A 72,089-nucleotide genomic window follows, 5' to 3' on the forward strand; every position below is an offset into this window, starting at 1 on the left:
GTTATTTGCCAGTACACTGTACTAACTGTAATGCAAAATAATATGCAATATAATCCTTAGTCTTTCAAATTTTAAACTAAGCCTAACTGCATCCAAGGTTTTTGTCAAACAAAGTATTTTCTAACTCACTTTCACTGTGAAGTTCTTTATAATAATGATTTCATTATCAAAAAACAGTTTCTGACATCACTTTGTTATCAAACACTTTTTTTCTCCTGGTGGTTTTTCCTTCAGGATAAAGGAACCACAAAAATATAGTAACTATAACTCCTCCTCTAGTTAATGCTTGGAATGTTACTGTTCTCTTGAAACATTTTCTTAGTTTTTATATGTGCTTATTCTTTATTTATATCCTATTCTCAGTATTGAAATGATAGTAAATAATTCCTTTCTCTTGTTTCCCTGTCACATCATTTATTTTTTTTCTGCTAGTCAAATTTTTTCTTTTATTATCCATGCATGAGAAATGTTATAATATGAAGACTATAAAATAAAGTGTAGAATAATGTAATAACAAAATACTACAAAAGGGTTAAATACTGAGCTTGGTGTATTTCATTCATTCCCAGTAGAGGTTATGTCTGGTCCTTTTATCTGTGTAGAGTAACATCAGTTTCGAATGTTGAACAAACACAGTGGGACTTCTTGGTGTCTTGCTGGGTACTGTCTTCTTCTTGTGCCCCAGCTCAGGTGATGTGTGTCTTTCTTTCATGAAGTCAGTCTTGGTAGTGACCTAATGAAACATTGATCCCTTAATTGGAAGCTTCTTTAAGAATAAGGGTGCCAGGCGGTGGTGGTGCACGCCTTTAATCCCAGCACTCGGGAGGCAGAGGCAGGCAGATCTCTGTGAGTTCGAGGCCAGCCTGGTCTCCAAAGCGAGTTCCAGGAAAGGCGCAAAGCTACACAGAGAAACCCTGTCTCAAAAACAAACAAACAAACAAAAAAAGAATAAGAAGCAAAATCCTAGAGTTTGTTCCATCTGCAGCAAATAACAGAATCAGTCTTGGTTCCATTTTTTAGTCCGTAACAAAGTAGGGCATTGTATGTCGAGCCTATTTAAGTGTAGCTGGTGCTTTGTGCTCTCCCAGTAGCATTGGTTTTAAAAGTGTGCGGGTTTCTCTCCAAGGTGTGTATTCACAGCACTTAAGAAAGCGAGTCAGGAACATTATTGTGAGCTGAAAATACCCTTGACTTTATAGTGAATTCCAGGACCATGAAATATAGCCAATCTGAAACACCAAAACAAAACTCCATTAGGAATGGACTTATATTTAGAAAACCGGGACTGTGTTCACTTCATGTGAAATATATGGTTGCCTCTGCAAGCAACATTCTATATCCTGCACAGAGCTATGCATATGTTCACCATGGTCTTTCCTCTTGTCTGACATATAACTGTCATTAAATATAACCTTGACGAATCAACACAATTTTCTTTAGGAGACTATAGATTTAAAATATAGGCAACAAGTATAATTTTTGTAGCATTAGTATTTATTCCGTGCAATATACAGACAGCAATAGGTTGTGAATTTCTTATTTATGATCTCTAGAATTGGAAAAGAAGGCCGAATGTTTGGTGAGAGAGTTGTCTCCCAGTTTTAAAAAAATCTACATCACAATCTTCAACTGAGAGATTCAATAACCCTCTGCATTAACATGTATTCTTATTATTACAGCCTTTCTTCTCACCTCTTTCTCCCCCCAATTTCTCTTTCTCACACACATTCTCAAACAATGGTTTTTATGAGTCAGTAGATTCTCAGAATTGCCTGAGGTTGACAGTTACTCATGACACTTTATTTTTTTCTTAGTTTATTTAACATTGACAGTGAAAAATGAAAATTAATCTTAAAAATTGGAGTGGAATGGAATGGAGATGAGAAAGATGGATCAGATGTTTAGAGTGCATGCTGCCCTTCTGATGAGCAGAGTTAATTTCCCACCACCAATATATGATGGCCTGCTACCACCTTCATCTCCAGATACAGTGCATATGATGACTCCTTTTGGGCCCTGTAAGCATCCACACACTCAGGTTAACACACACATGCACACACACACACACAAAAAAAAAAAAAAAAAACTTAAAAAAAATTGATGCTAGACTGCACCTTTCAATGTAAAGCAATGTATTTGGGTAGACACTTGATTTTCTCAAGTAGCTTCAGATGATCAACAGTAGCCTATTATTTGGAGCATTACATTTTAAAGTGTATCTAAACTGTTATGATTATCAGGAAAATAGTAGAGTTCACAGGGAAGATACTATGTGTGTCATAATATCATGAATGTTTTAACTTTCCTCTGAATACTGATTTTCACAAACAGTATTAATCATATGTAGATGTAACCAACTGTCTTATTAAATAAGAAACACAGAACCAATGTAAAAGAGAAAGTCAAGAGGTCAGAGCTCAGAGCTAAAACCTTACCCTTCCTCCTACGGTGGTCCTACCTCTCCAAAAGAGAGCTACTTCCTGTGTGTTTGTCTTTACATAGTCTTTCTGTTCTGCCTTCTCATTGGTTGTAAACCCAAACACGTGACTGCCTCGTCACTGCCTGTAAGAACAGCCCTCCAGGTCTTAAAGACGTGTGTCTCTAATGCTGGCTGTATCCTTGAACACACAGAGATCTACCTAGCTCTGTCTACCAAGTGCTGGGATTAAAGGCTTGTGCCACCACCGCCACGCTCTTTCTATGGCTCTAATAGCTCTGACCCTCAGGCAACTTTATTTATTAACATACAATTAAAATCACATTTCAGTACAAATAAAATACCACCATAATCCTAGATTTGGAAAAGAAACCTCTTAGTATTACCATGGTTACACTAATATCAAGGTGGATACCAGTGAAACTGATTGTTGTGGAGGCTCTAGAGGGGATGTACCTTGGCTTCCAAGCCTAACAATGGCAGTCAGCAGCCTTCATCTTCCTCTGCATCATCCTGATCACTGCTGCTTTGATCACATGACAATTGTCATGTAACAACCATCCCTTGACCACTTCCTTGTGGATGTAGGGTTTTCACACATAGCTCATGCAGAAATCCCAGACAACATCTGCATGGTTATATTCAGATGTGAGCTTGATAAAAACCCACACTCTCTAGATAAAGGTAAAGTAAGACAGACACACTTAATAAAGTAGGGCCTCATACTTGTCTTGGTTGATAGTTATTTCAGTTGTACAATATATTCACAACTTAACAGCATCCCAAAGTCTTAACATGTCCAAATGTCAGTCTGTGAGCTAAATACCATGTAAATAGGAATAGTCAAGATGTTTTCATTATTATCTCTTCATTACTTAAACTAGATAAGTCATAGTTTCAGATGTGATACAGTGAAGAGAAAAAAACATTACCAATCTTTGCACACATGTGGCTATTTTTTTCAAAAATACAATAGTAGGGCAGTCATGGTACATGATTATTGCTGACATTGTGTTGCAAGGGAATGCCTGGGACTCTTTTCCTCCTTTGGGCTTCATCTTATTATACTTTATTTTGTCATGTTTGGTTGTTATCTCAGGAGCCTTTTTTTTTCTAATGAAAGACAGAAAGGGAGTGGATCTGGACGGGAAGGAAGGTAGGGAGAAACTCGGATGAGTTAAGGGAGACTATAATCAGCAATTGAGATATATTGTTTGAGGAAAAAATCCATTTTTGATAAAAGAAAAAATAGTAAAAGAAAATCAGCTTGGCCATTGTTGTTCTCTAGAAAGCATACTTTTCCAGGTAGCACTTTATTAATTGTATCATCTTTGACAATTTAGAAAGAAAAAAATCTGTAATTTACCCCACTTTGATTAATGTGCTTTCTCCAGATTTATCTGAAACTTCTTGCATTTAACACATGAGCAGAGTGAAGCTCTAATTGTTTTGCTAGGAAATTTCATAGGTAGATAACCTGAATTATTACATTTTATCTATGTAACTGTACAATAAAAATCAATAAATTTTATCCTAAAAGTTTCTGTTAATGTTACCTGTTTCTTTCTAAGCTCTAATAGGAAGTTGTTATTAACCACATATCTACCAATAATCCCCATAAGTAATTTCAAGTATGTGCTATTATGTTCTTATAAATGTCTATGTCTATAATCATTACCCAATTAAATACTTATTCACTATTTCCAAACACATATTATAACAACATCCTATGCCTGTTCATCATGACATGTGTTAGATAACTATGTTACATAACAGAACAGTGATAAAGCTTGACTTCAAAAAACAATGTAAATTATTTACCCACAACTTCAAAAGCTAGATGTCTAGTATCAGTGTGAATAGACCAAGTCAAGGTGCTATGAGGATCACGTTCTTGCCCCAGTCTCTGGGTAAGCCTTGCCCCTTATTGTTATCATTGTCTAGAGCTTTTGGAGCACACATTGACCTTTACTGCATGATTGCAGTCTGCACCTCCATTTTCACACTGTTTTCTCTTTTGCATGTACTTCATATCCTCTACCACTTTCCTCCTTAGAAAATATCCTTCAACTTATAAACCCAAGTTTAACCATATGTATAACATACCTTATGTATATTAATGTTTTTATATTGTATGCACTAGGGACAGATACCTGTGTGGGATGCTATCCAACCTACTAAATTAATTTTGATAGCATGTTGTTTTTAAATTAGTTTGATTTTACTTAATTTCTAGTACAATCTATTAAAATTGAAAATTTTATTAAAGCAGCATTTGTGTCTCTGAATTCACTGAAGAAATCGATCTTTCAAAATGCTATGTTAAAAGCTACTTAAGAGTGTGAGAGCATGTATTGCTTTAATAAGTCTGATTTTTAGTGGTATGTAAACTGAAGGCTTTCATTAAAATAATAATGATTTTGCTCAGGATGACTGTTGAACTTACATTTTATTAAGATATCAAGTAAGTAGTTTGTAATGTGATCATTACTAAAAAAAATTCTAGATTTTTACCTTATAAAGTAGAACAACATTTTATTTATATTTTCATGCGCAAGGTACTTCATTGCCTTCTGTGAAAAGCCAACATTAGAACATTAGTGCTTATGTTTAATATTCTCTATTAAATAGCAATTTCTTGCAAGACAACCTGCTGATTTGAAGCAATAGGCCAACACAGAAGTCTAGCAATTGTAAATGCACTATACTGCAAGGATTTCCAATCCCTGTATTTCAGCTCATTATACTACACACTTCTTCAAAGAACCAATCAGTCTCCATCACTTGCTCCTGGGGAATTAAGCAATTGTAATATCTTTTCTGGAAGTTACTTCCAAAAGCATATTATGCCTGTGTTTTGAAATAAGATAATGTGTCTCTCATAGATAGATCTGTTGGCTTTGTTTCAGCTTATAATAACTGAGCATTCAGTATGAATCACCCAGCAAATCTGTACCAACAGAAAGCCAGGAAAGCTTCTCTGATTGCTCACAAGTTCATTGCAAATGGAGAAACCAATTTGGATCTTTTCTTAGGAATGCAAGACTACACTATACAAGCAGAATTTTATGACAAAATATAAAAGATTAGACTTCAATAATTTATTTCTGAAGGTGAGACCTGTTTTTATTTCTCACTAGCTGGCAAACATTCACTGTTTTATTTATTCTAGTTTAACAAACATACAAATATTCCTGGTCAATGTTTCTTTCTTTCCATAAAGTTGTATTTCAGTCAGTGAACTGCTGTAGAAATTGTTTGTACTATTTCATATAATAAGGTGTGGAAGCATCAAGGGTTCTCAATATCACAAGTTTCAAGAACACATCTCAGGTACATTCTCACATTTAATCACAATTAAGAAACTATAGCCAAAAGTTGGAAAAACTCACACCATCACCTGGCAAAAGATTAACCGTTACACATTTGAAAGCCACAAAGGCATGAGCCAACTTGAAGTGTACTCTGGAACATACTAGATAAGAAGTAATTACAGTAAATAGATAATTTCTACAGTAAATAGATATGATCTCTCTCAAGCACTGCTTGGGGAAATCAATTGATGACATGTCAAACAAAGAAAAGGGTTAAAATAATTTCTCTGGTCAAACAATGCTATTTCCCAACCTTACTTCACTACCCAATTAATACATCTACCTATGGATTTTTATTTGTTTGAAATTAAAATGTTCACACTCACCTCAAAGATTTGCCTCTTGGTGTTGTTTCATAGTATGACTTAAAATTTAGTAATATACCAACATTAAATGACTAATTTGATCCATATATATAAATATCACATCACTTCCATATTTCTGTCACTGGTTCTACATAATGTTTGAATTAAGTACTGTGTCCATTATCAGCAATAGATTTGCTGTCCAGTGTTTCATTTACCTGCATAAAATTTTCAGCAAAAAGTTATAGAATAAATGTTTTAAAATTTTAAATTTCTTGTTTTTCTTAGACATTTTGTGACTTTTCAGGCCACCTGACTCTCTTCTACCTCAGATATGAGTAACCTGTATTCATCGTATCAATGAATTAGGTTACCTTTCCATTAGGCACAGTAGCAGTGTTTCTTAGAATGAGAAATGTGACCCATATGTGCTTCGGAGAAAACACATCACTGGGGAAGACACTGAGAGTTGATAACCTCACACCACTTCCAGTTCACTCTCTCTTCTTCCTGTCTGTAGTGAAAGGTGTGGTCTCCCAGCTTCCTGCTCTGGTTTCCAGCTGTCCTTTCTCCCATCATGGACTGTCCTTCTGAAACCTTATGCATAAACAAACTCTTCCTTCCCTACACAGCCTTGCTTATTATGTATTATCTCAGCACCAGAAAAAAGATCCTAATAGAGTGACCACTGAGCATACCGGACCCACTGTCACAGAACTGCTGTTTTTATAAGCATGCAAAAATTATTTATTCAAATTCCCTAAACCAGTATAACAATTGTGGAAATTTGTTTAGAGCATATTATTCCCACTAGTATTAGTCTTTAGCTTGCCATAATTTATAAGTTAAAATTTATGATATGATTACGATATGTATCATAATCATGTTTTGATTATCTGATGTTCCACAGAAGAGTCAGAAAAGCATTATATTCTTTATGTAAGTGGCCATACACATTAACAAATTAGTGGATGTGGAAAAGTACTTTCATTGAACTAAATACACACTTCTTTCAATAGTGATGGTGTCCTGACCTATAAATTGCATCATTTGAACTCCTATCTTTGTTACTTTAAGAAAGGATTTAGATACTGAAAACTGAAAGGTGATTCTCTGGGGACCACTAAAACTTATTTTCATTGAGTCCAAAATTTATTAAGTCAAATAAAAAATTACCTACAAAAGATCCTATACTTGATGCTCACAGTCAACACAAAGCAAATTTAGGTGTGTAACTGCAATATAAAGCAAGTTTTAAGTAAATATTTCATAGCACCCTCTTTTAATAAAAAGTTTAGCCGGGCAGTGGTGGCGCACGCCTTTAATCCCAGCACTTGGGAGGCAGAGCCAGGCGGATCTCTGTGAGTTCGAGGCCAGGCTGGGCTACCAAGTGAGCTCCAGAAAAGGCGCAAAGCTACACAGAGAAAGCCTGTCTCAAAAAAACCAAAAAAAAAAAAAAAAAAAAAAAAAATTATGGTTGAAAATCAGTTAAACTTTCCTTTAGTCAATTATTCTTTTAAAACCATTAGTTCATGTTAAGCATTAGTGATATACAAAATTTCATGCAGAGTAACCTTGTATATAATAATCATTTGACTATGACAACACATTAAGGAGACAATAATAGAGCAGATAGTTTGTATGTATAAAGCAACTACTGGCTGTTGGTAGTATATGAACTTTATTAAGGTTCCTCAATGAATCAATATTATAATGAAATATAGTAGACACTGTGGTGATATTATGTTCCCCAAAATATTGTGCACCCTAATAAACTTATCTGGGGTCAGAGAACACAACAGCCACTAGACATAGAGGCCAGAAAATGGTGGTACACATGCCTTTAATCCTCCCACTTGGGAGGCAGAGATCCATTGAAATCTCTGTGAGTTTAAAGCCACACTGGAAACAGCCAGGCATGATCACTCATGCCTCTAATCCCAGGAAGTGAGCCTTTAATGCCAGGAAGTGATAGCACAAGGCAGAAAGGTATATAAGGCATGAAAACCAGGAACTACAGCCTGGTTAAGCTTTTAGGCTTTTGAGCAACACTTCAGCTGAGATTCATTCCGGATGAGGACACAGAGGCTTCCAGTCTGAGGAAACAGGATCAGCTGAGGAACTGTCAAGGTGAGATGGCTGTGGCTTGTTCTGTTTCTCTGATCTTCTAGCAATGACCCCAGTACCTGGCTACAGGTTTGTTTTTTATTAATAAGAACTTTTAAGATTCGTGCTACAAGACGCCATTGTAATTCATGACCCATTAAAGGGTTGCTTGTTTTAAACAGTGGGCGGAAGCTGTTAAATCTAGACAACTGAGGTCAGGGAAAGACAGTTGTGTATAATTATGGGTGATTTTTTTTTTACTTCAAATTCTGAATTTTAAACATGTTGAGGCTTTGATTTTTTCACTATAGCCCTGTAATGTCCTATCACAAATGTATTTTGTGTCATACTATTTTTTTTTTATTTTAATCTGGAAGTAACACATATTCACTACACAAAGATTTGATGTATGTCAAAATGCACAAAGTGATTGGAGGAAGAAAATATTTTCAACATGTATTATTTGTTTTGTGTTTTCCTCAATACATTTTGTTTTAATTCATGTTTGACCAAACAGCTGTATATCTGCAACCACAAACTGCCACATTACATGTATTTTTTCACTTAATATATATTTTTCATTTTTTCCTCAGGAAAGGCTCCTGAATCTATGGATAATAACTTCCATATTGTTATACATAAGTCTATGACCTTATGGGGAACATTAAAGATGTCTCCTTTTTTTAAGAGATGTTATAGAATAATATCACATCCCAGTGAGAAATCATTCTGCACACTTAGAGGTTAATAGAGGGGAATTCCTTTGTGAAAAAGTATGTAGTTTTCAATGGCTAACGCACAAAGAACCAGCTTCAAAAGACAAGTTTACTAATTTATATATACCTTAGGTTGTGAATTTCACATACATAAGTCATCCTTTAATCTGTTTTTAGGTTTCAACCCCAGGTTACACTTTGAACAATTTCAACAGAGATGGGAGAATGCAAGCCTGGCTACTTGGGCTGATGGGAGATTTACACAGCAAATATATTGGCAGAATTATTTCTCAGGTACAACAGTGTTGCTCCTTTTGGATGAATACTTGTTACCCAGGTTCATATCGCTCATCTGGCATAATTATGGTTTTATTGATAAGTGTACAGGGAACTTAATGGTAGAACAAGACTAAATGGTGGTTGTGAGCTCCCCTTCCCCCTTAGCTTCCCATTAAAGACATTTTTTTTTTATACGGATATGAGCCTAAAGGCCTCCTTCTTCAGTCAGGGTTGTCTCCTTTGTTATTGGAAAGGAGTCTAATTGGAGATCAGTCTTGGTGAATAAACATTACCAGGGGCTTTCTTAGCAACTCTAAACTTCAATTAGGGTAAAAATTGTCTTTCTCACAGTTTCGACCAAGTCAGGTTAGTATACTATAGACTCCAGTTGTTTTAGCAGTAGGACTCATTTAACATCATTCTGTTAATGTTAATTACAGATGCATGAAAATATAATAAAACTATTTTGTATAGTTATCATAACTACCAAAAGTTATATAGAAAATTTTTCTCAAATCCATAGGTTTTATCCACAATGTAAGACAGGACTAAAAAAAAAAAAAAAAAAAAAAAAAACAAAACAAAAACAAACAAACAAACAAAAAACCCTCTAGTAATAATAAAAAATAACCATAACTTATTCTCACAGTTATGGTTATAAACCCATAATTAATGTTATGATTTTACAACTCACAAACTCAAATCAACTGCTGTAACTTATAAACATGTTTGTAGTACAATAATAAAATGCTTCCGTCTGGTCTCCAAGGAAAGTATTTTGGAAAAAGAATAAATCTAAGTTTTTTTGAAGGTCTTAGAAGACAGTTACAGAACTTCCTCTCTCACATAGTCCTAATATGCCATATTATCATGCTACTCAATGAGTATGACCACTTAATATATTAATTTTTTGCTTTATGCTTTCCTTTTAGGTACTCAGTGAATGAAATATATATATTTATTTTCTACTGCATGTAAGACACCTTCATCCAAAAATTAACGCCACCAGATTTTATATATATATAAAACATAAGTTTAAATAATTATGTATACATATATCTGTGTGTGTATATATATAAAATCACCTTTAACGTAGCCAGAAAAACAGTGATAGAAAGCTCCTATTTATCTGAACAATTGTTGTCAAGCCTTTTATTGACAATTAACAAATGACTTGGTGTTGCTTTGAAGGAAACAGAAGTGTTGTGGTGATTTAAACACAACATTGATTAGTTAACAGGGATGCTACAGCTCGAAGAACAAAATTGACACAGGAGCTAGAACTAGAGTCAAACCACCCAGAAGAATGGCAGAGACACTGCTCCGGTAAGGAATTCACAGAGCAGCTTGCCCTGTTACTTCAGTCGCCAGAATCAAGCTACAGATATCTTTTCCTTTGGAAAATACACATAAGTAGTTCAGCTACCACTGCCAGAAGAATGTATTTTTCTATCTAGAGTCTAGACAGTAGAGTAATGTCTAGACTCTAGACATTCATCAGCAGCACCATATGGTGTGGAGTCAGTGCTTCTGATCAATTGAGGCTATTTAACAGGTGGGTGCCTCGGGTGGAGGAGTAAGTGTATCATACAGATTGCTTCGGAGTCTATTGCAGGGAACAGCACACCACCACTGCAACAAAATTAAGTGAGTATTATATACTCTGCATGCAAGGTTTGTGTTAACTCATATTGTTCCCATTATATACTCTGATTTTCTTAGCCTGGGGCATGAAAGCAGAATGATGAGAAGTCTATGAAAGCTTTAGTTCTGAAATTACCCACAACCACTACTGCTCACATTTCATTGGTGAAATCAAGTTTCAAGGCTAAGTGTGATGATAATGGGAATGGAAATTAAACTCCTTATATAGAAATAAACTTAAAATGACATATCAACAGATAGAGATATAAAAGCAATTTATAACAAAGGCAGAAGGTAATTGGAAACATTAACAAAATTGACCAAATTATTGTATTTCCTTCTACAATGTGAGTTAAGCCATATACATTCTTTAATGGCTAAAATTCACCATATAGAGGAAAGAAGTATAGATAAGTAGCCACCACATTGTAATAAATAACTCACCATGGAGAACATGAATCATTTCTTGAAAGATTTGCAGTGTTTCAATTATTTGGCCCCTTTGTATAAATACAGGATTATTCACTGCAAATGGATAGATAGCCCCAGACAAAGGAAATTCCAGGTTTTCTCTTCATATATATTACAGGAATATACACAAGAAAGATTACCTACTAACACAATGACCAACTTCCCTTTAGAAATTATCATTTCTGTGAAAGGCAATTCAGACTCTATCCAAAGTCTTGTTATAAGCAAATTAGACTTGATGAAAATGAGAAACTTGTTGTAATAGATCTATCACACTGATTGAGATGCTGGCAGGAATGTTTGAACAAACTTTAACATAAATGTTGCCAAAATACTTCTGTCAATTACAATAGGAATTCTTGTATAATTTACTGAAATTTCCCCTTTAGAAGAATAAATGACCACACATCTTAATGAATAATAACAAGTAATTTTTTAAATTCAATTTATACTTCTTTGCTGTAGAACAATCTTATACACTGTAAATATATATGACTCTCATTGGTTAATAAGGAAATGACTGGCCTATGGTCAGAGAGGAAGAGACTGGGTGGGAGATCCAGAACAGGAGGACACAGGGAAGAAGGATGCAATCACAGGAGTTGAGAGACACACAGAGAAAAGCAAGATGAATATGTCATGTTCTAAGAATGCCCAACCATGTGGCAGAGTGCAGATAAGAAACATGGGTTAATTTAAAATGTAAGAGTTAGCTTGTAACCAACCTGAGCTATTGGCTAAGCATTTATAATTAATATTAAGCCTCTTTTTAGTTATTTGGGAACCATTATTAGAAGCTAGAGAAACCCTGCTTACAAATTGCACCCAGTATGGAGTCCCTACATCCACATAAGACCAAAGAAAGCTTCAAAAATGTTCTAAACACACAAAAATGGAGCCAAACATGGCTTCCTAATCTTGTGTCTCTCATTCTGGCTGCAGTAGTTTTTATCAAGGAAGACCTGATGAAAACACTGACTACAGACATAAAGAAATAAACCTAAAAAATGCAAAATATGTAACATATATTTTAACTTCTCAAACATAAAACAAAAAAATCATCTTTGGTTAACTTGTGTACAACATACAGTATATACTTGCATTAATACGGATATGTGTGCTACCATTAAAACTTATATATTTTCAGAGCAAGCAGACCAGACACCAAGGAAAACAAATGGCCAAGGTGATCCAGCATCTCAAAATGCCTCTATTGCAGTTTTCTAGGAGTTCTGCATCCAGAACTGCTTCAAGGCTGCTGACTAAGATGGTCCAGGTTTACAATGGCTCCAGCCAAGACTTAACCATATCCTGAATTTTCTCATGGTCCCTCAAAGATTCCAAAAGCCTCCAGACAACAATAAATAGTCTAGAGAATGACATTCACATTACAAAAGGATGGGTTATGGATGTTTATTATCACTTAAGGAGAGTTGGTTAAAAATTGTTATTGGTCTTAGTAAAAAAGATAGGTTAAACATGAGTTAAATTCAAAGATATCTTTCTAAAGAAAAAAACAAGGAAATGATATAGGAATGACAGGAAAAAGGTAGATTATTGAATCTACTTTAATTCAAAAGACAACTATCAATCTCAAAATATTTTACATTGATGTGGATTTTGATTTATTGATACAAATTTCAAGTTAATTTTGTTATACTGTATGTATGTTTCTACTCTTATTTGGGGTATTGTGCTTATGCAACTCATTTAAAAATATAATATATAATTTAAAAATGCATGTTAGTAGTTAGTAATTTATAAAGTTAAGGTCAGATTTGGTATGTTTTCAAGGTTAAACAGATATATTTAGATAGATAGATGGTCTTCAAACACATCAAAGACCTACAGAATATGGCATTTAAAATGTTTTAACAAAATAAGACTTTTCATGACAATGAGACATATCTGCTCCTGGCAGCACCAATTTACTTCAGAAAAGATGATGGGCATCAAAAAAATTCCATATGTAGATTGATTTCTTTACCCCAAAGCTAGCCATTTGGGCAAAAAACTCCATTGCTTCAGTTGTTGAGGGTATAATGTCCAAACTGGACAAGCAGGACACAAAAGAAAATGACAGCCAAATTTTGTCAAGACAAGGTAGGACAGTCCTTCAAAATTCTCTGCTTCTCAAAACTGTATGTCAGGGAATGGCTAAGATAAAAAACACTGAAGACAGCTTATGTTGGAGAGGATGTGGAGAAAGGGGAACACTCCTCCACTGTTGGTAGGAATGCAGACTTGTACAGCTACTCTGGAAATCAGTGTGGCGGTTTCTCAGAAAATTGGGAATAAATCTTCCTTGAGACCCAGTTATACCACTCTTTGGCATATACCCAAGGAATGCTCAATCTTATCACAAGGACACATGCTCAACTATGTTCATACCAGCATTATTCGTAATAGCAAGAACCTGGAAACCACCTAGATGCCCTTCAACTGAAGAATGGATAAAGAAAATATGGCACATATACACAATGGAGTACTATCAGCAGTAAAAAAAAAAACAATGATATCATGAAATTTGCAGGCAAATGGATGGATCTAGAAAATATCATCTTGAGTGAGGTAACCCAGACTCAGAAGGACAAACATAGTATGTACTCACTGCTGTGGAATGGTCTCTATGTCAAATCTGTTGCTCTGATTGGTCAATAAATAAAACACTGATTGGCCAGTGGCCAGGCAGGAAGTATAGGCGGGACTAACAGAGAGGAGAATTAAGGGAACAGGAAGGGAGAGACACTGCCAGCTGCCGCCATGGCAAGAAGCATGTGAAGACGCCGGTAAGCCACAAGCCACATGGCAAGGTATAGATTTATAGAAATGGATTAATTTAAGATAAAAGAACAGTTAGTAAGAAGCCTGCCACGACCATACAGTTTGTAAGCAATATAAGTCTCTGTGTTTACTTAGTTGGGTCTGAGTGGCTATGGAACTGGCACGTGACAAAGATTTGTCCTGACTGTGGGCAAGGCAGGAAAACTCTAGCTACAACTCACTCATAAGTGGATACTAAATGGGAGAGATTGCAACCCACAACTCCAGAGAGGCTAGCTAACAGGAAAAGACCCCAGAAGGGACACATTGATGATCCTGTGAAGGAGAAGTGGATGAGATCTACATGAGTGAACTGGGTCAGGGGTGGTGTCAGAGGGCGAGGAGTCGGGGAAGAGAACATAATAAGGAAATGGAAGGGTCAAGCTGGAACAGGGACAGAGTGGGGGGGCAGGGAGGAAGATACCATGATAGATGAGGACATCATCATGGGAATAGGGAGATACAGGGTGCTGGGGAGACTCTCAGGAATGCACAAGGTTGACCTCACCTTGGTCTGCTGGCAGAGGGTGCCTAGACCACTCTACTCTGGTGACCAGCCTAACAAATAACCTAGCTGTCATCATAGAGCCTTTGTCCAGTGACAGATGGAGGCAGATACAGAGATCTACAGCCAGGCACCAGGCTGAGCTCCGGGAATCTAATTGATGAGAGAGAGGGGAGATACTGCAGGCAAGGGACGTCCAGATCATGAGGGGAGGATGTGCAGGGATGATTGGCCACACAAGTGGAAGCCCTTGAACTGTGGACTGGTGGCTGTGGAGCCCCCATGGGGCTGGACTAGGCCCTCTGGATATGGAAGACAGTTGGTTGACTCAAACTGTTTAGGGGCACCAAGCATGAGGATTGGGATCTGTCTCTGGTCTATGGGCAGGCTTGTGGAATCTGGTGCCTGTGCTGTGTCACCTTGCACAGCCTTGGTGCAGTGGGAAGGGGCTTGGACCTGCCTAGGCTCTGTGTGCTGGGTTCTGCTGACTCCCCATGGGAGGCTTCGATTTGGGGGATGTGGGGTTGCGGGGTGGCTTGGGAAAGAGGGCTGGGGGTGGGAGGAGGAAGGATGAGGGGTCTTTGTATAGCATGTGGAGTGAGTAGAAAATTTCTTAATGAAGAAAAATGAAAAAAAAAATGTATGTCAGGTATACTAGGACTGTGGGAAAAGATGGATGCCCCCACATTACAGAGGGATTTTGGATGACTATCCAGGAAGTCAGATGTCCCTATCATTAGGTATCATTCCATCCTTCTGGGTCTTTTATGGAGTTGAAGACTAGAGAGTCATAGTTAAAGTTTTCCTTAGTTCTGATGAGAGAAAAATTAGGTATAAAATTTTAAACTCACAAAGATAAACAATAGAGTAATTTCTCTAATTTTTCCAATTAAAAAAGGACTAGATATTATAATTGTATTCATACTTGATAACTGGTTTTTTGTATATAATTTTACTATGTTAAAGCTAAAACATTTTTTAATTAGACGAAAAGAGAATAATAGTATAGAACAATTTTTGCACACTGTAAATATGTACAACTCTCATGGGTTAATAAAGAACTGACTGCCATATAGCTGGGAAAGGGGAGATGGGGTGAAAAATTCAGACTAGGATGGCACTAGGAAGAAAAAGGGCAGAGTCAGAGGAGTTGAAAGAGATGCAGCAAGAAGCAAGAAGAATGTGCCATGTTAAAAGAAGGTACAGTCATGTGGCAGAGGGTAGATAAGAAATATACATTAATTTAAAATGTAAGGTTTAGCTATTAACCAGCCTGAGCTATTGGCAGATCATTTTTAATTATTTTTTTAGATGTATTTTTTTTCTTTTTTTTTTCCTTTTATTTTATTTTACAATACCATTCAGTTCTACATATCAGCCACGGATTCCCTTGTTCTCTCCACTCCTGCCCCCTCCCCTTCCCCCCCAGCCCAGGCCCCATTCCCACCTCCTCCAGGGCAAAGCCTCCCCCAGGACTGAGATCAACCTGGCAGACTCAGTCCAGGCAGGTCCAGTCCCCTCCTCCCAGACTGAGCCAAGTGTCCCTGCATAAGCCCCAGGTTTCAAACAGCCAACTCATGCAATGAGCACAGGACCCGGTCCCACTGCCTAGATGCCTCCCAAACAGATCAAGTCAATCAACTGTCTCACCTATTCAGAGGGCCTTATCCAGTTGGGGGCCCCTCAACCTTTGGTTCATAGTTCCTGTGTTTCCATTTGTTTGGCTATTTGTCCCTGTGCTTTATCCAACCTTGGTTTCAACAATTCTCGCTCATATAAACCCTCCTCTTTCTTGCTAATTAGACTGCCGGAGCTCTACCCGGGGCCTAGCCGTGGATCTCTGCATCCAGATTCCTCAGTCCTTGGATGGGGTTTCTGGCATGACTATTAGGTGTTTGGACATCCCTTCACCAGAGTAGGTCAGTCCTGGCTGTCTCTTGACCATTGCCAGCAGTCAATTGTGGGGGTATCTTTGTGGATTTCTGTGGGCCTCTCTAGCACTTTGTTTCTTCCTTTTCTCATGTGGTCTTCATTTACCATGACGGAGAAATGGCTGAGATCTACATGAACAACCTGGACATGAGTGGGAGTAATGAAGGGCAAGGGTCGAGTTAAGGGGAGCCTGTGGGAGCGGGAGATCCCAGCTGGATCAAGAACATTTTTAATTATTATTAAGCCAAATTTTAGTTATGTGGGAGCATCTTCTGGGACATAGAGAAACTCTACCTACAGTCCCTAGAATATAATTCTCCAGATTTATATTCATCTTCTCCAGATGAAGAATTTGAATCTAAAAATCCCCTGAATGATTGTAGGGAGCCGCTATTCAAAGATGGCGCTGGCTTCCTGGTAGCCTAGCTGTAAACAACTCCATATTTGGCTATGATGCACGAGTATGGTAATTGGCCTTATGTCCTCAGCCTATCCCGTGGCTCCCCGTGCTAGCATTCTGGCGGGACCCAATCACAGTACGGCACGTTTGCCTGATTCCCTATATAAGCAGCTGCAGTTTAGTCCTCGGGGCCCCTCACCTCCCGCTCTCCCTTGATCAAGAGGCGCTCCAATAAAGTGTGTTCTGAGACGGATCCTCGCATGGTGGTCGTTCTTCCTCGCTGCCGAGGAGCTCGCCGCAAATGATGAGATTAAAAAGAAAATTATGGTATCAGACAAATTACAAATTATAAACTTATATATGCCTTGGAAATTGGAAAATTACTTTCATAGGTAATTTTAAGAGCAAAATGAAAGTATTCTTAAATTTGATGATGGGTACATTAAACTTTATTTTCTCTTTTTTTATTTAAATTGAGTAGTGTGTGTGTGTGTGTGTGTGTGTGTGTGTGTGTGTGTGTGTGTGTACTGAATTCATTGATATAATTTAAAGGGCATGAAATAGTCAGTGACACAGGCCAGGCTCAGAATCACAAGCATCACATATTTCTTTTACATATGGAACCTTAGTAAATAACACATCAAATTAGAAAAGTACAGAGACTAGAGAGAAGGCTCAGTGGTTAAAAGAACATATTGTTCCTGTAGAAAGCCTAAATTCAATTCCCAGAACCATTGCCATGGCTCACAGATGGGTTCTACTTGAATTCCTGGAAGATCCTATGTCTCTGAATTCTGTAGAAACTTCTGATCATGAGCATGTCCACAAATACCGTACACCCCCACACACAGGTACCCCCACACCACCATTCCCCATTCACTACCCCCATATGTATTTAATTTAAAAGATAAAATACTTTTAGAATTCACAAAAGAACTATTAGAGAGAGGACCAGAGGCAGGGGCAGGAGGAGTGTAGGGGACAAGAAGACACTCATCAACATTCGTGAAATCGACAAAATGAAAACTAGTACTTTTTAAACAAATGTATACAAAGAAAATGTCCTAAAGCAATAAATAAATATGCACCCTTGAAACATTCATTTTAAATCTTAAAATGACACTTTTCAATTTCTCAAAGTTAGTGTTGATTGTTTCTACCAATAAATTATATCAGCCACAGAAATTGACCTAGAAGTTATAACAGGTTCAAAAGTCAGTATTTCTGAACTTTCTCCAGTTAGATTATTATGGTGCCAAAGTTTTCCTCCCTAGATACTAGTTCTATGAAGGCAAATATTTCATGTAGTGTACTTATTTTCTAAGAAATGGAAAATTGATAAATAAACACCAAAGAAAGTATTACACATAAAAAAAAAACCACCAAAAAGCAGCAAAGATATAATCCAAATTCAGTAAATGCTGCAGGGTTTAAGACTACAACATAAACAAATATCATTTGACCATATCTATGTAGTTTTCTGTCCCCTAAAACAGCAAAAATATGAAGTAAATTTTTGGTAGAATTGACATTCTTATAGTCAGGTTCACAGTTTCAAGTAGAGGTCATGACTAGGAGAATGAAAAAAAATGTGAAGAGAAATGAAAAACTACTGCTAATCACTGTGGAAATAAAAAGTTGGGGCTAGATAATGCCAACTTAAAAAGGTTGGTGAACATGCTAAAGACTCTTATGAGACCCCAAGCAGGATATGCCTTTGGAAGAATATTTATTATGGTACTATAGATTGACTCTGATAGTAAGAGCTGAAGGAAAGCCGATAAGGAGGTGGAAAATGCTATAAGTCTGATTAGATAAATGTAGAGAGAATATAAATAAGTTACCAGTTGCTACAGGTCTGTATAACCAGTTTTACTGCATATTAAAAATTCTATGTAATTATGAGGATGATAATTATTTATATAATAATGATAATTATTTTTGCACATGTATAAGAGAGAAAAATTACCAACAATATTTATTTATTTAATTAAATTAATAAAAACTACACAATATTATGGCATGTTTTATTTTGATGCATAGGTATATAATATGCTTACGTTATTTTAAAACATAATTTATAATATTTTATTGTGAGTATATTATTTTTCTAATTTTTTAAAGTATAGCATATTATTAATTTATATACATACTTAAAAGTACAATAGAACTCTGGACTTTCTAGCTGATAATAACAATAACTCATGAACGAAGCTTTCCTATCCCTTCTGTTTCCTACTCACTTCTTGGGTTCTCAGAACAGCACACAGCATCTATTCTATGAATATCTTCTAGATCAAACATTTGGGATTCCACACAAGTGAGAGACATCATCTGAGTCTGGTATTTCTATGACTAATATAGTATACCCCACCTAATGATAATTCTAAATTATTGCTATCATAATGAATTGATTGTTTTTAGGGAAATAATATTTTCTATAAAACTCATTTGATTTATCGGTTAACAGGCATTTAGTTATATTCAATTATTGGATTTCGTGAATAATGCTACAATGAAGATGAGACTGCCAGTCCCTTTAGCACGCTCCTTTCTTTTCCTTTGTATCTACATGAAGTTGTGAAGAGTTGCTTTGCATTATTGCTCTATTATTAACCTGATGGATGCCCCACTATGTCTGTGATTGCTTTAATGATGGACATTCTATATATGCTACTCAAAGCTTTACTTTCTTCCCATACAGATCAGAATTTATTAGCTTTAATTTCATTGAAATTCAATGAAAGAAATCATGGTATTCCTTAATTCAAAATCACATGTTCAAAATTTCAAAGTCTAAATATAGTGACAGGATTTGAAACAAATTGAGTTTAAAAAGAAATATTCAAATATAAGACCATTATATATAATGATTATATTTTATAACTTTGTGCGTAGTATTTTTCTGTGCATATCAAAACAGGACTCTGAAAGTGACTCTTCCAATCTACTGCTTTCAGTGTTGTGCTGGGTTTCTTAGTCATTTGGATAATAAATAAGTTAAAAACAATACTAATAATCAGAAGATTAAGAGCAAAATAGGCTTATATATATTTAAGTAAGTATAGAAATAATAATACTTAGAGTTACAGGCCACTTATTTAGATGCATTATACTAAAGAACTACTGCTTTGAGTAAATAAATGTACTAAGATGCAATAATTCTAGAGCCAGGCATATCAAGGCAGAACAAAGGTCCCATCATCAGGCAAAAGAATCAGAATCACCCTACTTCTATTTGGTTTGAAACAGCATAAAAAAGACAGAGTTTACCAAAAGCTTTAACGTGTTGTATAAATAAGCATATGCTGACATTCAACTCCTAGAAGCCAAATTGCTGAAGAACTTGGTCTTTATGAATAAGGCCGTATGTTTTGTACTCTGGATGTGGAAACTATATGCAGCTACGACTGTGTATGTGGAAGTCAAGTAGATCTTGGGCAACTGATTTTTCCCAAAAGAGTCAGAATTATTCTCATCATGTATAAACATATTGAAATATTAATCATCCATGAGGAATGATATTCTAATACAATTTAATTAGGTTTTCAGGAAAAACAAAAACATGTTTTCCTTGTTGGACCTAAAAATATTTATTGAAATTAAAGTCCATGATAAGCAACACATGTTTCAAGGGATTGGAGTATTTTAATTGGTTTTCTCATCAGATTAGATACAAAAATCATAAAGTTAACATTGAGAATTTACTTTCCCAAGAGAAGTAGATACAATATAGTCTGGAAAAAAATGATGATAAAATAAAATCTTTTCCTGAATAGAGTGAGAGAATGAGAGTGAAGGAGAGAGAAAGGGAGAGAGAGAGAGAGAGAGAGAGAGAGAGAGAGAGAGAGAGAGAGAATGAGAGAGAGAGGGATCAATCCCATAAGTAACAGAACTTTTAAAAAGTCTTTATATCATTTGCAACATGAGCACTTCATTTATTTGTTGTTTCTAGAGAAATTTACCACCCTTGTGCTATCCATCATTTAAAACAATAGCAGAGAAAACTGGCCTACAAGGATATAATATAGTGGTTGTAAAACTGAGAGTAATACTCCATAGAGAAATAAAAACTGAGAAAATTAGAGTAATATTAATTGATCTTTCTAAGTACAGTACTCAATAATACCTATATGAATCAAAATTATACAACCACATTTATGTTTATTATAACACATGAACACTGAAACAAAACCAATTTCTGTAAACAAATTCAGATCCAAGGACACCTCAAGAACAAGAATAGGAAGGCTACAAGCCACACAAATGATTTTTCTAATGACTTCTGATCATAATGTGCCATGAATGTCAATGACCATTATCACTGATTTCCATAAAATAAGATGTAAATATAAAAAATAGAGAATGTACAATACCCACTTTAGGGAAATACACATAAGAAAACTGAAACACAATGCTAAGAAAAACATTGTGGAATTCTCAAAATAACTATGCAAAATGGATCAGAGATGTCATAGAGATGTGGTGGCTCAGTGGTTAAAAGCACTTGCTGCTATTCCAGAGCATCAAAGTTCAATTCCCAGCATCCTCATAGGACAGAATATGGCTGCCTCTAATTCTAGGTCCAATGGATCCAATGCTCTCATCTGGACTTAATGAGTGTGCAAATGCATTTGTACATTCTCACACAGAGATAGATACATAAACAAGTTATGTTTTAAAAACCAATCAGACACAATTTCACTTAACGTTTTAAATGACTAAGGATGAGAAAGTATTATGAACTTGTAAACATTTTCAGGTGCCCTCTTTCTTTGATGCTGGTAAAACTTCATATACACATTTAGTGGGAAAATAATGTAAAAAATATTTAGTATTTAAGACATTTCTTTCTAATGAGCAATTTTATACCTTCTTCTATCATAATGCATACACATAAAACAAGAAGAATATAAAGAATAATGATGGTAACTTTTTAAAAATGAACAATTAGCAAACAATGAAATGTTTTTCAGCATGTGAACAACAAAGTACATTGAATATAGAATGTGGAATATTCCAGTCCTTTACATAGAGTAAACTTATCAATTAAGTTGTATTATAAGGAATTAGAAAACATGATACTTTTCCATAACCTATTTAACAGTTTTGTGTATATATATATGCAAATATAAATATGTATTTAAATGTTTGAATCAATTGAAAGGGTGAGAAAATGTAATACAAACAAGATCATTAAACTGAAAACATATTTAATCACCCATTGTTTCTTTGAATTAGCAAAAGTATCTAATGATCTCATAACCATGTGTTTCAGAGTTAAATACTAAATATCTTTCCATTATTCTTCCACTAAATGTGTATATTATGTTTTACCAGCATCAAAGAAATAAAGCATCTGATAATGTTTACAATTTGTAATACTTTCTCATCCTTGGTCATTTACAAAGTTAAGTGTAATTGTATCTGATTGACATAATGTATGTTCACTTTAACTGTGGTATTTCCTGTGCCCAAAGAAGGCTGCATGTGTACCCTACTCCTTCCACTTTCTAGAGGAATAATCATATTTTTGTTTTCATGTCAATAACATTTGAATTTGACAGCTGCAGCTCAGAAAAGTCACATTGTATTCACATATAACTGCCTAAAACTACATGAACCCAAAACCTTCAGAGTGGAGAAGCATAATTTTTGCTCAGGGAGGAACTTAAAATTTTATAGGTTTTTTTTATACAGATTAAGAATTCATTATTATAAATACATGAGATAAGAATAGCTTCACTTGTTCTATTTTGAAATTAGGGATATTTGAATATGTATAAGGAGACACAGGTGAGAGAGCTGAGGTCTAAACACAGAATTCATTTATGTTTTGCATACACCTCACACACATAGCATGAGTGTCAGCTCATAAAATAGTTCCATACTGATGTGACTGAATAAAATTTTCACTTTGTACAGGTTTACACTTGTGGTGTACAATCAGCTCTGAATTTTTTTTTTTTAATTTGAAGATAGAGATTTCAGATTTTTGAGTGAGTGGTGTTTAAAGGTACAAAACAGTCAAATATTGTTCACAGGTGTGTCTACAAGACTGAAGAAAAAATGTTCTCTAAGTATAACCCGATTCAGTTCTCAAAACAGAAAATGAAAATGTATTATGCATTGCCTGCAAAATGCTGTATTGACACAAGTTGTAACAAATTAACCTTAAAGGTCATTGAGAAATGAGCCACAAGCAACAGCACCTGGAGAAAAAGGTGACAGCATGCCATGGAGGCCATCCTGAGAAGTCAGTGAGGCTGAGTTCTCACTGAACCTTTCCTGGGACTGTTGAACAGATGCGGATTTCTTTAATACTAAGCAATATGGAAGGCTTTTCATACAGTCCTGCTGCACATAGACAATTTTATGTCATATATTGAGACAAAAATAAATACTTTGCTGGCTTATTCGAATAAAAATAATGTTTATTTCATTAATAATTAAGAATCATGTAATTATGTGAATGTGGCCTCATTTATCTGATATATGACTATTCCTATTTCATTTTCAAGACCAAATTCAAAAGGAAAGATGCATTTGTTTTTATAGCTGAGTTCTATTGTATGTATTTTATTGCATATATATATATATATATATATATATATATATATATATATATTGGGGGGTGGTTTCGAGACAGGGTTGCGTCTTTCTTAGAACTTGTTTTGTAGACCAGGCTGGCCTCGAACTCACAGAGATCTGCCTGCCTCTGCCTCCCGAGTGCTGGGATTAAAGGCGTGAGCCACCACCGCCCGGCATTATTGCATATATATTTTAGTAACATATTTTGTTATTTATATATTTCATCTGTTCTGTTTTATTTATTTATTTTCTTGTATAGGTAACTATGATTACACACTTTTGTGAATTCATTACTTCAGTTTGCCAGGTTTTTGGATATACTTTAATCCCTGTAAACCTGGCATCCAATGTGTTAACTATTATGTTCTCTATCATGTCATGGGATTATCTCTATCACGGGATTCCAAAGGTTCTTAAAAAGATGATCTATCCTATACATTCAAAGCTTATTATGCAGTACCTGGCTATAACAAATATAAACAAACCCCATTGCTACTTAAAACTTAACTAATGATTAAAAATTTAAGGCAAAGAATGACCTTTTAAGGAAAAAATATTTATTTTACGGAAATTGTTTTCATATAATTTATTGTGATCATATTATTTTTCCTCTTCTAACTCCTCCTAGATCCCGAAAAAAAAAATCTCAGAGATTTTATAAGCCAAGTTTATTTATTTTTTTTCCTTTTATTTTATTTTACAATACCATTCAGTTCTACATATCAGCCACGGATTTCCTTGTTCTCCCCCCTCCTGCCCCCTCCCTCCCCCCAGCCCACTCCCCATTCCCACCTCCTCCAGGGCAAAGCCTCCCCCAAGGCCTGAGATCAACCTGGCAGACTCAGTCCAGGCAGGACTTAAAATAATAAGAAGAAAGAAATACTAAAATATGCTCAGTTCTTGGTTTTATAACTGATCATATGTTTATACCTACCATTTCTAAACTCCTTCTTTTACAGCTATTTTACATCTGCCATCCTGTGTCCCCTTTTATCATTGGCCATTTTCTCCTCATTGAAAGATTCTCTGAAGGGAGGAGGAGAAAGCTCATGAGCTTCAGGAGGTAATCAAAAGGTCATGTCTAGAGTTGAAACTTAGAAGATTCTCATGACCTTTCCCCAACAGAACACAGAGATGCAAAGAGCTGGTTATGTAGGAGACTCTGACCAGATGAACTGCTGAGAGCAGAGGATTTATACTGTAGATCTGTGGGTAAGTTGTTCAGACAGCTCTGTTGCAGTTTTCTTTCTTTTATAACATTTAATTTTATTCATTCATTTATTTGGTTTACATTAGCAACTTGTCTTAGTTAGGTTTTATATTGCTGTGAAGAGACATTTTGACTACAGCAGCTCTTTTTTTTTAAATTTTACAATACTATTCAGTTCTACATAATAGCCACAGATTCCCTTGTTCTCTCCATTCCTGCCCCACTCCCCTTCCCACCAGCCCATCCCCCATTCCCAACTCCTCCAGATCAAGGTCTCACCCGAGGACTGGGATCGACCTGATAGACTCAGTCCAGGCAGGTCCAGTCCCCTCCTCCCAGATTGCGCCAAGTGTCCCTGCATAAGTCCCATGTTTCAAACAGCTAACTCATGCAACGAGCCCAAGACCTGGTACCACTGCCTAGATGCCTCCCAAACAGATCAAGCCAATCGACTGTCTCACCTATTCAGAGGGCCTGATCCACTTGGGGGCCCCTCAGCCTTTGGTTCATAGTTCATGTGTTTCCATTCATTTGGTTATTTGTCCCTGTGCTTTATCCAACCTTGGTTTCAACAATTCTCGCTCATATAAACCCTCCTCTTTCTTGCTAATTAGACTCCCGGAGCTTCACCCGGGTCCTAGCAGTGGATCTCTGCATCCAGATTCCTCAGTCCTTGGATGGGGTTTCTGGCCAAGTTTAAAAATAAAATAATACACTACATGGAACTTTCTTCTTATCATGTTATCTTGACTAGAATTGCTAGATTTCAATTCACAAACATTAACCCATCCTCTAGTGTGTGGAATCACTATAGATTTCTTGATTTCTGAGTTATATTTTATTCATGTTTACGTCCAAAGTGCTTGAACGGTGGTAGGCACTCAACAGAGGCTTAATATTATTAAACAAAGAGGAAGACATGGACATACATAAGATTAAGATGGTCAGGAGAGAAAATAGACATGTAATCAGACACACATGCACAGACACACACATACATATACACACATACATACAGAATACTAGAAGTCCCAAAAATTCCTCCTGTAGGACTCTTTCTGCCAATGCAAAGATGTTATAACCATCATTGAATGATTAACTATAGTTTTTGTTTTTTAATGAGTGGATGCCAGATTAATAATAGACATTTAAAATAGATTTTTTATTTTTTTATTTTCCCTGACCACAAGAAGTGACCACTTGAACCCATACCAGCTGAGTAGGTACCATTACCAAGATCTATTCTCATTTCTATTTTAATAAAATAAAATGAATATCTAAACAAGAAACAAAAGTAACTCACCTTTATAAATAACAACCCCTTAGTTCTCAAATGAGTAACTTACTTGCCCCTTCTCTTTTTTTCCCCTAATACAAGATCCTTTTAATTCCCTTTAAAATACCAAATGATGTACATAGATACACAAAAGTAGATTCCAAACAACGGTGGAAGGTTTTCTTTCCTGTGCATCCAATGCAGAAGAGGAAAGGCGGGTAGAGGACAGACACAGAGGTATTGTAGAGTTAAAATTGTCACATTCGATCCATCTTTATTATTTAAGTAGGTTGAAAGAATTATGTTGAAATTCTTTTATATATGCCAGCAATTCATTAAGATAGTTTCAGAATATAAAGTTTTGATTTAGGAAGAACTTCTGAAAATCTTGGCTAGAAACATGAAGAAAGAAACCAAGAAAGACTATGGGACAGTTGATGTATATGCTGATTCCACTACTATGAGAACAGATCTGAGACTGGATGAGACATGATAAATCTTGTTAGCTATAGAGTCCTAATGACTTATTATATACCATCCATTCATATGGCATGGATAGAGGTTTTTTTTATACAGTCAAACAAATTATAAAGCTAACAGATGATTTTTAACTGCTCAAACATGAAACAAAGAAAAAAAATCACTAACTCACTTGTGCACACTGCATAGTTCAACTTGTGTTAATGCAGATATATATGTTACCTTTACAAGTTCGTCTGTTTTCAGAAAAAAGGAACAGACACTAATAAAAACAAGTAACCCAAGTGATCCCACCTGAAAAATGTCTCTGTTACAGCTTCCTCAAAACTCTACATCCATCCAGAACAACTTCAAAGCTGCTAGTTGAGATGGTCCAGCCTCCTGCAGTACTCCAGTCTGTACTTCAGATAAGCCCTGCACTTTCCCATCACATAGAAACTAAACAAAAAATAATATAGGTAGCTATCCCAGGACTTAAACATTACCCCAATTTTCTCATGGTCACCTAAAGATGACCTTGCCTTCAGACAACAGGAAGCAGTTTAGAGAACATGACACCCACATCCCCAAGGGTGAAATGTGCAATTTTTGGTGGGTTTTGGATATTTGTGATTATTTGGGATGGGGCTGGTTGCTAATTGTTATTTTTAATTATCAGAAAAAAAAACTAAACAAAGACTAGATTCAAGATCTCATTCTAAGGGTAAAAATTGGCAATAAAGTATAGAAATGATGGGATAAAACATGGGTTGTTTAATCTACTTAAAAAAAAAACTAGTCTCAAATATTTTACAGTGGTAAAGATTTTTGTATATTGATACAAATTTAAGGTTATTTTGTTAGAACATACTTCATATATATTTGTATTATTAAGATACTTTTATATAATGATAAAAATTTAAGGTTATTTTTGTTATACTCTATATATGTCCTACTCTTGTTTAAGATATAGTACCTAGGTAGTAAATTGTAATGTAAGCTTCTAGTCCTTGAAAGGTACTGTTATAAACCATATATGATAATTAAGAAATGCAGGCAGTAGTAAGTCACCTATAATAATCAAATTTGTAGTCATGTTAGGTATGTTTTCAAGGTCATAATGAGATATATTTTAAATAAGTAGGTAGTCTTCAAATATTTCAGAGACCTAGACAATATAGCTTTTCAGATGCTTTAAACATCTTTAAACAAGTTAAACAAGGCTTTTTATGACAGTGAAACATATCTGCTTACAGCAGTATCAATTTACTCCAAAAAGGGATGAATCTCATCAAAGAACCTCCATAAGGAGTTTGCTTTCTTTGTGGCGAGTTAGCAACTGGGCATAGAAACTTTCTTTGCCTTGAATGCTAATAGTATGCTGTCCAAAATAGATAATAAGGGCACAAAAGGTGACTGTTGAACTATGCTAAGATGAGGTAGGACAGTCCTTCAAAATTCCTTCATCACAGAAAAGACTGTCAGATATTCTAGCCCTAGACTCAAGATGAATGACCCAACTTCACAAAGGAACCTTAGGAAACTGTACAGGCAGCCAGCTCTCTCTGTGATTTATAGAGTTTTGGAAGTTGTTTGCTCTACCCTTACTGTTTACTTGGGTAATATTAAATCCTTCTGGGGTCATTGATGAAGATGAAGATGAAACAGTTATCATTACATTTTTCCTTGTTACCAAATCAAATACAAAAATTACATAGAAGATATAAAGTGTATAAAGTTGAGAGACAAAAAATATTAAATTATGTATCTAACAAAATATTTTGAGGTCAAAAATGATAGTTTTGTGTTGACAATGCCAGTTAGGATAAAAAATGAATTAGGTACAAACTTTGGACTCACTGAGATAGGATAGATAATACAATACTTTGTCTGAATTTGCCAAATACAAATAAATGGACTGGACATTGGGAATGTAATTCTACCATGATATTGTTCTTATTGTATATAGTTTTACTATGCTTGAGTTAGAAATTTTCCTTTTTATTTAGCATTAAAACATTTCCTTTTTGTTGCTGTGATTGGTATAATTAAAAGCTGAATGGAAATAGTTAGGCAGGGAGCATAGGCAAGATTTCCAGGGAGAGAAAGGAAGATGAGGAGAATCTAAGCACATGGAAGAGCCAGGAGACTGGGGAAGGAAACTAGAGGTGCAAGATGGAAGAGAGGTAATACCACATGATAGAACATAGATTAATATAAATAGGTTAATTTAAGATATAAGAGCTAGTTATGAACAATCCTAAGTAATAATCTGATCTTTCATAATCAATAAGAAGTCTCTATATCATTATGTGGGCTGGCAGTTGAAAGATAGTCTGACAAGAAGGGAAGAGAAGGAGATCTGTGGTTTGTATATAAACTGAATAAAAATTTTCTTAATTAAAGTAATTATGTTAGGGAAAAAAAGAAAGTTTGCTACAATTTTTAATAAGCAAAATTATATAAAAAAGAGTTACACATTTTGACTGCTCTCTGAATAGCAGTTTTAAGATAGTATTTCAAACAACATGAATATAACAGTTTTCCAATCAATCTTTTCTCCTAGACTAATATGTATTATAGCATTCGGCTCTTCTCTATCTGGTGTAAAAATTTTTTTTAAAAAGTTAAATATAAGTGCATTAACTGCACTTTATTTTCTTTAGTACTTTTTATTGTTAACCACTAGTTAGTTCAATAAATAGTGACCATATTTATGATATTATTATCAAAATTCTAGTTACAGATAAATACTTATAAATATGTTTCAAAATGACCTGAGTGTATGTTTCAAAATTATTTCATTGAATTAGTGTAATTTGGGTCTATTCCTTAATATGTAGATACCCTGAATTTAAAATTGGCTTGGGCTCTTCCTAAAACCAAAAATATATAAATCTAATTGAACAAATAATAATATAATATCACTCTTATTATGTATTCATTTAAACTCACAATCCCAAAGGAAGAAAGATTCATGGCACATATTTTATGGCCTAGGAAAATTGATACTTACCAGATTTACTAGGTTGGGTGTTAGCTTTTCTTCTAAATGAAATCTCACTATTCCCCTCCTCTTACTAGTTCTTTCTCAGCGACATAGAATTTTGGAAAGCAGTTTAGAAATCCATCTATATCCTATGTATATCGCAGTGATCATGTGACCTCAGCTAAACCCTGATGATTACATAGGAACCATAAAGTAACAATCCTTTTGTTAACTTTACCCTCATAAGTTCAATAACATCACAGGATAAGCACACTTCAGGTTCAATGGAAGTATAAAAAGTATTTTATTAAAACGAGGTTGGAGAACATTCTTTATTATGACTACCCTCAGAAGAAAGAAAATAAAACCTACAGTTACACACTTCATCCATTTCCTGAGATGATAATAGATCCTACTACAGAGGAAGAGGCAGAGATTGCTTGATGTTCAAGTAATCCCATTAACCACATGTTAGCAAAAATTGAATTTTAATAAAGAAGTAATTAATGATATAACTTTATGAAAATACATTTATGATTTAAAACATATATCTGATAAAAATACAACCAAGACAATATGTCTAAATCACTGTACCAGTAATCTGGAGTATACTTTTTCATGAGCTAATCAAGTCAGGCATTACTTTACCTTTTTGTATGTCGGTTCATCAATCAAAAGAGTTTGCTTTTACTGCATTTTTGAAGTTGAAGGTATTTACCCACCCCTGACCTCTCAAAACTAAGAAATTTATACAAGCTTATGTAAAGAGCATTGAACAGTGTAAAGGTTGTTGTTTTTTTTTTTTTTAGTTTTAATTTGATATTATAACATATTGTGTATATTGAAAGAAAGTACGTGGATCCTTTAACCTCCTGTGCATATTTTTTTTTCAATTTTTAAAAAGACTATTTTATTTTCATTTATGTGTGGACTTGCATGTCTTCGTGAGTGAGCAATTTATGTGTATTTATGCCCAGGGAGGCCAGAAGATGATGTCAGATCCCTTTGAGATGGAGATACAGTTGGGAGACACCACCTGATATGGGTGTTGGGAACCAAAGTTGAATTATTTGCAAGGACTTTAAAACACCCGAGGAAATACCATTGACACAGTTAATTGACTGTTTTTTTTTTAATGAATACAAATTCCCATACAAACAAAAGATAGACTAACACAGTAAAATATGAATTTCATAAGAGCTCAGAGATTCTCCCTTTGATTTTAAGGGATGAATAAATAATAGAATTACTGCCACACAGAGACTAAATACACCCAAAGTTGGGGCACATACTATCAGGCCATTTTGCTATTAATATTACAAAGACCACTTATATTTTGTGGATAAAGTTTTAAATCATTATAATGGAAATTGCTGTGGAATGTCTTAAATTTTGCCAAAACAAGGCAAGATGGTTCTTCAAGTTCTTCAGACATTCTACAGGATACAGGGAGAAACAACTGAGAAACTCAAGGCCCATAGGCTGAAATGGATGTCCCAATATTGCAGAGGAACTTTTCGTGAATGTCTAGGCAGCCAGCCATCTCTGTCATTCTAGATTTTTGGAAACTGTTTATAATGCACTTCCTGTTTACTTGGTTAATATTATATCCTTCTGAGGTCTTTGAGTAGTTGAAGGCTAGATAGTTATAATTTTCCTTGGTTATGTTAAAAGATAAATTAGATATCATAGAAATAAGATAAATGATAGAGTATTTTCTTTCATTCTGCCAAATACAAATAGACTAGTTACAATATCTAGTCTATTCATCTTGCTTGATAACTGTTTGTTATACATAATTTTACTATGTTAAAGTTAAAACCTTCCTTTTTGATTAGACAGACAAGAGAAAATCCTGGAGGATATCTTTCTCTATGCTATGAATTTGTATTGCTCTGATTGGTTGATAAATAAAGCCATTTGTCCAATGGTGAGGCAGAATAAGGTTAGGTGGTGCATTCCAAAGGGAGAGAAAGGAAGAGGAAAGGAGAGGCAGAAGAGATGGTACAAATCACTAGCCAGGCACAGAGGAATCAAGAGGACAAGGCAGAACTGAGAAAAGGTAACAAGCCATGTGGTTAAACATAGATAATTATTATGGGTTAATTTAAGTGTAAGAGCTAGTCACTACTAAGCCTGAGCTAATGGCCAAAGAGTTATAATGAATATCAACCTCTTTGTGTTTACTTGGGGCCAAGTGGCTGCAGGATATGGGTGTGAGAAATCTGCCCTGACCTCAGGGCCATGTAGGACCAGAGAAACATCCGACTACAGGAAGTTTTTTAATAATATATCCCAAAGTATGAAAACCATAATTTTAATGAGATTCCCTAATGAATGAAAGAATTGTAAGGTTTATTAGTCATTAAGTCAAATGCATGCATTATATTTATCAAACATGTGTAGCTGTGAACAACTTCATAAAAATAAACAATATAAGGAAGTCCTTTATTTAAAGTAAGTATTAAAACAGTAAGAAATACTATAATGCCAAAAATATTTCTAAAATGTTGGCTGATTAACAACTCATCTATAAAAGTAGATTATAAATCTTGAATAGGTGTAATTCCATGCCTAAATTTTGTTTTATAATTAACATGATTATGATTGTTATTGTTTGGATTGTTCAGGTATGATATGATAGCAAAGTCTAGGGTATCTGGGAACTCATTATATTACTCTAGCTGACCTCAAACTCATGATCCACCTGCCTCCACATCCTAAGTGCTAAAAAAATGTGTATTCACGCTACATTTTGTAGTTTTATCTATTTTATTATTAACTTACTATTTGTATCTTGAAAAGGCAAATAAGGAAAAAAACTTTGATCACTATGAACTACACTTTTTCTATTTGTCAGTTTTTGACAGTACATGGTGAATCGCCAAATCTATGTTATATATGACGTGGAACTCTATTTAGAAGCTGTGGAAGCCGCATTTCATAAAAAAAAAAAAAATCTATTCATTTTACATACCAACCACAGACCCCCCCGCCCTTCTCTCTCTTCCCGTCCCCAGACTTCCTTCCATTATACCCCCCATTCCCACCTCCTCCAAGTCAAGGTCTCCCATGGGGAGTCAGCAGAGCCTAGTATATTCAGTGGAGGCAGGTCCAAGCTCCTTCCCCTTGCACCAAGACTTCGCAAGGTGTCACACCTTAGGCACTGGTTCAAAAAAGCCTGCTCATGCACCAAGGACAGAGCCTAATCCTCCTCCCTGGGGGCCCCTCAAACAGTTCAAGCTAAACAACTGTCTTGAGTATTTAAAGGACCTAGTCCAGTCCCACTGGGGCTCCACAGCTACTGGTCCACAGTTCTTAGGTTTCTACCAGTGTTGCTGGTCATCTCTGTACGTTTTCCCATCAAGCGATAGTCGAAAGGGTGCCTGAACTGGTCTACCCTAGTAACCAGATTAGTGAATACCCTAACTGTCATCTCAGAGCCTTCATCCAGTTACTGATGGAAGCAGATACGGAGATCCACAGTCAGGCGCCAGGTTGAGCTCCAGGAGTCCAATCAGTGAGAGAGAGGAGGAATTCTGTAAGGGACATCGAGTTCATGATTTTTTTATTCTTTGTTTTAGAAGCATTTTTCTTGGATCATTTATTTTCAACACCACAAATATAGGAAAATTTCCCATTATTTGTTTTATATTACTGTACCTGCTAGTTTTCTGTCAAATCTACACAAATCAAAGTCATCAGAGTGGAGGGAGCCTCAAGTGAGAAAACAACTCCATAAGCTGGGGCTGTCGCAAAGCCTGTAGGGCATTTTCTTAATCCACGATTAAAGGGAGAGTGCCCAGTCAATTATGATACTATCCCTGGGCTTGTGGTCCTGGGTTCTATAAGAAAGGAGGTTGAGGAAGCCATGAGGAAATCAGTAAGCAGCTCCCCTCCATGGCCTCTGCACCAGCTCTAGCCACCAGGTACCTGCCCTGCTTGAATTCCTGTTCTGACTTTCTTGATGGTGAACTGAGATGTGGAAGTGGGAACCAAATAAACCCTCCCCTACTGCAATAGTTTATTGAAATTGGGTCCAATAGGTAATGAGTAAATATTTAAGCACACATCTCTCTCTCTCTCTCTCTCTCTCTCTCTCTCTCTCTCTCTCTCTCTCCTCTTTCTCATGTATGTGTGTGTGTTATACACATATATATTATATATACATAGCTCTCTGTACAGCTACATGTTATATATACATACATAAAATGTCATTATATTTCTAACAAATAAATACTATGTTGACATTTATGTCTCAACAGTGCAGCACCTGGAAATAAAAATAATCTGAAAAGATAGAGACAAGTATTAAAATGGAATGACAGAGACTTAACAAATGAGTGAAATCAAGTCAAATTTGAGATACAGCAATTCCCAAATTAAGCAACCTCAGGTTGCTGCATAAATGTAATAATTTAAGTAATTCTACTATCTGTAATTTATGTACATTTGCTAAAGAACTATAATCTATAGAGAATGAATGTATATTCAACAGACCACAGAAAGCTAGCATTTTGTCAAAAATGTAAGAACTAATTTTCATAAATAAGACAAAATACTTATGAATATTTAACTATGCTAAAATGTTTTTATAATATTTTCAATTAATGATACAACCATAAGCAATGAAGTATAATTATTTAAATTTCTTGAAAACTGTATTCTTAATCTTATCCCCATTCACCTGCATGTGAAGCCTAAAGGTAAATATTTGGTATTTTTAAAAGCCTCCATTAATATGTGATTTTGTTAAGTAAAACCATACTAGTATGATTCAAATAATTTTAATGATTGTCCTTTTGAAGGAGTGCTTGCAGTCTTCAAAAACCCACTTTTGAGAAAATACACAAAAGTGTGTGAGCAACTCTTTCTTCTTTGGAAATATTACCATCTCTAAATTTTATTAATGCTTCCTACAGTATTTATTTTAACCACTGTTTTTTATTATTGATAGCTTTGTTTAGTTATTGAATATATATGCTGGTAAAGTCATGTAATAAAACAATTTATCTTTGATAAGTAATATCTTAAGTTGGTTAAAATATTTTCAGCTGTCATAAATCATTTCTATTCCCTTACAAAATGTATATTCATACATTTAATCTGTGTCATTCTCTTTGACATGCCTTCATTGTCTGTTATTTACACTTTATAAGAAGAATTAAATGTTTACTTTCAGGATGTTGAAGTGATTCCGTAGGAAACGTCACCTGTTACTCAACCATGGTGCCCTCAGTTCTGTCCCTAGAACCTGGTTGTATTAGTCTCCTTTTTGCTGCTGTGATAAAACCTCATGGTGGGCTGGAGAGGTGGCTCAGAGGTTAAGAACACTGGTTGTTCTTCCAGAGGTCCTGAGTTCAATTCCCAGCACCCGCAAGGTGGCTCACAACCATCTGTAATGAGATCTGGCATGCAGAGACACATGCAAACAGAACACTGTGATGTGTAATAAATAAATGAATCTTAAAAAAAAAAAAAAAAAAAAAAAAAAAAAAAAAACCTCATGACAAAGGCAAGTGTAGCCGGAAGTTTTCAACTGCTCAGACCCAAGTAAACACACAGAGGCTTATATTATTTTTAAAATTTGGCCATGGCAGGCTTCTTGCTAGCTAGTTCTTATATCTTCAATTTACCCATTTCTATACATCTATACTTTGTCATGTGGCTTGTGGCTTACTAGTATCTTTGCATCTTGTTTCTCATGGTGGTGGCTGGCAGCGTCTCCTCTGTTCTGCCTGTCTCCTTCCTCTCTCTAGTTAGAATGTCCTGCCTTACCTTATTCTGCCTCACAGCTTTACTTATCAACCAATCAGAGCAACACATATTCACAGCATACAGAATGATATTTCCCATCATTTCCCCTTTTCTTTCTATTTAAAAGGAAGGTTTTAATTTCATTGTAGTAAAACAAAGCCTTTATATATTGCTTTAGATCTTGTGTGGATTAGGATCAATATTGACAAGAACAGCATGGTAACAAGTGGCAGGAAAGGTAGTGGGGACAGACAGCTAAGTTCACACCTTGAACTCTAGGAATGGAATTGAGAACTGGATGTCATGGAGCTATTCCTGCTCTTAAACACACCTCCATTGAAAACCTTTTTCCAGGTGGGTCACTACTCCTAAAGCTACCCAAGCAGCACCATCAACTGGGAACAAGTGTAAAAATGCTGGTAACAATGCCAAGGCTGGGAGATAGGGGTTACCCCATTTCTCACTTCAAGAACATGCCAGGGGCATGTGGAATGAAAGAACCAGCTCCTCAGTATTGTACAGTGACATTTACATATGCCCACTCAGGCACACACACACACACACTAAAGCAGTAAGTCAATATTTTAAATGAAAATTCAAAACAGGAAAGGCTTACTTCATTTACTTCTAATGCTATTCAGAAATTGTATTTTTTGATAAGAAAAATCAAGAATTTCTTTCTTCTCTTTCTCATTGCTACAGGTAATAAATATTTAATCTCAATATTGGGAATTTTACAAAATAAAATTCAAAAGGGAAGTTATCAGTATAGAACATGTATAAATACAACCGTGACTGGGAATTTCACATATTAGAAACAGAATAAAGTGGAGTTCTGCCTGTCTCCTTCCTCTCTCTCTAGTTAGAATGTCCTGCATATGATTCAAAATGATTAAAAATGGGAGCAATTCCCTGTTTTTAATCCCTATGTTTTTATCTTAATGACCTTTCAAAGAAATTGGATCAAATAAAAGTTAAAATGTAAGATAAATCATTAAATCATTGTTCATTTCTTATTAATTTACCTTTGTTCATTCTCCTACACAGTCCATTACAGTTCTTTAAGCAATATACACATATCTTCTTCTTCATATTTGGGGTAAAGCTTCATTTCTGTAGAAAATGGTTTCTGATAGCTTCCAGGTTTCAGGTATCCATGAATTTCATTCTAGAAACCTTTTATTGTGTACACATAAACCCGGGTCTTTAAACTGCCATTCTGATTTTCTGTTAAAAATAAAAAGACAGAAACAACTTTAAAGATGATAACAAATATGAATTAAATACTTAACTTTAAAGGGTATTTGTGGTTGGTTGACAGTGACCATAAGTCATAACACCATAGGCACATTAATAAATTTAGACAAAATATTTTAAAAGACTGTTATTTAAAAACAGCGTCTGAGGTCAAGTATATTGGCATATGCCTGATCTACGTTCCTAGCTTCTTTCTAAACCTAAGCAGCACGATCGCTTGATCCCTAAAGGATAAGAGCAGCCTGGGTGATACTGAGTGATCCTGACTCTAAAGAAAGGAAAACAAAAAGTGGCAACTTCATACATCTTTGAAGTAGACATCAAGCAGGAAGCATTGAAAGTAAATCAGAGCAAATACACAGCCAGCATAAATTACTAGACTTGAGAATTGTGCAAATCTTGTCCTTGTTTATTGGCATAAATTTTTATACTATATTACCTTTAAATGTTTCATTGCCCCATTTTACCGATCTGTTTGCATCATTGCTTTGTTCTATTTTTATCTTGACCTTGGAGGCAGATCTTGATTAATTGTATTTTATAGGCTATACAAGACATTCCCATTTTTCTTTACTTAAGAACAGTGGGTTCAGGTAGTATCAGGGGACTGTTTTTCTTCCCTGTCTCTTTTCTTCTAAGATGTTCTTCTCCTGCCACCTTCCCTGACTCCATCCTTGTTTGAGTGATTTTTTACCTCAGTCTAGGCTCTCCAAATGCCTTCAGAAGTAGAGATACTTACAGCTACTAATAATCTTTCATCCCTTCATATAGCATCATTCCATGCTTACTTATTGTAGTCCAGTACAGGGGCAAGTAGAACTCTCTAAAATTTACATATCTACACATTATGTTCCTTCAACAACTACTAATTATTTTTTCCTAAATAATATTGTTTTATTTTATCTTAAACCTATTCCACAAGGCTTCTGCCATTATTTTTTCAGGATAGCAATTTCTGTGTGGTCAAATTCTACATGGCCAGTTTATTCCCTGTCATATAGCCAAATCAAATGCAGTTGAGGAGTACCTCTAGATTGTGTTTTCAAAAAAAAATGTGTCAGCAAACTCTAGCTTCTTAATTTATTGCCATTTTCTCTCTCCTGATAACTTGAAGATGAATTTCTTTGCTCTACATAAACTCTGTGTTCAAAGTTCTTGTTCACAATTTTTTAAAGACTCTTGTCTCATACAATATATGCTAACCATAGTTTTTCTTTCCTCTACTCCTCCCGCATCCTTGCTACCTTTCCTCTCCCCCAGGATCACTATGCTCTGTTTCCCTTCAGAAGAAGGCCTCTAAGAGTCAGCAACCAAACACCACAAAACAAGATGCAATCAGAGAAGGCAAAAGACCTTGTATCATGGATGGACAAAGCAACCCAACAGGAGGAAGAGTCCCAAGAGTAGGCAAAAGAGCCAGAGATACACACAGGTCCTCTGCAGATATGTTGAGGCTATTGTCAGTCCCACAAAACCACCAAGCTAACAGCCCTAACTTCTATGCAGAGGATCTGGTGTATATGTATACAGGCCCTGTGCTGGTCACTTCATGCTCTGTGAACTCATGTGAGTCCTGCTTAGTTGATTCAGCAGGCCATGTTCTCCTGGTGTCCTCCATCCCCCCAGATGCCAACAATCTTTCCTCCCACTCTTCCATTGAGGTTCCCTAGCTCCAAGGGGAGGGTCACAATGGACACCTCCAATATTGACTTTCTCTACATGATGTCTGGCTGTGGGTCTCTGCAACCCTCTCCCATGTGCTGCCAGAGGGAGTCTCTCTGAAGACAAATGGGCAGGGCACTGAACCTATGATTCTGGCAGAATATCATTAGGAATCATTTCATCAATTTATTTTATTTTATTTTATTTCATTTTTGCCAGTTGTACTTAGTTCTACGCTAGGTCTCTGGGCTACCCAGTCTCCATTCCACTTTCCTCCAGTTTGTGTTCATTGTTCTCTAGATCTCTCCTATCCAGTTTCCATTTCCTGGCAGGATGGGTATTAACTCCATCTTGTGGCATGGGCCTCCAGTTGAACCAGACATCAGTTGGCCACTCGCACAAATGCTGCCCCACCAATGCCCCAGCACATCTTAAAGGCAGGACAGATCTTAGGTGGAGGGTTTTCAGACTGGGTTGGTGTCCAAGTTTCTTTCTGTAGCCTGCAGGGTACTTTCCATGAAAAGAGATAAGGTAGGCCTGAAGGCTCCACGCAATCACCTGCTAGAACTCTCTACATTCAATGAGCTCTGTGAATGTTGTCCTTGGAAAAGGTTCTCTGCTCCTAGTTATTGGAGAGAGACCCTTTGTTCTAACATCAGCCTTTGCTGTTTGGAAATCTCCATAGGAACCTCTTGTCCAACAACTCAACCAAATGCAACCCAGTTACCCTACTGGAAGCCTTGCCTGCCTACTAAAGATATCCAGTTCAGACTCTGTATCCTCAAATACTCGCAGCCCTCACTAGGTTGACCCTCATAGATTCCAGGAAGTTTCTACTGCACTAGGTTTCCACACTGTCCTTTGGGGGTAAAGTGTATATAGTTTGGAATATATATTTACCAATAAAGAAAGCAAAAATAAAATAAAATAACAAAATTAGAGATGTATATTTTAAAGGATGTTGAGGTTGTGTATACTCATCGTTAATCCACATAGGGTTTCCTTTTGCCTTTATTGCTTCCTGGCAACTAAATCTAACTTTCGCTGTCGCAACTGCTGCTGATGCCACTGTCACTGATGGTGGAACTCAGTGTCTTCAGACTTCTGTTGTGGAGAACACTGACAGACCGGCATGAACAAAGAAGGAGTGAAGGGAATCACAGCGCACAGAGTCAGAATCGAGCAAAACAGTAGCCAGGAGTAACGGGGAGACTAGATTTGATGGTGTGCTGAAATACTTAGCACCTCTATATTTCCTCATTCTTCCTAGAGATGTAGAGGTGCTCAATCTGTAATTTCCCCGCTCAATTCCATTCTGATCTTCCCACCTTTCATGTCAGCTAGCTGTGGGTTGCAGAACAACTTTGGGACAGTGAGACGTGTAATGATACATGAGAATTCATCACAATCTCTTTAAACACAACCTCGTGTTTAAAAAAGTCATCAGACATTTGTATTCCATCTTTTGACAACTGTCTGTTCAATTGATTGGATCACTTAATATCTGGATAATTTGGAAGATGGTACTTAATTTTACAGCTATATATAGATTATAGATATAAATATCTGTCATGTATACTGCAAAGATTATTTTTTCTTTTCTTTTGGGGGTGCCTTGTTGCTTTATTATTGATGAAGCAACTGTTAACTAGTCTGATATTTCTATAAAAATTTCTGAATTTTTGAACTTTATATAGCTTCCTAATCTCAAAGTTATGTGGGGCAGTGAGATGGCCCAGTGGTTAAAGACAGGTTTCACCAAGCCTGAAAATCTGTGTAAATGCCAGCGGTGAAAGGAGAGATGTGACACAGGAAGTCATCCTCTGAGACCCACACGTGTGCTGTGCTGTGCAGCCTCATCTCCAGGCCCCACGGAGATAAATTGGAAACATTATGTGCCACCTTTAAAATTCTTATACACTTACATAAACACAGGTCACTTGATGTCACTGAGAGTCTATAATAAATAAATATATCTAATGAGTGATTGATTATGATCTCTTAAATTACAGCAAGGAACTGATATGAAACAATATTTAGCATTTACAAATATGCTATCATTACATATATCTAGTACATTAAGGTTTAATATCAGAAAGTTAGTGAATCTATTAATATTTTGACATTATATATATATAAAAATAGAGAGAGAAATATGATATAATTGATTTAAGCTTTTTTCTGCTTTGATTAATATAGAAGTAACAACACTGGATAACTTTTGGAAAGGCAGTACCATAGAATGGAGTTTCATGTATTTGCCCAGACACACATAAATGTCATTAAAATTTAAATATTACAAATTTAAAAGACAGACTAAGGGCATTTGACAAAATAAACACTTTTTAATATCTACAATGAACCACATTAGGCTGGGAAAACAGCTTAATATAAAAAACTGATAACCTGAGATCTATCCTCAGGACTTGCCTGGTGAAGCAGAGAATAAATTCCTGAAAGTTGTTTTATGATCTCTACATGGACTCTCTGTCTCTCTGTCTCTCTGTCTCTCTGTCTCTCTGTCTCTCTCTCTCTCACACACACACACACATACACACACACACACAAATACACACACTTGCAGGTAATAAGATAAATAACTGATAAAATGGCTTGTCAACATTTAATAATCTAATGATGTCAATATGACTGCCCCACATTAAATAATCTGGTGACACCGATATGATGTTTCTCATCTTGATTTTACTAAGGAAGATAAGAAAGTAATGAGTTAATGAAACTCAGAGGCACTGTTGATTTAATAATATTATTATTTTACACCATGATCCCAAATCCCATCTTAAAAGTTATCTTCTTATTGGAGCTAAAAACTTAAGGAAAAAAATTCAGAATAGAATGTTAAATCTAAATCAAAGTGTAAGTAATGGAAATATCATTTTAACTATCCTACTTTATTTATAAAAAATATTAGTAATAGACAGATATATGATACATGTCATATAAGCACATATCATACAATAAATATCCAGCCTGCAGAGGTTTATCTCTAAACTAGAATTTGCTAGTTTTGATTTAATCAATTTTTTTAATTTGGAGTATTAATAATGTTTGAATCCCAAACCAAATTTTTTCATACATTCTTCATAATATTAAACACTATCTGGGATGTATCATGTGTTTAACATCTTACCATCACCGAATTTTCAATTTTAAGATGTGGGCCATTGCTGAAGGCACTATTACTCAGTAGATTTAAAGTGGCTTGTTCTTCAGTGACATCTGAAGACTAATGTGTACTGCAATTAATAAAAAAAGAAATTTGAAGTTTAGATAAGGTAAAGCTGGCAGCATCTAAGAAGGAAAGTTGGAAGTGCATTCCAAATTAAAAAAAATATAAATGTTTGATAGGACAATCATAAAAGATTTGGTTGCTTTGAGAGTTTGAAGATAGTAATCTCTGAAAAGTACTGGAAGGAAGAATTCTAACCCTTAATTTTACCATGAAAACACAGATTTCACAATTACCTGTAGATAATGCTGCCTTGTGCAAATTCTCCAGCCAAACTGAGATGTTATATCAGTCTGACAGACAATAATATTTAACAAAATCTCCATAAAAGTTTAATTAAAATCCACAGAGAATGGCTGACAAAAATACCTTCTGACTGCAAGGATATTCATTATGGGAAAGGGCAAAGGTCAACCCATATGTTTCTGAATGATGTGGACTGTTGTGCTAGAGAACCTATTTGTGTCTTGCATCATACAGAATATTGAGGGAATTGATTGCAAAACAATCTGAAGTCATCTAGAATCAAAAAAGGGAGAATGACATTTTAATTAGTTTGTGTGGATTTTTAAGATCCCAGGCCAGCCACATCAGTCACCAGTTGCCTTATCTGCCTATGGATACCCTGTTTGCATAGAACCAGGTCAAGTGGCCCCACTATCTCAATAATGACTCTGTAGTCTCCAGTGACATCAACAAGCTATTTCTTCCATTACAGATGTCATTCAGCACCAAAGCACTATAATCAGTCTCTGTCTGATGATGGTTTTCACAACCCCTGCAACTGGTCACACTTCTCTGTGCACACTGCCAGGTACTTCACTCAGAATCTCAGCCTAGGCTGTGTGAAGAAAACTGTTCCTCACTAGAACAGGCCGGTAAACCCTAGAAGACTCAAGTATGTCCTGAAGTGTGCAAATCATCCTTATGTTCAGTGCCTATGAAGATGAAAACACCAAACTCTTACAACCCCAGCAACTCATCATTTTAAATGAAAGATACACCAATTTCTTACTAAAACATTCAAAATAATATTTGTAAAGAAATTCAACAAAATCTAAGAGTGTGTCTGCAACTAAAATAAGTCATATCAAAATATGTGAACACAGAAATATGGCAAGTAAATCCCCCAAAACATTCTAGAGGTAGAGAACAGTCTGAGTTTCTGAGCTTTCCCTTAACTGGGGAGACAAATGTAATGCAGGTTAAAACCTAGAAATGAGGTTAAAACTAAATAGTAAACTATCAACTAAGTAACTGCATTCTAATAAAAATTTCAAATCAAGGTTCTGGCTATTACAAACAATCCTGATATGAACATAGCTGAGCAAGTGCTCTTGTGGTATGATTGAGCATTCCTTGGGTATATGCCCAAGAGTGGTATAGCTGGATCTTGGGGGAGATTGATTCCCAATTTTCTAAGAAAGTGCCATATTGATTTCTAAAGTGGTTGTAAAAAGCTTGCATTCCCACCAGCAGTGGAGGAGAGTTCCCCTAGCTCCACATCCTCTCCAGCATAAGGTGTCTTCAGTATTTTTGATCTTAGCCATTCTGACAGGTGTAAGATGGTATCTCAAAGTTGTTTTGATTTGCATTTTCCTAATAATTAGGGATGGTGAGCAATTCCTTAAATGTCTTTCAGCCATTTGAGCTAGAGAGGCCCACAGAAATCCACAAAGATACCCCCACAATAGACTGCTGGCAATGGTCGAGAGATAGCCCAAACTGACCTACTCTGGTGATGGGATGGCCAAACACTCTAATTGTCGTGCTAGAAACCCCATCCAATGACTGAGGGAACTGGATGCAGAGATCCACAGCTAGGCCCCGGATGGAGCTCCGGGAGTCCAATTAGCGAGAAAGAGGTTTTATAAGCAAGAATTGTTGAGACCAAGGTTGGATAAAGCACAGGGACAAATAGCAAAATGAATGGAAACACATGAACTATGAACCAAAGGCTGAGGGGCCCCCAACTGGATTAGGCCCTCTGAATGGGTGAGACAGTTGATTGGCTTGATCTGTTTGGGAGGCATCCAGGCAGTGGGACCAGGTCCTGTGCTCAGTGCACAAGTTGGCTGTTTGAAACCTGGGACTTATGCAGGGTCGCTTGGCTCAATCTGGGAGGAGGTGACTGGACCTGCCTGGACTGAGACTACCAGGTTGTTCTCAGGCCTTGGGGGAGGCTTTGCCCTGGAGGAGGTGGGAATGGGGGGTGGGCTGGGGGAAGGGGAGGGGGGAGAACAAGGGAATTTGTGGCTGATATATAGAACTGAATTGTATTGTAAAATAAAATTAAATTAAATTTAAAAAAGTATTAAAAAATTTAAATCAAAATATAGTATTTCCTCAGGTGTGGAGGCTCAAGTTTTTAATCTAGCACCTAAATGTTGTAGTCAGAACAGTTATAAGTTCAAGGCCATCTTCACATACAAATTAATTTGGGCTTCATGTGATCTCCTGAAAAACCAAAACAAGAATCAACTGCAACAATTGCAACCACAATACATCAAGATTAGCAGATTTCCCTCAAATAGTCTATGGCTGTTGTGGGGAGCGGTGGCAGCCCTAAGGCCTAACTTCACTCAAGTGCTTAGACCTGAAATCATGTTGTACAAAGGTAACCACAAACACATTCAGTATATTGTGTGTGTGTGTGTGTGTGTGTGTGTGTGTGTGTGTATGTGTGTGTGTAAGACAATAATCAATGAATCAATGAAAATGGGGCCATTAATTTCAGGAGTGAGGACACCTGGGAGCAGTTGAAAGGTGTGACATGGAAGAATCAACTCACCAAAGGGAAAAGATAATGACATTTTAATTACATTTAATTACAAATTTGAAATTGTTGAAAAAGGAGAATAACAGAAATCTGAAAATCATCAAGACAAATGTGACTTGTGTCTCACACAAAGGTTCCCTGTACTGTTGGAATTTTTTTTTTTTAATGAGGAAAGGTGGGATTGCATATTCAAACACTGAAAAAATTTTAATCTCAGGAATCCAATAATGAGAAAAACGACCCAACAAAAACCAAAGCAAAACAAAAACCAATGACTTTCTCAGATGAAACAAACTAGGAAATCCATCACTCTGAGACAAATATGTCATAATTGTATCATTAATTACTATACTATTCTATCACAATTGTTCCCTTGAATTGTTTTCAAAAATATTTAATTATTTGAGGATTTCATACAATATGTTTTGAATGTGTTTATACTTGTCATTTCCTTCCTTACCACTTTCAACTTTCCCATGCCCCATCCCTTACCACCCAACTTGGAGATGACCTTTTTTATTTTTCATTCTCCATTGAGTACAATTCATTTTGCCCTGCTAGTTATGATATTGGGGCCTGCTGTGGCACATAGAAAGCCTGCTAGTGATCACATAATAAATAACAACAACAACAACCAGAAATTAAGTAAATAAAACATGACTCTCTTTGTCCCAACAGTTATCTAATACCAATAGCTCCTCAAGTAGTGGTGGGTTACAAATCTGCCTTTCTACATCTATGCTGGGATTTTGTTTCTGTTGACAATTTATTTTAAATCAAGCTAAAGATTTCACTGTCTATGTGGGGTTTTTGTTTGTTTGTTTGAAGCAAGAGTCTCATTCAGTAACTGCAATAAGCTGAGACTAGAATGGGAAATAAAACAAATAATAAAACAAATACATGTTATGACAAACAACTAAACTTTCCACTGGAAGACTGTTACGTGATTTGCCCTATCAATCTGAGAAAGAATCCCCAATTAATTTACCCCCATATAACTAAAGTAATCACAACATAAATTATAGACATAGGATATTTAAAATATGTAGGAAAATGTAAACACCATGCTTAATAGTAAATTTGCATTGTTTAAAATATTGTAAATGGCTGTATGCCTACCTTTTTACAAAAATATAATTTGAAATTCTGATATTTATTTCCACTCCAAAATAGAGAACTTGGTTTCTTTAACATTGTACTTCTATTGTAACTAGAGAGAATAATCCATTCTGGACAGAGGATGTACATCACAAAGGTTGATAGTGGTGAACTGTGGTGTAGACCTGGAGATTTGCTTTTTTTGTTCCCAGGGGAAGCATATGGCTGTAGACTCAATACAGAGGTTAACTCTTTACCCAGTGTTTGCCTAGAGATAAGCTTTCTTATTGTAATAATAACAGGGAGTACCAATCCTTCACTGAAAAGGAGTAGGCAATGTTTAAGATGTCTAGGTGTGTATCATAAAGGAGTCATTGAAATCACACATGAGTGCAGGTGCTGTTGGAGGTCAGAGGTGCTGGTCTTGTGGAACTGGAATCATAGGTAGTGGTAGAACACATGATATGATAGTTTGAGGCTGAACACAGGCACAGTGGCTGAGTAATGTCTTAGTTAGGGTTACTATTGCAATAAAACACAATGACCAAGAGCAAATTGACTAGAAAAGAACGTACTTGGTGTATGCTTCCACCTCATTGTTCATCATAGGAGGAGGTCAGGACAGGATCTCAAGTAGGAACCTGGAGGCAGAGCTTATATAGAGGCCACTGAGGAGTACTGCTTACCGGTCTACTTAGCATGCTTGCTTATAGAACCCAGGACCACCAGCCAAGGTGTGGCTTCATTTATAATGGACTCGACCCTCCCCCATCATTTCCTAATTAATAAGATGCCAACAGACATACCTACAGCCAGATCAATTGAAGAATTTTCTCAGTTGAGATATTCTCCTCTCAGATGACTATGGACTATGGCTTATGTCAGGTTGACATAAAAACCAGCAGGCACAATTGACTCCATGTCAATTTGACACACAAAGACATTGGTTATTAAGCATAACTTTTTCTGGATGTTGCCAAGATATAATATTCATATTCATATTATAATATAAAAACCTTCACACACTTAAAAGGTACCACAGCCTTACAAGTACATCTTAAAAATAGTCTCTTTCCAGATATTCAATCTTTTCTGAAATCGAGTCTCCATAAAACTCCCAAATCTCTTTTAAAGTGTAAGTGTCAATGGTAGGCTCCTATAAAATGAAAGAATGAAAGAAAGAAGGAAGGAACGAGATGAAGGAAGGAAAGAAGGAAGGAAGAAGAAAAAGAAAGAAAGACAGACATTCTTGCTTCAAGAAAAAAAGCCAAAGGCACAATCAGGATCTGAACAAGGCAAAGTCAAGCTACAACCGTGGACTGTGTGAATAAACTCAGTTTCCAATGTCTAGGATCCACTCATAATCTCCTGAGCTCCTTGAGAGATCCTGGATTACTTCTGTGGCTGGACCCTCAGAATCCACACAGATTGCCCCCTACTTTTAGTCTGGCTCTCCTCCACACCTGCTATAGCATTTGATAGTCTCCCCATGTTACTGGCATCTCCAAAATGCTGGGATCTCTTGTAACTGAGCCTCACTTTCTCCAAAAGTCTCCCCTGGAATCTCTTCAGGGAATTCAGTCCTGTCACATAGTGCCAAGCATCAGTTGCTTTCCATGACCTCTTAACACTTTCAAAGCCAGTAGTACCATGTGGGTTACTTAACACCCCCAAGCTCACATTCCTGAAATATGTACAACCTTGCTGGTCTCTGGAACATTTCTGTGTGCTCACTCTGAGGAAACACTTTCCAGAAGATTTCAACACAATGAAACTGGTCTCTTTTAAATCACAACTAATTTCTTAGCCCCAGCTGTCCAGAATCAATTATCCCAGCAAATCGAAAGGATTCACGGCAGTGGTTCTGTTATCTTGTTAATCACAGTCAATTATTCAGCCCCAGCTAACCAGATCCACAGATCTTAACTCAACATATGCAGCTCTCTCTCCTACTCTGGGGAAAATAACCCTTATATATTAACATTTCATAGCTGAAAAGAAAGAAGAAAGATGCACTTTCATATTTAAAAGAGGGCATATCCATAACTTGCACTGGGTTTTTAACCAAGCAAAATATTATGGTTGCTTTGTGCTTCTGACACTTCTTTGCATGCTCTGATGATTTTAATTGTCTTCTGTTTAAAACTTAACATAAAACTTTGCACAAATATTTTAGCTTCATGTTTACATTTATTTGAGCAAAAACACAGCTGACATTTGGAAACTGACAAAATACTTTCCTTTCAATTAAGCTCTTTGCTACACAAAGATAACTATTTCTTCTTGTTTTGAATTCCCTTGGAATAACCCCAATTTCTTCTTCGAATGACGTTCCCTGTGTCTCCGTGGACAGTAACTAATTAGAAAATTGTCTAATGCAACTTGATTCTTCTGTTTCCCATAGGAGGGAGTGTGTATGTTCTCCATTGAAGATCTTAAAAGAAAACATTCAACATATGTTTTCCCAGATTGTTGCAACATTTGTTTGCTTCCTTGTTGTCTGTTCTAACTCCACATTTCCAGTAAGACAATGAATTGACTTTCAGTTGTAGACAGTCACTATTACAAAGGACCCACAGTAGGCAGGATCTACTTAAGCTGTCACCTACCCAAGCTTGTCTTTTATTGCTGTTTTCCTTTCATAAAAGAAGGATATGTTAGAAAAGACATTTCTATTTCTCAATGTTTTGATTGTAAATTGATTTATGATAAAATGATTTGAGTGATTTTTCCCTTCACACTCAAAGAAATCAAAAGATTAGCTTATGTACAAACAAATATGCAGTGAATAAATGTACATTAAATATTTACATATAAATTTTAGGTTTTGAATTCAAATTCTTTTAGATCGAGGCTGAATTTTAAGAAAGCAAGGAAAAGGTAAATGAGATATACATTAAATAAAACTCATTTACATTTAAAAAATTTTCAGCATTACTACAGATTGAAATTAATATGTAGATATTAAACTTAAATAATATATGTGAAAAGTAGTTTTAAAGTATTTAAATTTTTTTTCCTTTGGAATGTAGTTAGAACTTTTCAGAGAATATTTTAGTGTCTTCTCTGTGTTCCTTTACAAAACCAAACACTGCATGTATCACCTTTAAAAAACTTTATTAAATAACATAAATGTTTAGTGTTTTTTCATAGATGTCACATAATTATGTTGCATAAATGTGACTCTAATAAGTATAAATATTTTAGAGGTAGCATGACAAGCAGTGTATGTTATACATAGAACCAACAATATCATACTTTTATAGGATACAGCAAATCATATGAATTTTAGTTTCAAAGATAACCATTATTTGAATTTCTCAGCTTGGTTTTTCTCTGTAAACTTATTCTATTTTAAAATATGCTTCCATGTGTCCATTTGCCAGATTTACTCAGTATTTTCAAGGATAGAAGGAGAACTCTCTGTCCCGTAGGAAGAAAATAGTGTTGAAATAGTTCCACAGATGTAACATAAAAAGTATAGCCTTCATTAATTAACATGATTTCCCTTATTTATTTTCTGTATTTCAAATATTATAGTGATCAGTGTTTCAGAAAAAAAAATTGGTTATTAACATTTTATCACTTTCAATTTACACTACTATTTCAAAACACAGTCTCATGTCCTGTGTGGTAGATCACCCCTGGAATCCTAGCATTTTTACCAAGTGACGAGGAAGATTAAGATGAATTTGAGGCAAAATTGAGCCAATAGGATTGTAGTATATTATGTGTGTGTGTATGTGTGTGTGTGTGTGTGTGCACACAAAATTATTATGAATAGCAACAAGATAAACAATGATACGCAATTACTGTGTTTCGTTGAGATAGTGTCTTTTAGTTCAATATGTCCCATTAGTACAGTAAGGTATCTTATTAGTTCTAATTTTATATTCTAGGAACCTCCATACTAATTACCATAGCGGCTATATTACAGGGAGGGGTCTGATTCCAGAAGGCCCTGGAATTTCCAAGTTCTCGTGGCTCTTTTCCATTAATTACCCTGAGACATGTGAATGGAAAGGATACAGTCTAGGGGTCTTGATCAGGTTTGTTTACTGTTATGATCCTACTCTGAGGCATTCCGCAGCACTCCTAACCATGGAAAGGGTAACCTCTGAGACCAGGGAATGAGAGACTGAAAGTTAGACAGACTGACCGGAAGTTAGACAGAGAAGGAAGGGGTCATGGCTAGTTGATAATTTTCCAAGAGGTACTGTATTGTATCTTCCTTGCCCTCTGACTTAAGACAAGCAGCTGGTTGTTAAAAAGCTTTGTAGGCTTTTGTCTTCCACCTGCAGGCATTTGATGATGGACAGTTTCAACAAATTCAAGACCAATTCAGGACATGCTATTCAACAGTTGTGGGCCAATCAATCACCCTGTCTTTCTACCAACTGTCCAGCCCTAAATTACGAGAGAAAAACACTTCAGAGACCAAAAAAGAAACCCCACCTTACAAGAAGAAACTGTTTTACAGCTTCCTGAGACCCCCTGTTTTCCAGCAGTCTTTTTTTTTGCCCCCCCCACCCCCCCCCCCCCCCCCCCCGTGGGCCTGCAGCATTCATGATTTCCCAACCCCAATAAGCACCTTTTTTTAGCTGCTGATTCTGTCTGGGGCTGCCTGAGGCGTTCGGGATTTCAACCCTGCTCCTTGTGTGCTAAAGAGTTGTTGTGCCTTTTATGTCTTGAACTGGTGAGAAAACAACCCCATCAAGACCCCTAGATTGTATCAGGAACACAAAAGGAGAGAGTTAATTAAGAGCGGTATAAGCTCTATGATTGTCCTCAGAAGGCAACCATGACCTGGAGCCAAGAGATCACAAAAAGAGCTAGCGGAGCTTCAAGGCAACATTTTATGGGCCATTCTCACAGTACCTCCTTCCCTCAAAGTGATAGAAAGGGGCCATTTTGGATAACTGCTCCCATTTCAGTGCAGCTCCTGTAGATTATGAGTTCTAGACGCTTCCTCAGAAGCCTCCTTTTACATGGTCATGTCTGGAACCTCCTCAGCCTCTATATTCTATTTCCTTGCCTCAGCTGAACTAATATACACTCCCATCAGCAGTATGTACATTCACCACTTCTCTCTTTATCCATGGAAACCTTTGGTATTTGTTTGTCTCTCTCTTTTATCTTTATTTTTGTTGTTGCTGTTGTTTGTTTTGTTTATTTGTTGTTCTTATGAGTGCCATTCTTGTGAAGGTGGGATCTCCAAGCAGTTTAAATACGGATTTCTTTCTGATGACCTGTGATGCTGAGCATTTTTCATGTTTATTGGTGTGGTAGTTTGAATGTAACTGGTTCCCCACAATCTCATAGGAGGTGGCACTATTAGGAGGTGTGGCTTTGTTGGAGTGGGTATGGCCTTGTTGGAGGAAGTATGTCACTGTGGAGGTGGGCTTTGACATTTTCTATGCTCAGGATACTGCCCAGTGTCTCAGTCGACTTCCTATTGTATACAGCTATTTCTCTAACATCATGTCTGCCTGCATGCCGCCATGCTCCCTGCCATGATGATAATGGCCTGAGCCTCTGGAACTATAAAGGAGCCATCCTAATTAAATAATTTCCATTACAAGAGTTGCTGTGGTCATGATATCGCTTCATAGTCATAGAAACATAACTAAGGCAATTATTATTTTCACTTCATCTGAGAAATTTTTGTCTACTTAGCCTATTTGTTGATTGGATTTTTAAAATTCTCACTGTTTTCTTTCACTTTTGATATATTAATACTTTGTCACGTATGGTATGTTAAGAACAAGATTTTTTTCAAATTCTGTGGACTGGCTCCACTTGGTTGTCTCTTTTATTGTATAGAAGCTTTTGAAAGTTCATGAAGAGAAAAATAAGAAATGTGTGTGCGCGTGCGTGCGTGCGTGCGTGCGTGCGTGTGTGTGTGTGTGTGTGTGTTTGTGTGTGTGTGTAGTAACTTCATTTGTTAAGGTCTTAAATATCATCATTCAAACAAAAAAGACTGTACAAGGCAAACTTTAATTTTGATCTATAGGGTGTGCTCGGGAGAGCAGATAATGAATATATGGCAATAAAATTTAAATAAAATCAAAAACATTCTTATTCTTTTGCAGCACTACATTTCCATATACTTGTTTTACACTAAAACTGAAATGACAATGACTAGAAACATGTATTTCTGACTGATACTTGACTGATCAAATGATTAAGATGAGTGAATTGATGCGGAAGTTCATTGTCCTTAGTGCTAATGACCCAGGGCAGGGACAGATTATTGTTGTGCCCAGTTTGTAAGCCCCAGAGAGACCACCAAGGACGAGCATACCAGAATGCAAAAGCAAGGTTTATCTGTTACAAGTCATGACAGGGAACTCATCTCAAGCATTCACTGGTCTCAGCGCAGTGAGGCAGGGAGGAGTTACTCTTTCTTGGGAAAGTTAGTTTTTATAGGCAAAACCCATAAAATTTCTTAGAGGGGAGGGGGTTAGTACGGGTCCATCCTTGATTGGTCCAGTTTTTCCTGGGCCTGGACTTTATCTTATTCTAGCTTATCTGTTTGCCCTGTCAGGAGTTTTACAACTCCTCTCCGGGGTCTGGTCATGTTATCTCCGGAGAGGGTCATCTTGTGGTTAATCAGTTACCACCAGACATCCTGACTTTGTTCTTTTGAAAACACCTGTCTTTACCCTCTCCAGGAAGGGGGACTGACTCATTTTTAAGATATCTCTTTCCTCAGCTCTTTTGGGTTTCTGGGGAAACTGTGTCTGGGTCTTTTATCTCCAGTGCTGAGATTAAATGCGTGTGCCACCATATTTCCATCCCATTTGGTTTTGAAAAAGGATCTCTATAGCCCAAACTGGCCTGTGTTATGCCCAGATGGCGTCCCCAAAGCTGCCACTGGAGACTTTAGGTACAGAATGCAAAAGCAAGGTGTATTATAAGTTTACAAGCCTAGGCAGGGAGGCTAGGGAAGGATTCCACATCTTTCATGCACAGCAGGGAGGTTGGAAGGAGAGCTCCTCTTACTTTGTGAGGCTAGTTCTTAAAGGCACAGACCATATAATTCATTTCAACCCGCCTCCCGTTAGTCTTTTGATCGAATATCCTGACTCTGTGTTTTTCAAAGTCCCTGTAGCAGATACAGCCACCTGGGAAAAAGGGGTCTAAGTTCTTATCTACACTTAGGAATCCTGGTTTAAGCTTCTCTTTGTCTGTAGGGGATAGAGTGGGGGGGGGGGGTTACTGAGGTTTCACAATTATCACGGTTTGTTATGGATATGACCAAGGGCTTTATTTTTTTTAAAATACAGGCATTAGGTCACCAGGAAAGACAGTGAAGAGTTTCCTCCATCTTGTATTCTTGCTGAGGCCTTTTCCAGGTTTAACTAGAATCTGGCCTCTTTGATGGATAAAATTACATAGAAAGCTACCCAAGTCTACTCGTTGAAGCAAAGGGTAGGATGTTCTAGCCTATTCATAAGCCTTTGGCAAAAACAAACAAACAAAAACTTGTTTGTGTGGAATCTCTGCCAGCTAACTGTTTGTCTTAGCCACCTGCTTGTGTGGCTATGTGATGGGACTCCTCAGATTGGATAACCACTGATCCTAACTTCTATTAAAAGAGTGTTATGGAAAAAAAAACCACCCTAGTAAATATATTTAAGAGAGAAATGGATTATTTAAACTCGCAGTTTGAGGGTATTATCCATCATGGCAAAGAAGTCAGGGCTGGAGGAACTTGAAGTGGCTATTCACATGGCATTCAGAGTGAGGAGGCAGAAAATGATGACCTGTTTCTGCTTGACATAATCAAGATTGTTTCTCAGAGATCTATCCACATGCCCATCTCCCAGGTGACTGCAGATCCCATCTAATTGACAATCGAGATTAACCATCACAACTTCTATTTCTGTCCGTTTATGATAGTAACTGTGTAGCGTGAATTTTAATTAGTCTTAATAATAAAAACTCAGAGGCAGATATCAGAGTGAAAGCTGAAAGATCAGAAAAGCAGAGCAGCCAGCCACTAGAAAGACTTCTTAACTCTAGGAATCTTCAGAATGAAAGGACCAACCTCCTGCCTTCACCCCACCTTCATCACTTCATCTCTTTGCCCAGCCTTACCACTTCCTGTTTCCTCCTCCCAGATGCTGAGATTAAAGGTGTGTGCCCTGGCCTCTAGTGGTTAGCTCTGCACTCTGATCTCCAGGCAACCTTTATTTGTTAGAGCACAAACAAAATATCACCACATAAATGCATTATTGTATTACCATCAAATTATTATAATGACTACATTCACACTATAAGTGTTTATGGAACTTGGATATGCCTTAAGGCATAAAAGTGATGGATTTGCAACAAACATATTACCATGTTTTTCATGGAATTTGCTCATGTAGGTATCATCGTACTGCTCATTGTGGTTTCATTTTTTTTGTTTTGAATTATATAAGGGAATTACTTTCCCTAATATATGGTGAAAATGTGTATACCCTCACACACACAAAAACCCACATGTGTCTGTGTATATGGGACCACAGAGCATATATGTGTTAGTAAGTTGCTTAATTTCTTATTTATGAATTATGAAACTAAATTTGATTCTTGGTTGAGTCTGTTGTTCCAAGGCTCTCCAGGTATTTCTGTCTTCAAAGGAATTAATTCAGTAGAAAGACACAAGCAGTTTAATTAAAAGTTCATTTAGCAAAGAATAAGCAAGCACTCCGAGGAGAGGGTAGAATGGGGTGTCCCACCGGTGGCTCCTGAAAGCACAGGAGATTCTAAAGCACAGGAGGTTCTATGCTTCAAATTGTAAGAACACTTTTTAATGAATATTCATGTTATGGAGAGCAGCACTCCCGTTGCCTTTGGTACCTTTTTTTCCTGAGCCAAAGCATATTTCTTCCAACAGTACTCAAAGGAGCACAAAATAATAACATTATAATGAAGCTAAGGTCCTTTGAGGATACAGAATTGTTCTTAGTACACATGTGTGAGAAAATGTCCTGGTAGCTTAGTTATTGATATATCACCACAACTTATATGTGGCCTAAAAGATGTTTAAGCATAAAGAGGAATTTTCTGCCCTGAAAGGACTCAGGTATGAGCAACAGTGGTACCTCCAATCTAAATCCTATATGAAGCTGTTCAAGATTCCATGATTGAATTCATGACTGTCATTTGGTTGAGACAACTCCCTCCACCCCCCGCTGGATCTTAAGACAATTGATTATTTTAAATACTGAAGCTTTAAAATGAAATCTGGACCCAGGGATTTCATAATAGTCTATCTAACAATATAAACAAGAGCAGGACATTTTGTCTTCTAGTTTACCTTTTTTTCTGATTTCCACCTCTCATGTCTATTTTCTACCCAACTCAGTGACCAAAATGTGTCCTCTGGTAAGTCTTTTATTACCATCTTTGTCTAAATATGATGGCGTAAGGCTGGGTTCCATGTAAATGTTTAGATCATTAAGGAAGGAATTACAAATGTGATTCATGAGAAAACACATGAGCTGAAGTTTGTTTTTATAAATTACAGAATTCTGCCTAGTCCTTCTTTTCATGTGTGAATGCAACTAGAAAGTGGAGTGTGTGAAGCCCAGTGTGGTCCACAGCCGACATGGATTCTCTAACATCACTAATATTATATGTCTCCAATCTAATCCAAGAAAAATAATTTTTTATTCCTGGTAAGCTACCCACATTATCGTTTTGTTATAGCAGCTCCAACAAACTAAGTGAATTGGGTTAGCCCTAGGACAATAATCATTAATATTACAAATATTTAAATAAAATACATTTAAAATTTTATAGTATATGAGATAGAGATAATATAAATCCAAACTGAAGTGAACTTTAGATATAAAGAGTAAACACACATGAAAGTCCCCTTCAGATAAGTTACATTTGCAATCCAGGAAAGCTTTGATTTTGTTTTAAGATACCTATGGAAAAATATCTAAATCAATTATGTATCTAAATGCTTTTTTTACTATAAACTTCTTCCTTGTAAGAAACACACAAAACCAATGAAATTATAAGTAAACAACAAATTATTTTCAGAGAATTTATAGAGCTGAATAGATGGCTCAGTATTTAAGAGCTCTGGCTGTTCTTCCAATCATCCTGGGATAATTCCTATCATACACACAACTCAAAACCATGTATAACTGTAGTACCGTGGGGTCATTTGCCCTCTTCTGGTGCTCAGGTCCACATCTGACAAAGAACCCACAAACTTAAACAAATGAACTTAAAAGAAACCACTTATAAAAAGATTAACTCATATAATAAAATAGAAATTAATACATAAATATACACTATATTAAAATCTACACATCTAGGTCCCTACTTTCCTAATTTAATATATGTAAAACAAAAAAAGCCACACAATAAGAAAAAGCCATAGAACTATATCAGCTACACAGAGAACCTAAAAATTGTGTTGTGTGCATTTGTGATGAGGTATGTGGGGTGTATGTGTCTGTCATCCATTTGTGTTCCTGCAGAGGTAAGATTTCACATATAGTGTTCACTTCAATATTAATCTGTTATTGATTTTAAGAATTTAAATCTCTGAGCCTGAATTTCCAGGCTATGGGAATCTTCTTATCCCTTTGTCCAGTATTGATATCATCTCTATAAGTTTGCAGAGTTACATTTTGACAATTGTCCTGAGATTCCACCTACAGAGCTATCACCTAGGCCTGGAATTGACATTCTATGCAAATAGTTGATGGATATAAGCTATGTAGACATAAAAATAAAAATTAATGATAAATAACCAAGTAATTTTATTTTAATATTTAATATGCCCTTATGAGACTATTCTTTTTTTCTGAATTCAATTAGTGGCAAATTTTAGTATATAAATTCAAATTTTTTTAAAAAAAAGCATTGGAATAAATAGTATTTTTTATTTATCACCTGTTTGTTATTGGAGTAACTGGCTTTAATTCCACAAATTTTCATTAATGAAATTTTATGAATATTAATATAAATCATTTCAAGGAAGCACATGATATTGTGAATATTTATGCAAATGTGTACTTAAAGGTAATGAAGATGCATACAGATTCATCAGGGTAAAATTAATGCACTGTCATGAAAATCTAGAAAAGGAAAGACAAAATAAAGATATGAGAAACATAGTTGTTCACAAGTTGGTGTTCATGTAACTTAAAATGCAAGCAAATGAAGAATGGTCTTCCATATGGCCGATTATTAAGAGCATTGGAAGTATTGAAACTTATCCTCTGCATAGCTCAGAATGAGCTGCCAAGGCAGCAGAGAGAAAACGAATTGCCTCAGGATCCAACCCAGCACTGACATCAAACGTAATTGGGCCCTTTCATCTTTAACTTAAGAGAGTGGTCAAATTTTCTCTGTAGGAGCCTTCAGCAAAGTTGACCTCTTTAATGGAAGAGTGACTTTCTACAAAATACTACTTTCCAACTTGGTGAGCACTTAGGAAAAAAATGAAACTTATAATTAAATAAACTCAAAGCTGTTATCAATTTTGCTGTTAGAATTTTTTTTTTCAGGACTACAGTTGTTTGTTTTAAACAAAAGTTGACCACTAAAACTTTTATTTTCCTTCAGGAAAAATATGACTTTCCTTGAAGTTGCCTATGTGAGGGACATTGAAGACCGCTACAGATGAGGGAGAAAAACTAGAAATAAATGAATGCTGCGTACAGGGTACCACATATTGAAAAAGGTTTGTTTTTGATTTTCAGTGTACCCAAATACTTAAATCATCCCATGTTAGCCTTCTGTCAATAGAGATTTGTGAACTCAAGAAAGAGTAGCAGTGGTCATGTTTTAGATATGGTAAATAGAAGAAAAACATAAATAAGCATGTCCTAAGAATGTTGAATGAAGAGTACATATTTAAACACAGAGAAAAAAAACAACAATAATTCCAATTATCATACATCAATCTTCATATTCCCTCCATTGGCTCATAAATGATGTTTCCTATTCAGTGTGACTTTGGACAGAGACACTGTTCTTATCTAAGACTGGTATGTCAACTCCCTTTCATTTCTCCAATCTCTTTTTGTTTCCTAATGTACCATTTTCCCTGAAGTAAACAAGCAATGTGTTATCTCTCATATTCTGTAATCTTTATTTTCCCATTACATTTTTAAAACTTGAGTATACTGACTTTTAGCAATTGTAAAGACATTGGGTTTCTTTGCTTCCATAGAAATCTAGTCTTTCCAGAGGAATAAACGAAAGATATAGGGACATTGTCCATTGGTTGAGCAGAGAAATAGAACTTATAAGACTCTGGGCTCAAGAACTACAATACCGGCAGGAGTGAAGAGGGGAAAGATAAGGAGGGAAGGAAAAAGAAGAAAAAAGAAAAAGAAAAAAGGGAGCATGGGTGAACTGAAGTGTTCACGGATGAATAGAATGATAATTGTTAACAGTGATCAAGGAGACATGCTCTCTGCTCTGCATGCTTTATTCATTTCATAGAAAAGTAATACAAAAGAAATAATTCATAAAGTAATTAGAGGAGGCCCCAGGCATTATTGAAATCTAGAGGGCAGAGATTTGCATTAGAAAAATCGCTTTAAATATAGGCACTGAAGTATGTGCCTGTGAATACAATAAATCAGAGTAATGACAAATCAATATTTAATCACAAAAAATATCAAGTGAGTTTAAAGGAAAGTGAGTGTGCTACCCCCTTCTAATTTACAATCCCTGTGTCTCTTGAATCCTTCCTGTAATATAAAGTATTTGTGGTTATGGGAAAAAAGAACTAAAACCTAGTGACTGATTTTTACATTTTCATTAATTTTCTGTTCTCTTTAATAATCCCTTCAAGATGTGATTTTCAGGATCATTATATGGAAAATGTCTGTATATCTCTATATAAGAACTGGGGGAAAAATAAGCCAGTGTGATCCTTCGAACTTATAAGCCAAATACTTGAGGTTATTGGAAGGAGGATTGGGAGTTCAAGGCTACCCATGGCTGGGAAATAAGTTTGAAAACTGCTAGATTACATGAGTCTATCTTAATAAATAAAACAATTTGCCAGGCGGTGGTGGCGCACGCCTTTAATCCCAGCACTTGGGAGGCAGAGCCAGGCTGATCTCTGTGAGTTCGAGGCCAGCCTGGGCTACCAAGTGAGCTCCAGGAAAGATGCAAAGCTACACAGAGAAACCCTGTCTCGAAAAACCAAAAAAAAAAAAAAAAAAAAAAAAAAAAACTAAAAATAAATCAAAAAAGAAACTCAAAAAAGTAAGGACACAATGTTCCTTCTCTTCTAAAAGCCTTCGAATTTACATTTTGGCCCTCATGAGGGTTCATTTCACTTTCTTGCTAGTACTTGGTATTATTGGTTCATTATTTCTTTTTATATTAATTTGTTGCAGTTTCTAGTAGAGAAGGTAGCATCTCGTGTTACCCAGAATCGGTTTCCTTTTTTTGTGAGTCCTTATTCTTTTTGCTAAAGTAATTTTTTAATGGATTCCACAGTATGTTAAGGAACATTTTACTACAGTTGAAGGGGTAAGGTAATGCTGTCCAGCTGTAAATCATAGTACCTTCCTTCAGGAGAGAGTTGGATAAGAGGGATAGAGGGGCCACGCCTGTAGATAGCAAGAAAGCCTACAGATTAAGTAATAGAAGTCTGCCAGCAGCTACTCAAAGCCAAGGTCATGTTGTCTTCTGAGAAAACATGGAGAAAAAGCCAGAAAGCATGCTTAGGGTTTTGGCTGATCCTTAGGGAAGAAATTGAGGGGATCAAGAAAAATTTATTATTTTTTAGTTAGAATGCCGTGGAGCCTTGAGAGTTTGAAGACTGTAATTGTTCCTAGTTGAATCTGTTCCATGCTTGTTGTTCATGATGTGAGCCGTCAGGGTCCTGTGGCTGCTACAAGGCCTGCTGCTTGCTACCATGTCTCTCCAGCATGCCAGACTCCTATCCCTGTGTAATAATAAGTGAAATAATAAACCCTTCACAACTAAGGTGCTTTCGTCTCAGGGCTTGATCCCAGCAATAGAAAAATAACTAAGAGAGCAAGCAAAAAATAATAAAATTATATATATATATATATATATGTGTGTGTGTGTGTGTATTTACCATTCTATCACATATATGTATATATATATATATATCACTACATATATACATAAATGGTTCATCATTCTAGCATATATATAACTAGATATATATATAGTTTATCATTCTATCTTGTATATATCATCCAAGTATTCACACTCATACTGCATTTATGCTGTCCATAATCTAAATTTTCAAAGAATACTGACATAAGTAGGAAAAATTCTATAAGTAGGAAAAAGTACATATGGGAAAATTAGTTGGAAGGTAATTTTAAATTTCAACGATGTTATCACAGAGACGTCATTCAGTTGTCCAAAGTATCAAGTTGAATTGACATCTCAGAGATTTACCAAACTGAGACAAACAGGACTTTGTATTACAACCTTGACATCAGAGTGTCTTTGGCTCTCATGGGCTCCTCAGCTAGATCACTTACAGGTAGTACCATTCATCAGCTGTTGGCAGGATACTCCCCAAAACTGACACCATGGAGAGCTTGGGCCTGGATAAGAGTATTGGTGGAGTATGACAGAAGATTGTATATATGCTTTTAATCAAGTAGAAGATATACTAAAACAACAACAACAAAAAACAAAAAAATCCCTTTGTCTCTGTTGTTATACATGGTTAATCCTCAAGAGAAAGAAGACTATGAACAAAGATTAATTTGCTACTAGAATAAATTTCCTTGTGTGAACCTTTCACACTAGGTATTAATTTGGAGAGAAATGTAAAGAGCAGGAGTGTCATAATCTGCTCTTCTTTGTTATGAAATAAGATGTTGTCACTTATCCAGCACTTGAAGTGTGTCTGCAAGGGCAGTGGTAGCCTCAGCAGGGAGTAGGTTGAGAGTGTTGAGAGTGTGTGCTGTGCTGGGTTATTGCAGAGCACTAATCTTCCAGGCACAGCTGATAGAACTCTAAAAATGCTGCCTTTGTCCTTTCCTTTGAGAACACACTAGGGGCACAGAACTTGCATTACGCTTTAATTTGTCCAGTTGCAGTGCTCTCTTCTTGAGTATACATCTTCCTAAGTATAGACAATACACTTTTTAGGGACTATACTTAGCAGAACATATCTGTAAGTTGCAAAGTTATCAAACACTCAAGCATTTTCAATAAGGATATTTAGATCCTATTGTTGTTAAGGAATTTTACATTTTATTAGTTTTTTTTTTCCTGTTAGATAAATTTGCATGTTATTAGATGCCTTACTTCTGTTAAAAAATGATCTCGGAGTTGCATCTCTGCTTTTCATGTATTTTGCAAATGAAATGAATGCTGTTTTATCCTGCCCGATACTGTGTATCAGCAACCACAATCTTTTTTGACATAAAATTACAACCTTTACTTTCTCACAGCCAGACATTTTGTTGGGCAGTTGTTATGATGGTTAATTGTGGTGGTATTATGTTCCCCAAAATATTGTGTACCCTAATAAACTTATCTGGGGTTAGAGACAGAACAACCGCTAGATACAAAGGCTAGAAAATGGTGGCACTCACACCTTTAATCCTAGCATTCCAGAGGGAGAAATCCCTCTGGATCTCTGTGACTTCAAGGCCACATTGGAAACGGCCAGGCATGGTGACTCACGCCTTTAATCTCAAGAAGTGAGCCTTTAATCCCAGGGAGTGATGGCAAAAACAGAAAGATATATAAGGCATGAGGACCAGGAACTAGAAGCATTTGGCTGGTTAAGCATTCAGGCTTTCAAGCAGCAGTTCAGCTGAGAGCTATTCGGATATGAGGACACAGAAGTTTCCAGTCTGAGGAAACAAGATCAGCTGAGAAGTTGGCCAGGGGAGGTTAGCTGTGGCCTGTTCTCTTTGATCTTCCAGTGTTCACCTCAATAACTGGCCTTGAGTTTGATTTTATTAATAAGAACCTCTAAGATTCATGCTACAGTTAATTTTATATTAACCTGACTGGAGTAAAACGTTTTTTTTTTTTTTTTTTTTTTTATTAAGTGTGATTTCTAGAGCATGGGAGTGATAGTGTGAGCCAAGCACTTTGGCTCCCTCAATGTGTGTGGGCCTCAGATTATACACTGAAAGTCTAAACTTAATGAAAGGAAGCACAGTATGATTTGTCTTTGCTTCATTGTCTTGATGATGTTCTTAAACGTACTCTCATTTTTGTGCTCAGACCTTGAGAACAGAGCACTCCCCTTCCCTGTTCCCTTTTTCGGGTCTTCGGGTTAATACAGATGCTACACTCAAGAGAATTTACAAATAAAAAAATTAGCTGGAGTATGAATTCACAGGCTAAAGGAGTAACTGATTTAAAAAGGGAGAAAAGCCAACAGTACAATGATCAGGAATCTCAAGCTGAAGAATGACAGAGAAAAGGTGAGGAAGTTCATTATATCTGTTTTGCATAGGTCCAGAGTGTTCATGCATGTCTATGTCTAGAGGTGTTCATGTATGTCTACAGATGATGTTTCATGTTTTAAGTGCCTTCTTCTTGAGGTTTTAAAGGAACTTTCTCATGTAAGATGAAGATAATTGTCTATTGGATTCTGGAAAAATTTTATGTCATGAGTTCCTCTCTTTTTTTGAAGAAGAAAATGAAAAAAAAAAGAACAAGAAATGAGAAAACTTCCTATACTTTGTGGACAGTGCATGAGAAAAGTGAAGTAGGAAACAGGTTTCCTGAAGTAAGAGTATAACCACCTTTGGCATATGTGCCCATGAGTGGTCCTGTTAGTATTTCAAAAATGGGGCCATCCTGTCTTTGCAGAATACCTGATCACACTGTGAACCTCAAGATCACCCTTTTTACTGGAAAAAACAAACAAACAAACTGTTTCTAGTTGTGGTATGACTCAGCCCTAGCACACACCTTTAATCTAAGAACTTTTTGCTTATTTTTTAAATTTTTATTTAATAATTAATTTAGTTTTACATATCAGCCACAGATTCCCCTGTCCTTCCTCCTCCCACCTCCCTACCTTCCCCCCCAATAGAACCCCCATTCCCACCTCCTCCAAGTCAAGGTCTCCCCTGGGGATTCAGCCAGCCTGGTAGATTCAATTGAGGCAGGTCCAGTCCCCTCCTCCCTGCACCAAGGCTGTGCAAAGTGTCTCACCATAGGCCCTAGGTTCCAAAACGCCAGCTCACACACCAAGTACAGGTCCCGATCCCACTGCCTGGAGGCCTCCTAAACAGTTCAAGCTAATCAACTGTCTCCTTATCCAGAGGGCCTGGTCCAGTTCCATGGAAGCTCCTCAGCTATTGGTTCACAAGTTCATGTATTTCTGCTGGTTTGGCTATTTGTCCCTGTGCTTTTTCCAATCATGGTCCCGATATCTCTTGCTCATATGACCCCTGCTCTCTCTTGCTTATTGGACTCCTGGAGCTCCACCTGGGGCCTGGCCGTGGATCTCTGCATCTGTTTCCATCAGTCACTGGATGAGAGTTCTATCATGATAGTTAGGGTGTTCGGCAATCCAATCACCAGAGTAGTTCAGCTTAGGTGCTCTCTCAACCATTGCCAGTAGTCTATAGTGGAGGTATCCTTGTGGATTTCTGGGGACCTCTCTAGCACTCTGTTTCTTCCTATTCCCATGGGGTCTTCATTTATCATGGTATCTCCTTCCTTGTTCTCCCACTCTGATCCTGATCCAGCTGGGACCTCCCGCTCCACTAAGCTCTCTTTCCCCTGACCCTTGCCTTCTATTACCCTCACCCCCACCCCCAGTTTGCTCATATAGATCTCATCCATTTCTCTATTGTGAGGGGATCCCTGTGTCTTCCTTGGGGTCCTTTTTACTAGGTAGCCTCCCTGGAGTTGTGAGTTGCAGTCTGGTTAGGTTATCCTTTGCTTTACATCTAGTATCCACTTATAAGTGAGTACATACCATGATTGTCTTTCTGAGTCTGGGCTACCTCACTCAAGATGATTTTTTCTAGTTCCATCCATTTGCCTGCAAATGTGTATATGTACCACATTTAATTTATCCATTCTTCAGTTGAAGGGCATCTAGGTTGTTTTCAGGTTCTGGCTATTACAAATAATGCTCCTATGAGCATAGTTGAGTATGTGTCCTTGTGGTACGATCGAGTATTCCTTGGGTGTATGCCCAAGAGTGGTATAGCTGGGTCTTGAGGGAGGTTGATTCCCAATTTGGATTAACTAAAGTCAACTATATGTCAAGAGGTGGAGCAGACAACCAGTAAACAAGAAAACATCATGGGATGTGTGCCCATTTCAGAATGGAGGTGGGATGGATGGGAATTTTACATGGGAAGGGGGGAACAGGAGAAGAGGGAGGGGAAACTGTGGTTAGTATGTAAAATAAAAGAAAAAAATTAAAAATGTTAAAATTTTGTTCTTTTATACTACCTCTGTATTTGGCTCTGTGTTTCTTATTTAACAAGACTGTTTAGAAATTCATCTACAAAACAGTATCAATGACAGCCTAAAGTAGTGATTTTTATGGAAGTACAAATTGGCATAGGAATGACTTTCCTGGAGTTACTTACCAGACAATAGGTATAGGATTAGGAATAACCAAGAGGCAGTGGCATCACTAAAGGACCCATGTAGTTCAAGATAACATTCATGGAAGCTGCAAATCCATGCTGCTTTCTTCATGAGGTGAAATGAGTTCTTTTTAGGCAGCTTTGCTGGAGAGTTTCTTGCCCAACAATTGTTAGTTGCTTTTATGTTTGGCTAGAGATGACTTTTTCAGTCTTCTGTATTTCAGCTCTCCTGGACATGTGAAATATTTTATTTCTTGAGATACACTCCCCTTTAGGAAGGACTGTTTCAAAATGCTCCACAAATATTGTATCAGCTAATACAATATTTGGTTTTTCGAGACAGGGTTTCTCTGTGTAGCTTTGTGCCTTTCCTGGAACTCACTTGGTAGCCCAGACTGGCCTCGAACTCACAGAGATCCACCTGGCTCTGCCTCCTGAGTGGTGGGATTAAAGGCATGTGCCACCACCACCCAGCAAAATGCTCCACAAATATTGTATCAGCTAATTTGTCATAATACATGTGTGCAGGTGTGTTCAGTTTCTCAGCATATCTAAGACTAATGCAGTGATTTAAAACAAAGAATTATATTAGCAAATTGGATATAATTTTCAAAGTTAATTTAGCTTGAGTTTTTTTTTTTTCTTTGCTAATAATCCATGAAATGAAGTGACCTGGCCAGAGCAAAGACAGGTCTGTACATTTTCCACATCTAACATTTGCATCTCCAGCATACCTTGATTTTACTAGGGTAAGAAATTTGATCTGCAGCTGCTTTATGATGTCTTACAGCAGAAGAGACCCACATAATGAAACACCCCAAATTACTCCCCAGAGAGTGGCAGTCTTCATAGGTACATGTTTTCTAAAAGCATAAACAAAGGACCTTTACTACCAATAACCTATGGCCAGGATTATTTATCTAATAATGGATTATACACAGCAACTTTTCCTCTTACCAAATGTCTTCTTTACCTTTTCACTCTGGCATTGTCTTTCTAACAATAGGAATGGACCAAAACTTAATAGATTTAAGTTATTGGTGATATATTGTTGATACTATCAATTCTGAAGCTAGAATAAGAATTACAGTTTTACTGTATAGAACTTCTGGTGGTGTAAGTAAGGGACGTCCCGTAAGTCCCTGTGTTTAAACACTAGGTCACAGTTTGTGCTGCCGTTTAGGAAGAGTGAGGAACTATAGGAGGTAATGCCTTGATGGAGGTGATATAATGAGGATGTATAGCTTGACCACACTTCCTGTCCTCTTATTCTGCTTCCTGTGTATGGGTGAAATGTGAGCATTATGTTTCCTGACTGCCTAGTTGAACTCATGCTCATATTTAAATAAATGGCCATCATGATAGACTACAACCCTTCTGAAAATAAACTCATTCTTAAGTTGCTATTTGTCAGAGTAGTCTATAGAAGCAATAGAAATATAATTAACGTGATAATTAATATATTATTGATTAAAATAGTCTCTGTTCATCCCACAGACAAGGGCAATAATTTTTTTTAACTCAGTAAATGACATATTTAAGTCATCTAACCCATGATTAATATGATAAGGAATCATATATTTAAATGACACAGAAATAATTTTAGTCTACTAAACCTTTGAAATATTCTTCTTAAATATTCATTGTACATTAACTTTGCATATTACATCACTGGAGTAAATCTCAGCAGGTATATTTATTAGCATTATAACCTCCAGGTTTATGTTTATATCTCTGTAGGAAAATCATTTTTCAATGAATTATTTAATTTATTTATGATGTTATTAAAATAGTATTCATAAGCATTTACTTGATACCAGAAATTAATCTTAGGATTGAAAATATATTCCAATTTTTACAAGACACTCTAGACTCTGTGACCTGCAAGGGAGAAACTAACACAATTAGGGATTTGAAATACTATGTGATCTGTGGTCTAATAGAAACAAACAGCAGATTTAACTGCAAAGTGGTCATGTCTGACCCAGTTTGTTTTAAAATACTTTTACACTGGAGATTGGCCCAAATAAGATTCTTTTTCTAACTTAACAAACTTTGGTAGACTATAAACTCTGGAAGAATTTTATTAGAGTTGAATCAACACAAATTAAGTAGAAGAACATAACCAGGCTGTGCTTAAGTGTACATATCAGTCTGGGATAGGAAAAATTAATGCGGCAAACCATGGGGACACAACTTGTAAATATGGTAAATGAGCTGACACATCTCAGAGTTAACCATAGTTCATTGTAGAATAATAGAAACAGTGATAATTTATCAAAACTATGCCTTGCAAATTTCCATTGAGCTTCAGCTTGGAAAAGACATGTACTGTTACATGGTTATGGTTAATAAAAGGAGACACACAGGCTGAAGAGATGAAAACATACAAAGATGTATTAAGAATTTTTTTTTGTAATTCTGGTGAAAAAAAAATAAGTTGTTAACCTGAATTGCTGAATTGGATAGATGTTTCATAAAAGAGATAATTTGGTAAGCCTTAAGAAATTGGATTTAAGTTGAGAGTCTCATTATAGTCTAGGTACAATATGAAGAGAAAATTACTTTAGTTCTTTTCTAATAAAGTTTGTTCTTTGAAAGTTACATACATGTGTATAATACAGACAGATTCCTCTGTTCCCACTACACTTTCCCATTTCCTTCTCAACATCGTCTTTCCATCTGCTCTCCTCCCTACCAGTCCCTTTCCTGTATTCATGACTTTAGGGTTGGTTTGTGATCAATTCAATTTTATCAGAATTATTTTTTTTGTTCATGACTTGTACATGACTCAGGGTTCTACTCTATTCTACTAAGTGTTCACCTGTTCCTTTACACTTAAAATACGTTACCAGAGCTGGGATTTGAATTTGTATTTCTCTTGTTAATTGGTACACTCTGATCATTTAAACAGAATACTTTAAGGTATTACATTAATTTGCAATTATTTTCATTGATATCAATACAGTATTCATTAAGGAATTGGATATAAGATTTAGTGTTGAAGAAACCACTGAAATGGTGAATGAGACTGGGGAATACAAAGAGTACACAGAGTGACATGAAGCATATGAGAACAAATGGAAAAGTCTGAAAGCTTGGAATGTGGTTCAGGATAAGGCTGAGGAGGGAGTTAGAAGGCAGAATGAAAGCAAATGATGTAGTGGAAAAGAATAACGAAAGCATCTTCATTTTAAAAACAAAAACCATACACACATATTTAAATATAGCTGAGAAAGTAAAAAGAAAAAGAGGAAATGCTGCATAGGGGGAAATTTTTACAAAAGCCTAAATATTAGAAAATTAATATCTATTGGATAATATAAATCTGTAAGACTCACTCGGGATTTAAAACATTAGGTAAGTTATTTATTGGTAATTGAACATAAATAGCTTCAGAAGATAAAATAGATAGTAAATAGAGAGGGAATATCTTTCTTTAGGGATTTTAAAAGGCCATTAAAAATACCATGTAATTTAACTAAGAATCATATTCACACAAATTATGCATAAATCTATGACTTTTATTATTGTTATTTATTTCATTAAAATCAGAATATAAAACAATATAGATTATGTAATGGATAATAATGAGGAGGCATATGTATTCCCTGATCATTAGTTCAATTAGCTATATTTTGCTTCTATATTCCAAATAACAAATTTCTGATATTTCCTTTTCACTATTTATGTAATTTCCTGAAAGCAAAGTTATCCAGTTATATGATACTTAAGAATTTATGCATCAAGTACTATAGGTATAAAAACAATCCAATAATATGTTCAGATAGATTTTTAAATGATTTGTTTTATTATTTTATATGTATGGATGTTTTCCCTAATGTGTGTATGTCTATGAATAATGAACACACAGTTTTGCAAAGGCTACAAAATGGTATCGAATACACTGGAACTGGAGTTAAAAATAGCTGTTAACCTTCCTGTGGGTGGTAGGATTGAACCTGGGTCTTCTGGAATATCAGCCAGTGTCCTTAACTGCTGAGCCACCTCTCCAACCACTATCAAAGTGCATTTAAATCTTCAAAAATAACCTGTATCATCAGGAGAGGCAATGCTTTTACATATATATTGTCACAAAAAGTAAAATGATAAGAGACTAATTATTGTGCATGCTTTAGATTTCAAGGAGAAATGAATTTTTAATAAGTAACTCTCTTGAACTCTGCTCTATTTAAGTTGAGAGAAATTTGATCAAACTGTGACAAGGCAAATAGTTACAAGATTCATAAAGAGTCACATAACAGAGAGAAAAACAAAAATTTGGAAGATAATCATTGTCATTTAAACTGTGAAATAAATCATGATTCAATTCAGGACATTTGCATAGCAAATTTTCTCAGGGTGAAAACACACCTTGCACAGCATTTCTGAACAGAATTATTTTTTGCTACCCTCACAGCCAACAGCATTGAAAATGAAGTGAATTTCAAGTGGAGTTAGGTAAAGTCATTCCATATTCATGACCCAATGTCTACCACACAGAAATAGGATTTTTAAATTAGGAGTTTGAAGGGTGTAATGGAGAACTATATTAATGATTTGTGTAACGTGATTCTGAAGTCTGAAAATGACAGGCATAAATAATGCCTATTCACAATCAGGCCCCCTTGGACATTTCTACAAAGAATGCTGTTGACTGAAATTATAACCTGTGCTTGAAGAAGAAGTTCATTCAAAAATGCAAGCAAAAAGTTAATTAACCCATGCCAGCCAATTTATTTTAATTGCACCCGTCTATTTTAGCTTATAAATAAATACTTCAGAGATGGTTCTCTCATTTGAAATTAAAAGCACTGGGCATGCAGTTGTAAAAGGCATCCACTTTGCATTATTAACAGCTCACTGGTTTTATTTTCAAATTTTCCAAATTTAATATTATAGGCATAAAGCATAACACATTATATCTGAAAAATATGATTTCTATAGTGTATACTTTACATACATACAAGCATACATATCTGAAAATAAATCACATTTATGATGATTTAATCAACTGTCAGTTATACCATCTTGATGCTTTATCCCCATACACAAAACTTTATATAATATAAAACTATAAGGTGTCTTTATTTCTGCAGTGTTTAAATGAATCTCTCAAACTAAGCCACATTCTATTTTGTCATTATAAATAAAACTGGATCCAAGAAAGGTGGTATGTTGCTCCTTCAATACATGCACTTACAAGACAAAGGCTGTTGGATCTCTGTGAGTTCAAGGACAGCTTTGTCTACAAAGCAAGTTCAAGGCCTGACAGTGCTTTGGCCCCCACTCAATAAATAAAAAACCAAATAAATAAATAAGTTAAATAAAAAAAAATCCCGGGGGCCCAAATCACTCATGTTATGTTTTACATACTGATATATTTCCCTATAGTATTTCTATGGCCATTACTGAACATTTATAAAACAAAAAGAACAAACATAATTACTAGTTCTTTTCATCAGAATCACTTAGAAAATAATAAATTAAAGAATGTTATAAGTAAATCTAGTTGATTCAAGGCTATTTCTATCAGATAATTTATAACTAGTTGTAATTATTGACATTAAATTCATATTTGTGCTTTTAAATATGGCTGAAGACATGTTTCTTGTGACTGACTGCATGGTATCCTAGTATATATTTTTGTAGCAAAAGGAGGTATGATTATATTCCATGCATTTAAATTGTTTTGAAAAATCTGTTCTGAAACTAAAGGGCATAGTCACAGAATAGAGAGATGGAACCATTTGAGGATTGTCTCATCCCTTTAATGTTTTTTAAGGTGGTTTGCATTATCTTCCAACAAATCATAGCATAGTTTATTGCTAATCACTGTTATATCTACTATCCTGGAAGAGTGTCTGAGTGCTTCATGGTGTGAATATTTCTTCATGAGTTGTTGTCAATCCAGAGTTAAGCGTATGTATCTTAAAATTGCAATTTATTCAACAACATTACAATGATCCTTTCAAAAAATGTAACTTCTTAAATTAAAGATATTTATCACATACATGTTTGATGCTCTTCATAGTGTAGCCCAATAATTACTATAGATTCATACCAAAAATTCAATTATGTCTATTAATAGGTCAATATTCTTTACAAACTTTAGGTAGAACAATATTTAATGTATTTGTATTGAATAGGAGAGAATTTATGAAATACCTATTCTTTAAAAGTTGTATGTATTTTTTTCTATAAATTTTATCAGACAAATTTAGCCATTGCTATAAACTATACTTTGAGACCCTGAATACAAATGTAACTAGTTTTCTCCCTTTGATTCCTCCTTCTTGTGCCTTCATCGCCTTTCTTCATTAAAACATCTGTGGTTACCTTAGCTCCTTTTCCTTTCGCTGTAATAAGATAATGTAACAAAGCAACTTATATCCAAAGGGTTATTTTCTGTCTGAGTTGCCTTCTAATAGACCTACTGAGCTGGAAGGCACAGAAGTCAGAGCATGGGGAACCAGGCTCAATTTTACCTTCAGTTCATCAGCAGAGCAGTGTTGTGTGATATTTTGTTTGTGTTCTGATAAATAAAGCTTGCTAAGAGTCAGAGGGCAGAAGTAGCCACTAGTTAACCGTAGGGGTCTAGAATTCTGCATGGAGAGGAAGTGATAGAAGATCTAGGCCCTTTTGGATCATAGAAAGGAAATGGTAGGAAGTCACTGGTGGCTGCTCTCCTGCTTCTCAGAACTTTCAGGTTTTTACCCCAACATCTGACTCCTTATTCATATAAATAAAGGTTAATTAGCCGGGAGGTGGTGGTGCACGCCTTTAATCCCAGCACTCGGGAGGCAGAGGCAGGCGGATCTCTGTGAGTTCGAGGCCAGCCTGGGCTACCAAGTGATTCCCAGGAAAGGCGCAAAGTTACACAGAGAAACCCTGTCTCGAAAAACCAAAAAAAAAAAAAAAAAAAAAAGGTTAATTAGATTCATGCTTCATCTGGCCTCCAACTTTTAGGGCTCGAATTCATGAAACAGCAGCTTGCCCATGGCTTTGCAGTCACCATCACCGCTGTGTTCTCCGCTCAGACGTGCTATGCAGCGGCACTGAGTCTCATACCTCAGTGTCATTATTAGCAACTGGGTGAGACAATTAGGACTTCTTAAAGAGGGGAATTAGTTAAAAAAAAAAGAAAAAAGAAAAGAAGAGAGATTTTTCCCAAGTTAAAAAATGGGAAACACTATTGTGATGGAGGGAGTTAGGCCTCTATGATTACACAAGGGATGGTTTAAAAATGGAAAAATAAAATGAGAGAATAATTAACTTAGATGGGATTTAGGTATTGTCAATTTCAAACATTATTAGTTTGATCATTGTATTATCAATTGTTTGATCTTGTTTTATCTCTAAAAAGTTGGTTGATATGAGTGCTGAGAAACACGCCTTAGAGAAAAAATTACTGGAAAAATAAGTTGTCGTTTTGACTGATGAGTTACAAGCCTCAGAAAAACCTACTAAAATAGATAATAGTGATATTCAGACAAAGACAGCAGAATATAAAGGAGAACTGTAGATGAATTTCTAAATAGTGTTATTAAATAAAGTACACAGAGCCAAATAAAGGGGTAAAAGCCATAGAGATCAGGGAAATAGTGATAACCACCAACCTTACCTCTCCAGCTCAACACAACCAAAAGTATGTGTTACTTCCTGTCTATCCATGATTTTATTGCCTTGCTGTTTTGCCCTTTCATTGGCTCTTAGCCCAGCTACCTCACTTCCTTGTCACTGTCTGTCTCTACAGACCTCCTGGTCTCTATGATTGGTACTGGGATTAAAGACATGGATCACCCTGCTTGGCTGTTCCCTAGTGTGTCCTTGAACAGACAGAGACTCTGCCTGCCATGTGACTGGATTAAGGGTATGTGCTACTACTGCCTGACTTTTGTGTTTACTGGCTTGCTATTTCCTCTGATATCCAAGCAAAATTTGTTAATATACATTTAAAATATCACCACATTTCAACACAAATAAAATATCACCACAGAGAACCATCCTCAATATAATATAAAATTAGAGAGGAACAAGCTTATCGAACAACCAACCTTGATTTATCTAGCTACCTAATGAGAACAACTGCCAAATGACAGGTTTACACCAGGCTGACTGGATTCCCGTGGAAATGTTAGTTAGAGATTTAAGGAAATGAGAGTTGTAATGGGTAGATGGCTGTTTCAGCTTTGACCTGGAAATACTACCC

This window comes from Peromyscus leucopus, chromosome 11 (genome assembly GCF_004664715.2).
Source record: "Peromyscus leucopus breed LL Stock chromosome 11, UCI_PerLeu_2.1, whole genome shotgun sequence".
Classification (NCBI taxonomy): Eukaryota; Metazoa; Chordata; class Mammalia; order Rodentia; family Cricetidae; genus Peromyscus; species Peromyscus leucopus.